Here is a 65,002-nt window from a genome sequence, read left to right on the forward strand (position 1 = left end):
TAGTCAACTAGAGGCTCACTAGGGACATGTTGTGGTCTGTGTATTCACACATGTATTACGATTTCCAGATAACACAATTATAGCATGAACAATAGACAATTATCATGAACAAGGAAACATAATAATAACCATTTTATTATTGCCTCTAGGGCATATTTCCAACAGGCAGGAGGTCTGCCGCGACAGAGTGTAATGGGTTTTCCTCTGCTGGAACAGAGGTGATGACAGAAGTGGTCGCTGCAGGATCCACTACTACGGTAGAGGATTTGGCTGGTTTCGCTCGATAGGTCGGCGGGTGAAAGAAGGGAAGATGATTGCGACAAGAGGGACTAGTGGACGGCGTGGGTGAGTTGAGATCTAATTGTTGACGCTCGAAAGAGGGAAAAATGTTTTCAGCGAATGTTACATGATGAGACACATGAACACGACCGCTAACAAGATCTAGACAACGGTAACCCTTGTGCTCGTAAAAACCTAGATGGACACACGGGGTAGAGCGCGGGAAAGTTTGTTAGGAGAAGTGGAGTAGGAGTTTGGAGAACAAAGACAACTGAAAACGTGAACGTCAGAGTAATTTGGATGAGAGAGAAATAAAGAGAAGTAAGGAGTAGTTTGTGGGTTAACTTTGGATGGACGAATATTCAGTAAATATGTGGTCGTGTGGAGGGCCTCGGCCTAGAACTTCCGAGGCATAAAAGATTGAACAAGCAGAGAGCAAATGATGTCATTAAGAGTACGAAGAGAATGCTCGGCTTTGCTGTTTTGAGGGGAGGTATAAGGACAGGAGAAGCGCAAGAGAATTCCATATTGTAGAAAGAAATTTTGATTTTTAAAATTGTCAAATTCACGACCATTATCACATTGGATGAATCTTATAGGGAGGAAAAAGTGGACCGAGACATAGCGCTCAAAAGTTAAGAAATATATTATGAACGTCGGTGTCACACCCTAGCTAGTTCATGCATTAGAGTGATTGCATCATGTCTAAATTTCCCAAAAAAATGAAATGGGAATGATAGAACCCCCAAGCCCCCTGGAACAACTAGGGTTTACTAAAAACTTTTTCAATGAACCTGAAATGCCTTTCTAAAAAGTCCACCCTTTTTGTTTTGGGTTAAAACCTTTGACAAAAATGGTGAACATTTTTCTAGCACATCTTAAGGTCATTGGATTAACTCATATAGTATTTGCATTTGGGCATTTAAATGCTATAAAATATTTTGAATGCTCAAATAATCATAAACTAAAATGTTTACTGTTGGATATATTCTAAACAGTAGCCATGATTAATTTTATGATTTTTGGAAATGCCCTGGCATTTTTAATAAAGCCCTAAAGTTACAGAAATAATAGAAATAAATAAAACCAAAAAAACAGAGAGAGAGAGAGAGAGAGAGAAGGCAAATGGGCCACTCACCTGGACCTAGCTGGCAGCCCACCTAGCTAGCCCAGCTGGTGGCCTAACCCACCAGAGCCCATGCCAGTCATCCTCTACCTCTGCCAGTAGGCAGAGGAGGGAGACAGCGCACGCGCGCGCCGTGGCGACACGCCACCTCCCTGCCTGCCTGCGTCCCTCGCCACCGCGACGCCTGAACCGCCACCCGGATCCCCTCGACCCCCTGGACACCGCACACTTCCCCCCTGCTCCCTCCCTCGCTCCCCCGAAGCCATGGCCGACGCAGCCGACGCCGTCTCACTATCGTAGCTGTAGCCACCATCGTCTCTGCGCCGGCCTACCGTGTCCACGAGCTCTGCCGCATCTCCCTCGACCTCCTCGCTGAGCTACGCAACGCTGGAAGCCCTGCAACGCATTCCTTGACCTCTTCTTCAACCTTCGGGCTCCAAGATCGCCGGTGACCCCGCGCTCGACTCGATGCCTCACCGAGCTCTCCGAGGTCACCACTGCACTCGTCGTGAGCTCCTCTTTCTTCTCCCCCTAGACACGTCGCTCAAGCTTCCCCTAACCCCGTTGGCCATCACAGCCGAGAGCTCAAGCTCCGTCGGCCATGTCGCCGTCGTGGCCACAGACGCGTAAGCTCGAAACCGAGCGCGTCACCGCACCTACCTCATCCCCAGGACCCCCTAGTGACGAGTCCGAGCTCACCCAAGCTCCGGCCGCCACCAAACTCGTCTCCGGCGCCTTTTCCGACCACCCCGAGCCCAAACACCACCACCACTAGACGCGGACGAGTCTCCTCGTCATGTAGAGCCTCTCCGCCGTGCAATTGGTCGCATGTCGGCGTTTTCCGAAGCCCTCTGCCGCGTCTGTCGTCGCCGGCGTCAAACCGCCGGCGAGTTGACCTCATTTGACCTGGGGTTTAACTCCCCTGAGTCAATGACAGGTGGGCCCAGAGCCCTGCTAATTTTAGCTTAGCACTAATTAACTTTTAGTTAACCCAATAGGTCACTGACATGCGGGCCCAGGCCCACTGAAGTTTAGTTAGTATTAACTTAACCCTGTTAATTAGTTGTTTCACTGACGTGTGGGTCCCAGCCGTCAGGTTTGACCTGGGCTGGCGCCTTTGACCCGCTGACGTCACAGTGACGCAGTGCTGACGCAGTTATTATTTTCTGGATTTATTTTTATATAGGAAATTCCAGAAAATAGCCAAAACTTCTAAAAATCATAGAAAATCAACCATAGCTCCAAATCAAACAAATTATATATGAAAAATGATCAAAAAAATTCAATCTTTCCATCTGTAATGGTTTCATGCATGACAAAACACTTTAACCTTGCTGTTTAGGTGAAACAAGCTAATACACTTATAATGCATAAGAACTTAAGCTTCCATTTGAATCTTTGATTCAAATGGACCCATTTCAACTTGTTTCACATTGCACTAGGCAGGACACCTCATTTTGCCATGTCATAGCATGCATCATATTGTTGCATATTGCCATGTGTTGATTATATTCTGTGGTGTCTTTCGTGGTAGGTTCTGCCTCCGAGGATATCTCCGAGTATCCAACTGAAGGGCAGTACCCTACTACCACTCCATCAGGCAAGCAGCCCCATTGATCATATCGATACAATCCCATGTTCTCGCTTCTGCTCTCACTTACTGCATTAAGACAACAACGTTTCAAACTGCTGTGTGCTGCGGTAGTTGAACCCTTATCCTCTGCATGACCTGTCATTGCCACAGTAACTAGATGAAACCCACTAGCATGTGTAGGAGTTGATTGAGCCATGTATGTGTTTCCTACCTTGCTATGCCTGCTATGCTTCGAGTTGTGTCAGGTCTGGTTCATCTGGGTGATGGGCTAGAGTGAAATGATTATGTCGGTAATGCGAGGGATGTGTTGAACATGTTTTGGTAAAGGTATCGATGAGAGGCCATGTAGGAGTACATGGTGGGTTGTTTCATTGAGGTCGTCCCTAAGAACTGAGATCTGTATGTGTGATTTAAGAATCAGCTACTACCATGCATTGGGATCCTTAATTGACCCTCTCGGCTTCTTAATCACCCTAGTACTCTGTCCAGGAGTTGCAATTAGTTTCTGGTGTTTGTAGGTTATGTGTTGGCGGCCGTGCGTAGCGCTGACCCTAGGGGTGGGCTATGATGCGGTAGATGCACCGTGGACGGGTATGCCGGGCGCCCGTTTGGCGTCTCGGGACCTTGTTCACATCGTTCGGGGCTGTATGTGGAAACCTCGGCCGGACTCCCTGCGGATGGAACCTGGATAGGCGTTAAACCTGGACTAGAGACTTGACTGTTTAGGTAGGCCGTGGCCGACACCCTCGTTGGGCTTCCGCTTGAAGGTTGCCGAGTACATGTCGTGTAAACGACGGTAAGTGGTGAGAGCGTGTATGAAGAAGTACACCCCTATAGGGTTAACATCATCTATTCGAATAGCTGCGTCCGCGGTAAAGGACTACTTGGTTGCCTATACAGTTCATAGACAAGTTAATGGTTACTACTAAAAGACTCAAGATAAGTGTGAGTACCAAGGATGGCTCTCTCATAGGATGACGAGGGAGGATCCCCGATGGAGTATTGTGTTGGTGATTAGTGGACTCGTGTGTGAAAACTATTTTGCTAGTGGTGTCTCGTAGGATAGCTTAGCCAAGAGTCAAAGCTGGCTTGCTGCAATAACTCCACCACCTTCTTGAGAATGAGCATGTATAGTAGGTTCTGTTGTAAGACTTGCTGAGTACTTTTGTACTCATGTTTCCTTTAATTACTATTTTCAGACGACAACACCGCCCCCTCCGATAGGTTTTATGTAGACCTCGACGTCGATGAGTAACTTGCCACCCAGGTGGTGATCCTGGCCATGGAGGGCCCTATGTAGATAGACAGGCTTCGACAAGCCTTCTTCCTTTCTAGTGTCTGTACTCAGACTATTTGCTTCCGCATGTGCTTGTATGCTTGTATGACTTGAGTGTCGGGTCATGTGACCCCTACCTATATGAACATGTTATGCATGGCTCTCTGGAGCCTCTAAATAAAGTACTTGAGTTGTAGAGTTTTGTTGTGATGCCATGTTGTATTTGCACATATCGAGCATATTGTGTGTATGATTGAAATGCTTGGTATGTGTGGGATCCGACAATCTGGTTGTTTATCCTTGGCAGCCTCTCTTATGGGGAAATGTAGTCTAGTGCTCCTTGAGCCATAGTAGTCCGCTACAGCCCGGTTCACCGGAGTCCTGCTAGCCCAGCACTACTGCTCAGGACACTTGACTGGCCGGCATGTGTTTCACTTCATTCCTCTGTTTGTCCCTTCGGGGAAATGTCACGCGGTGACTTCCGGAGTCCTGCCTAGCCTGCTACAGCCCGGGTTCCCCGGAGTCCTGTTAGCCCAGTGCTACAGCCCGGATTCACTCCCTGATGACCGACATGCTCGATGTGATTCATGTATGCATGTCTCCATAGGTCTGTGCCTCTTTGGGTTCATGACTAGCCATGTCGGCCGAGGTTCTCTGTCATATGGATGCTAGCGACACTATCATATACGTGGGCCAAAAAGCGCAAACGGTCCCGGGCCATGGTAAGGCGACACTCATGGGAATACCGTGCGTGAGGCCGCAAAGTGATATGAGGTGTTACCGGCTAGATCGATGTGACTTGGAATCGGGGTCCTGACAGCGTTGGCATCAGAGCCGGACTGCATGTAGGTTCGTTGAGCCAAACTGGTCGATGTCGAGTCTAGAAATGCTTTAGTTATATGTAGGGGAATTGATTGTGGGAGGGAACGTAAGGCTCTTTTACTCCTTTACCTTATGCCCTCTGATCTGAGTCATTCTCTTCTCATTCTACGTGGGTTAAGGACTAGGCTCTCTCCTTCTATCAGGTTCACGTGTTACTAATCCGTAGTAGCTTATAGGATTGTTGTTACAAGCCTTAGTACAGCTTCTACTACTTTTAGTATGTTGTCAGTTGAATCAGAACCTTGATGTGATGTTGTTGAGTGGTATTGCAAACTGTTGTGGATGTCTCAAATCTTTTTCTAAGCATTTACAGCTATTATGCTGTCCGATTTCCCCTAGAAAATTATAATGCCTTTGCATTATTCTGTGCTTTCAGATGGCCACTCATTCGCAGAACCAAGTGGTTCGCCTGACCCGGTGCCTCAATGTGCCCGGCCACACGGCCATGTTGGTTCGAGTGATGGTCGAGTCAGGCTATCGGTGGTATCCGGAATATACCGTCGAGGAGCAGTTCAGAGACTTCAACTAGAGCCAGTACCTTTGTACCGTCAGGATATATCCCTCTTATCCTGGAGCCATTGAGCCCCTTCACTGTTCCTATGGACTTGGGGTCACTATTGAGATGTCTGTGCTGGATGCAGCTTACTCAATGATGACTATCATTCGAGCCAGGACCGCCTTGCTTCAGAACACCGATTTCCGTTACATGTCAGCCTCACTTCCTGGAGCACAGGCGTACTATCAGGCTTTGTACTATGACTCTACACATGAGGAGTCACTACTCCGCACCACTGCCGAGATGCTCGAGGATAAGGACCGCGAAAATCGGGCCTTGCGTATGGAGCTTTTCCACACTCGTTCTGATCATTGGGCCACTTTGACTCGGTTTGCACCTGCGGTGCAGGCAGGATACATGGACATGAGGGACTTGTACCCTGTACGGTATGGATTGCCAGATTGTATGGAGTGGCGCGATGTAGGAGGCATCACCCCTCCTCGTGGTCCTCGTCTGCCACCGCTTGTGAGACCAAGGCCACATCCGAGTCCCTATGGTCCGCAGGCTCCGCAGGACCGTCTGTTCCCAGATGATCATGTTCCACTTCCAGGCTTTGGTGGCGACTTTTATGAGGATTACTACGGAGCTGTCTGAGCTAGTAGTAGTTTCACTAGTACTGTAATAGTTGTATTATCCACAGTCCTGCGTGACCCGTCGGATACGACTTGGTGTGTATCACGCTCCAGAGGTGTAGAAAAATAATGTATAGGAGCTTGGAATGCCTCCGATGAGATGTAATGTCTTTCACCATAGTTGTACTCTAGCATGGGCTTGTACTAAACTATGTACGGTGTGTATGACCAATGGTATATATATGGCAGTTTCTATATTACCATGTCGTGCAATGAACATCTTAGCATTCCATGTTATCCATTACATTCTGCACTTCCTTGCCAAGTTTGAGCCATCCTTATCTAAATCGTTGTCTTGTTTTTTTCCTAGGATGGTCAACACCCGCAGCAACCCTGCTGCCCCAGAGCAGGGGGAAGCCAGTGCAGCTAGGGGTGAAAACCTGCCTCACCCGCCTTCTCTGGCCGAAGTTATGCTGGAGGCGGAAAGAAACAAGCATGAGACTGACCGCTTGCTGGAGCGGATTGAGCAGAACACTGCACTCCATCAGCGAAATGACTTGGTGTCAATCAATGACTTTATCAAGTTGTACCCACCAAAGTTTAATCATTCCGTCGAGCCCCTCGACGTGGATGACTGGCTCCGCAGCATCATACATAAGCTACGCTCTGCCAACGTAGCCGAAGCTGATAAGGTTACCTATGCTGCCTATCACCTCGAAGGCCCTGCTAGCCTTTGGTGGGAAAATTTTGAGGCTATGCGCCCGGTCGGCCAAATCACTATTTGGTCTGAATTCAGTGAGGCTTTCCGTGAGCATCACATCCCGGAAGGTCTCATAGATCGCAAGAGGGAAGATTCTGCAATTTCACCCAAGGAAGACTGATTGTGGATGCATATAGTCGTGAATTTGGGAATCTGGCACGATATGCTCCTGAAGAGGTATCCACCGACGCTAAGAAGCAGGCAAGGTTCCACAAGGGACTTAGCCCCGAGCTTCGCCGCGATCTTCGTCTGCACGAGTGCACCTCCTTTCAGAAGTTGGTCAATAAAGCCATCAGTGCTGAGATAGGACAGTCTGACTATGACGCTCCATGCAAGCACTCTCGTGATTTTGGTTCTTCATCCGACTCTAGATCTCAGAAGCGCCGGGTGTGGATACCAAGCACGGCACTGCCACCCAAGTTCATTCCGAGGCCATCCTTAGAGGCGCCTCGCCCCAACCAGCAGTTTACAATGTCTAAGCCCTATGGTGGCCCCACTTCTAATGCTAATCCACGCCCCAATGTTGTGACATGTTTCAAGTGTGGAGAGTCGGGTCACTACAATCGGGAGTGTCCTCAGAACAACAACCCCAATCAGTCTGGAAAGTCCGTTGGCCGTGGTAAGCCAGCGGGAAAGACCTTCTACACCAAGCCAGCCACCACTGCACGTGGCCATGTCAACTATGTCTCAGCTGAGGAGGCTCATGAGGATCCTAACGTCGTTCTTGGTACGCTCCTTGTTAATTGCCATCCGGCATCTGTTCTTTTCAATACTGGAGCATCTCATTCATTCATATCTGAGAGCTATGCTCGATTGCATAACACGACATTCTGTGACATGCCCACTACCATGGAAATTCAAGCCCCTGGCTCTAGATGGAAAACCTCTAGAGTAAGCCATGGGAATGAAATTCTTGTCGATAGACTTGTCTTCCTTGCATCCTTAATAGCTCTCAAGTCCTCGGACATAAACATCATCTTGGGTATGGACTGGATGTCAGCTCATGATGCTAAGATTGATTGTGCCACTAGAACCGTTCAACTTACTCACCCATCGGGCAAGACAGTCAATGCCTTAACTCGAGTGGCCAAGCGCCAGCTTTACTCCCAAAATGTCAACCCCCTTCCAGACCTTGAAGATATTCCGGTAGTCCGGGACTTTCCGGATGTCTTTCCAGAAGAACTGCCAGGTGTTCCACCTGACAGGGATGTCAAGTTTGTGATAGACCTTGTTCCAGGAACCGTTCCAATTTCTAGAAGACCCTATAAGATGGCACCCTTAGAACTAGCCGAGCTTAAGAACCAACTCGATGAGTCCTTGAAAAGGGGTTTCATCCGTCCTAGTTCCTCTCCTTGGGCTTGCCCCGTCCTCTTCGTCAAGAAGAAGGATGGAACGGATCGGATGGTTGTAGATTACCGACCTGTCAACTTGGTCACTATCAAGAACAAGTATCTGCTCCCCAGGATCAACAATCTGTATGATCAGCTCACTGGATCCTCAGTCCTTTCCAAGATGAATTTGAGGTTGGGCTACCATCAAATCAAAATCAGAAACGGGGACGTTTCCAAAACGGCCTTTGTTACTCGTTATGGCCAATACGAGTACACCGTCATGTCCTTCGGTTTAACCAATGCCGCAGCCACTTTCTCTTGGTTAATGAACTCAGTCTTCATGGAGTATTTAGATAAATTCGTCGTGGTATACCTCGATGATATACTCATCTACTCCAAGAGTGAGGAGTAACATGCCGAACATCTAAGGCTGGTATTGACGAAACTTCGAGAGCATCGTGTTTATGCCAAATTCTCCAAGTGTGAATTTTGGTTGCCAGAAGTGACCTACCTAGGCCATGTAATCTCTGGTAAGGGTATTGCTGTCAATCCCAAGCGAGTTCAAGCCGTCCTTGATTGGACTCCACCTGAGACGGTCAAGCAAGTTCGGAGCTTCCTTGGCCTAGCGAGTTATTGTCGTCGCTTCGTCGAGAATTTCTCCAAGGTTGCTAAACCCCTAACTGAACTCCTCAAGAAAGATAAAAAGTTCGAGTGGACCCCACAGTGCGAGTTCAGCTTTCAGGAACTGAAAAGACGCCTAACATCTGCTCCCGTACTGGTACCACCAGATTTCTCCAAGGACTTTATTATCTATTGCAACGCCTCGCGACAAGGACTAGGTTGCATAATCATGCAAGATCGTCAGGTAATTGACTATGCTTCACGGCAATTACACCCCCATGAGGAAAACTATCCCACACATGATCTAGAGCTTGTAGCAGTAGTCTATGCACTTAAAACTTGGCGACATTACCTTCTCGGTAACCGTTGCGAGATCTTCACCAATCACCAAAGTTTAAAATATATCTTCACCCAACCGGATTTGAATCTCAGGCAAAGACGTTGGGTCGAGTTGATCTCGGATTACGACTTAGGAATAACTTACACCCCCGGGCAAAGCCAATGTCATGGCCGATGTGCTAAGTCGTAAATCTTATTGTAACAACCTGATGTTACAACAAAGTCAACCACTTCTCCACGTGGAATTTCATAAGCTTAACCTTCACATAGTTCCTCGAGGATTCCTATCCACCCTAGTGGCGAAGCCTAACCTTATGGATCAGATCATAACCGCCCAGCGGTATGACAAGGGGATATCTTGGATCAAGGAAAACATCGCTAGCGGAGTTGCTAAATGTTTTTCCATGGATGAGCGAGGTGTTGTATTCTTCGAGAACCGCTTGGTGGTTCCCAAGAAACAACATCTATGTCAGTTGATTCTTAAGGAAGCTCATGAATCCCCTCTCACCATTCATCCCGGTAGTACTAAAATGTATCAAGACCTACACCAGAGGTTTTGGTGGACTAGGATGAAAAGAGAAATTGCTCAATATATTGCTAGTTGTGACGTCTGTCATCGTGTTAAAGCAGAACATCAATGGCCTGCTGGCACCCTTCAACCTTTGGCTATTCCTGAGTGGAAATGGGATAAAATCAGTATGGATTTCATTACTGGGTTTCCCAGGACCAAGAGAGGGAATAATGCCATCTTCGTCGTGATCGACCGTCTTTCCAAAGTAGCCCATTTCCTACCTGTTCGTGAGAGTATCACCGCTAGCCAGCTAGCTGACTTATACATCTCCCGAATAGTGTCTCTTCATGGTGTCCCATTGGAAATTAACTCAGACCGTGGGAGTCTCTTCACCTCTCGATTTTGGGAAAGTTTCCAAAATGCTATGGGAACTCGTCTCTCTTTTAGCACCGCCTTCCACCCCCAATCAAGTGTTCAAGTAGAGCGAGTAAATCAAATTATGGAAGATATGCTCCGAGCTTCTGTCATCTCATTCGGAATGGATTGGGAGAAATGCCTTCCATTCGTGGAGTTTGCTTATAACAATAGTTATCAAGCTAGCTTGGCAAAGCTCCTTTCGAAGTTCTCTACGGACGAAAATGTCGAACGCCTCTTAACTGGTCAGAAACCGGGGAAAGACAACTCTTTGGCCCGGATATGATTCAGGAAGCAGAAGAGCAGTTTCGCGTTATTCATGAGAAATTGAAAACAGCCCAATCTCGTTAAAAGAGCCAATATGATCGTAAACATAAGCTCATGACTTATGAAGTCGGCGAGAAGGCTTACCTTCGGGTTACTCCATTAAAGGGAACCCATCGTTTTGGTATCAAAGGCAAATTGGCTCCTCGTTACATTGGACCCTTTCGCATTCTTGCCAAACGAGGAGAAGTTGCCTACCAATTGGAACTACCTCCGCATATTTCCAGAGTTCACGATGTCTTCCACATTTCTCAACTCAGGCGTTGCTTCGCGGATCCTATCCGTGGAGTGGACCACGAAACGCTTGATCTACAAGATAATCTCTCATATCGGGAATATCCCGTTTGTATCCTTGATCAAGCCGAGCGTACCACTCGACGCCATAACATCAAGTTTCTCAAGGTTCAATGGTCACACCATTCCAAGAAAGAAGCCACTTGGGAAAGGGAGGATCGTCTTCGACTCGAGTACCCCACCTTCTTCCCAACAGATCCTAAATCTCGTGACGAGATTCTTTTGAGTGGAGGTGAGTTGTCACACCCTAGCTAGTTCATGCATTAGAGTGATTACATCATGTTTAAATTTCCCAGAAAAATGAAATGGGGATGATCGAACCCCCAGCCCCCTGGAACAACTAGGGTTTACTAAAAACTTTTTCAATGAACCTGAAATGCCCTTCTAAAAAGTCCACCCTTTTTGTTTTGGGTTAAAACCTTTGACAAAAATGGTGAACATTTTTCTAAGACATCTTAAGGTCATTGGATTAACTCATATAGTATTTGCATTTGGGCATTTAAATGCTATAAAATATTTTGAATGCTCAAATAATCATAAACTAAAATGTTTACTGTTGGATATATTCTAAACAGTAGCCATGATTAATTTTATGATTTTTGGAAATGCCCTGGCATTTTTAATAAAGCCCTAAAGTTACAGAAACAATAGAAATAAATAAAAACAGAAAAACAGAGAGAGAGAGAGAGAGAAGGCCACTGGGCCACTCACCTGGACTTGGCTGGCAGCCCACCTGGCTGGCCCAGCTGGTGGCCTAACCCACCAGAGCCCATGCCAGTCATTCTCTACCTCTGCCAGTAGGCAGAGGAGGGAGACAGCGCACGCGCGCGCCATGGCGACACGCCACCTCCCTGCCTGCCTGCGTCCCTCGCCACCGCGACGCCTGAACCGCCTCCCCGGCCTCCCCTCGACCCCCTGGACACCGCACACTTCCCCGTGCTCTCTCCCTCGCTCCCCCGAAGCCATGGCCGACGCAGCCGCCGCCGTCTCACCGCCGTAGCCGTAGCCACTGTCGTCTCTGCGCCGCCCTACCATGTCCACGAGCTCCGTCACATCTCCCTCGACCTCCTCACTGAGCTACGCAACACCGGAAGCCCTGCAACGCCTTCCTCGACTTCTTCTTCAACCTTCGGGCTCCGAGATCGCCGGCGACCCCGCACTCGACTCGCTGCCTCCCCGAGCTCTCCGAGGCCACTGCTGCACTCTCCGTGAGCTCCTCTTTCTTCTCCCCCTAGCCACGTCGCTCGAGCTGCCCCCTAACCCCGTTGGCCATCACGGCCGAGAGCTCGGCTCCGCCAGCCATGTCGCCGTCGTGGCCACAGACGCGCAAGCTCGAAACCGAGCGCGTCACCGTACTCACCACGTCCCCAGGAGCCGCAGCACCACTCCGCATCTCCTGCCATGCCTCCTAGCGACGACCCCGAGCTTGTCCGAGCTCCGGCAGCCGCCAACGTCGTCGTCGGCGTCTTTTCTGACCACCCCGAGCCCAAACACCACCACCACTAGACGCGGACGAGTCTCCTCGTCACGTAGAGCCTCTCCCTCGCGCAAATGGTCGCTTGTGGGCATTTTCCGAAGCCCTCCGCCGCGTCTGTCGTCGCCGGCGTCAAACCGCCGGCGAGTTGAACTCGTTTGACCTGTGGTTTAACTCCCCTGGGTCAATGACAGGTGGGCCCAGAGCCCTGCTAATTTTAGCTTAGCACTAATTAACTTTTAGTTAACCCAATAGGTCACTAACATGCGGGCCCAGGCCCTGTTAATTAGTTGTTTCACTGACGTGTGGGTCCCAGCCGTCATGTTTGACCTGGGCTGGCGCCTTTAACCCGCTGACATCATAGTGACGCAGTGCTGATGCAATTAATTATTTCTGGAATTATTTTTATATAGGAAATTCCAGAAAATAGCCAAAACTTCTAAAAATCATAGAAAATCAACCATAGCTCCAAATCAAACAAATTATATATGAAAAATGATCAAAAAAATTCAATCTTTCCATCCGTAATGGTTTCATGCATGACAAAACACTTTAACCTTGCTGTTTAGGTGAAACAAGCTGATACACTTATAATGCATAAGAACTTAAGCTTCCATTTGAATCTTTGATTCAAATGGACCCATTTCAACTTGTTTCACATTGCACTAGGCAGGACACCTCATTTTGCCATGTCATAGCATGCATCATATTGTTGCATATTGCCATGTGTTGATTCTATTCTGTGGTGTCTTTCGTGGTAGGTTCTGCCTCCGAGGATATCTCCGAGTATCCAACTGAAGGGCAGTACCCTACTACTACTCCATCAGGCAAGCAGCCCGATTGATCATATCGATACAATCCCATGTTCTCGCCTCTGCTCTCATTTACTGCATTAAGACAACAATGTTTCAAACTGCTGTGTGTTGCGGTAGTTGAACCCTTATCCTATGCATGACCTGTCATTGCCACAGTAACTAGATGAAACCCACTAGCATGTGTAGGAGTTGATTGAGCCATGTATGTGTTTCCTACCTTGCTATGCCTGCTATGCTTAGAGTTGTGTCAGGTCTGGTTCATCTGGGTGATGGGCTAGAGTGAAATGATTATGTCGGTAATGTGAGGGATGTGTTGAACATGTTTTGGTAAAGGTATCGATGAGAGGCCATGTAGGAGTACATGGTGGGTTGTTTCATTGAGGCCGTCCCTAAGAATTGAGATCTGTATGTGTGATTTAAGAATCAGCTACTACCATGCATTGGGATCCTTAATTGAACCTCTCGGCTTCTTAATCACCCTAGTACTCTGTCCAAGAGTTGCAATTAGTTTCTGGTGTTTTGTAGGTTATGTGTTGGCGGCCGTGCGTAGCGCTGACCCTAGGGGTGGGCTATGATGCGGTAGATACACCATGGCCGGGTATGCCGGGCGCCCGTTTGGCGTCTCGGGACCCTATTCACATCGTTCGGGGCTGTATGTGGAAACCTCGGCCGGACTCCCTGCGGATGGAACCTAGATAGGCGATAAACCTGGACTAGAGACTTGAGTGTTTAGGTAGGCCGTAGCCGGCACCCTCGTTGGGCTTCCGCTTGAAGGTTGACGAGTACATGTCGTGTAAACGACGGTAAGTGGTGAGAGCGTGTATGAATAAGTACACCCCTGCAGGGTTAACATCATCTATTCGAATAGCCGCGTCCGCGGTAAAGGACTACTTGGTTGCATATACAGTTCATAGACAAGTTAATGGTTACTACTAAAAGACTCAAGATAAGTGTGAGTACTGAGGATGGCTCTCTCGTAGGATGACGAGGGAGGATCCCCGTTGGAGTATTGTGTTGGTGATTAGTGGACTCGTGTGCGAAAACTATTTTGCTAGTGGTGTCTCGTAGGATAGCTTAGCCAAGAGTCAAAGCTGGCTTGCTGCAATAACTCCACCACCTTCTTGAGAATTAGCATGTATAGTACGTTCTGTTATAAGACTTGCTGAGTACTTTTGTACTCATGTTTGCTTTAATTACTGTTTTCGGACGACAACACCACCCCCTCCGATGGGTTTTATGTAGACCTCGACATCGATTAGTAACTTCCCACCCAGGTGGTGATCCTGGCCATGGAGGGCCCTATGTAGATAGACAGGCTTCTACAAGCCTTCTTCCTTTCTAGTGTCTGAACTTAGACTATTTGCTTCCGCATGTGCTTGTATGACTTGAGTGTCGGGTCATGTGACCCCTACCTGTATGAACATGTTATGTATGGATCTCTGGAGCCTTTAAATAAAGTACTTGAGTTGTAGAGTTTTGTTGTGATGCTATGTTGTATTTGCACATATCGAGCATATTGTGTGTATGATTGAAATGCTTGGTATGTGTGGGATCCGACAATCTGGTTGTTTATCCTTGGCAGCCTCTCTTATGGGGAAATGTAGTCTAGTGCTCCTTGAGCCATAGTAGTCCGCTACAGCCCGGTTCACCGGAGTCCTGCTAGCCCAGCACTACTGCTCAGGACACTTGACTGGCCAGCATGTGTTTCACTTTGTTCCTATGTCTGTCCCTTCGGGGAAATGTCACGCGGTGACTTCCGGAGTCCTGCCTAGCCTGCTACAGCCCGGGTTCCCCGGAGTCCTGTTAGCCCAGTGCTACAGCCCGGATTCACTCGCTGATGACCGACATGCTTGATGTGATTCATGTATGCCTGTCTCCATAGGTCTGTACCGCTTTGGGTTCACGACTAGCCATGTCGGCCCGGGTTCTCTGTCATATGGATGCTAGCGACACTATCATATACGTGAGATAAAAGGCGCAAACGGTCCCGGGCCATGGTAAGGTGACACCCGTGGGAATACCGTGTGTGAGGCCGCAAAGTGATATGAGGTGTTACTGGCTAGATCGATGTGACTTGGAATCGGGGTCCTGACAGCCGGATTTGTTGCGTAAAGGAAAAGTCCAAACATAATTAGTAAAATCATCAAGAATCACGAGATAATACTTAAAACCAGATACACTTTATATGGGTGATGGTAACTCTGTTGATCACAATGAAGTAATTCAAAAGGAAAAGTACTAGAGGATTGAGAGGAACTAAAGGGAAGGCGAACGTGTTTTCCCAATTGACATGACTGACACATAGTAGAATTATGAGAGTCTTTATTACAAGGTATTGAAAATTCACTAAGAAGTGTGGATAACACATTTTTATTGGGATGGCCAAGACGTTGGTGCCACAGATCAACATAGGCCGCCATAGATGTTGGAGGAGCAGCGACGGGAGCACCATGGAGAGAATATAAATCACCAGAGCTATTGAATCGAGCGATCTCGACTTTGGTGGGTAGTCCTTCACAAACAAACCAAAGGGGTCAAACTCAACAGAAACATGATTATCAGTGGTGATTTGGTGAACAGAAATCAAATTTTTATTAAGAGCAGGAGCTACAAGAACATCATGAAGAAGCAAAGGCTTAATTGGGGATTAGATTTGAGCCTGACCAACACAGTAAATAGGAATAGAAGATCCATCACCAAGAGTAATAGAGGGAAAAGATGAAGGTGTGCAAGAAGAAAGCAAATTACTCGATGCAGACATATGACGAGAAGCACCAGAATCGAAAATCCAATCCGTACCTAAGTTCCCTTGTGCAACAAAGTTGTTTATGGCTTGTAGAAAAGCAGCTTGGTCCTAGCTCGGAGTCGAAGTAGAGGACGGTGTAGTCATGGGAGCTTGCGGGTGTGGTGGTGTCAGCAGTAGGGCTGGCATTGGCGTAAAGAGAGAGACACCATCATTGTACTGCTGCATGTAGGGGGCGATGGATCGCCATAGGATGCATGAGGACTAGTGTTGTAGATCGGTGGCGCATAGGAGGGAGCAGCATGATACGTGGCCGTCGGTCATCGAGGCACGAGGACGGGCACACCGGTGTGAGGGCGAGCACCGGGCTGCCAGCCACCGGTATAGGTAGGCGGGGCACCATATGGAGTACGGGCGGACCAGGGCATAGGCCACGCCTAGACTATGTTGGGGAACGTAGTAATTTCAAAAAAATTCCTACGCACACACAGAATCATGGTGATGCATAGCAACAAGAGGGGAGAGTGTTGTCCACGTACCCTCGTAGACCGAAAGCGGAAGCGTTAGCACAACGCGGTTGATGTAGTCGTACATCTTCACGATCTGACCGATCCAAGTACCGAACGTACGGCACCTCCGAGTTCAGCACACGTTCAGCTCGATGACGTCCCACGAACTCCGATCCAACAGAGCTTTGAGGGAGAGTTCCGTCAGCACGACGGCGTGATGACGGTGATGATGATGCTACCGATGCAGGGCTTCGCCTAAGCACTGCTACGATATGATCGAGGTGGATTATGGTGGAGTGGGGAACCGCACACGGCTAGGAGAGATCAACTGATCAACTTGTGTGTCTAGAGGTGCCCCCCTGCCCCCGTATATAAAGGAGGGAGGGAGAGACCGGCCCTAGAGGGGGCACACCAAGTGTGGGGAGTCTTACTAGGACTCCCAAGTCCTAGTAGGATTCCCCTTTCCTTTCCGGAGTAGGAGAGAAGGAAAGAGGGGGAGAGGGAAAAGGAAAAGGGGGCTGCACCCCTTGTCAAATTCGGACCAGAGGGGGGCGCGCGCCTCCTTCCTTTTGGCCTCTCTCCTCTATTCCCATATGGCCCAATAAGGCCCAATACTTCTCCCGGTGAATTCCCATAACTCCCCGGTACTCCGAAAATACCCGAACCACTCAGAACCATTCCGATGTCCGAATATAGTCGCCCAATATATCAATCTTTACGCCTCGACCATTTCGAGACTCCTCGTCATGTCCCCGATCTCATCCAGGACTCCGAACTACCTTCGGTGCATCAAATCACATAAACTCATAATACAATCGTCACCGAAACTTTAAGCATGCGGACCCTACGGGTTCGAGAACTATCTAGACATGACCGAGACACGTCTCCGGCCAATAACCAATAGTGGAACCTGGGTGCTCATATTGGCTCCCACATATTCTACGAAGATCTTTATCGGTCAAACCGCATAACAACATACGTTGTTTCCTTTGTCATCGGTATGTTACTTGCCCGAGATTCGATCGTCGGTATCTCAATACCTAGTTCAATCTCGTTACTAGCAAGTCTCTTTACTCGTTCGTAATACATCATCCCATAACTAACTCATTAGTTACAATGCTTGCAAGGCTTATAGTGATGTGCATTACCGAGTGGGCCCAGAGATACCTCTCCGACAATCGGAGTGACAAATCCTAATCTCTAAATACGCCAACCCAACAAGTACCTTTGGAGACATGATAACCCACAAGTATAGGGGATCGCAACAGTTTTCGAGGGTAGAGTATTCAACCCAAATTTATTGATTCGACACAAGGGGAGCCAAAGAATATTCTCAAGTATTAGCAGCTGAGTTGTATATTCAACCACACCTGCAAACTTAATATCTGCAGCAAAGTGTTTAGTATCAAAGTAATATGATAGTAGTGATAACGGTAGCAAAAGGTAACAGTAGTAAAAGTAATGTTTTTGGTATTTTGTAGTGATGATAGCAATAGCAACGGAAAAGTAAATAGGTGGAGAACAATATATGGAAAGCTCGTAGGCAATGGATCGATGATGGAGAATTATGCCAGATGTGGTTCATCATGTAACAGTCATAACCTAGGGTGACACGGAACTAGCTCCAGTTCATTGATATAATGTAGGCATGTATTCCGAATATAGTCATACGTGCTTATGGAAAAGAACTTGCATGACATCTTTTGTCCTACCCTCCCGTGGCAGCGGGGTCCTTACGGAAACTAAGGGATATTAAGGCCTCCTTTTAATAGAGAACCGGAACAAAGCATTAACACATAGTGAATACATGAACTCCTCAAACTACGGTCATCACCGGTAAGTATCCCGATTATTTTCACTTCGGGGTTAACGGATCATAACACATAATAGGTGACTATAGACTTGCAAGATAGGATCAAGAACACTCATATATTGATGAAAACATAATAGGTTCAGATCTGAAATCATGGCACTCGGGCCCTAGTGACAAGCATTAAGCATAGCAAAGTCATAGCAACATCAATCTCAGAACATAGTGGACACTAGGGATCAAATCCTAACAAAACTAACTCGATTACATGATAGATCCCATCCAACCCATCACCGTCCAGCAAGCCTACGATGCAATTACTCACGCACGGCGGTGAGCATCATGAAATTGGTGATGGAGGATGGTTGATGATGACGATGGCGACGGATTCCCTCTCCGGAGCCCCGAACGGACTCCAGATCAGCCCTCCCCAGAGGTTTTAGGACTTGGTGGCGGCTCCGTATCGTAGAATGCGATGATTTCTTCTCTCTGATTTTTTTCTCCCCAAAACTCAATATATGGAGGTGGAGTTGGAGTCGGAGAGGCAACAGGGGGCCCACGAGGTAGGGGGCGCGCCCTAGGGGGACAGGTGCGCCCCCTTCCTCGTGACAAGGTGGTGGGCCCCCTGGCCTTCATCTTTTGCAGGTATTTTTCTTATTTTATGAAAAGTGGATCCGTGAAGTTTCAGGTCATTCCAAGAACGTTTGCTCCTGCACATAAATAACACCATGGTAACTCTGCTGAAAACAGCGTCAGTCCAGGTTAGTTCCATTCAAATCATGCAAGTTAGAGTCCAAAACAAGGGCAAAAGTGTTTGGAAAAGTAGATACGTTGGAGATGCATCAACTCCTCCAAGCTTAAACCTTTGCTTGTCCTCAAGCAATTCAGTTGATAAACTGAAAGTGATAAAGAAAAACTTTTACAAACTCTGTTTGCTCTTGTTGTTGTAAATATGTAAAGCCAGCATTCAAGTTTTTAGCAAAGATTATAACTAACCACATTTGCAATAACGCATAGGTCTAAAGTTTACTCATATCAATAGCATAATCAACTAGCGAGCAATAATAATAAATCTTGGATGACAACACTTTCTCAAAACAATCATAATATGATATAACAAGGTGGTATCTCGCTAGCCCTTTCTGAGACCGCAAAACATAAATGCAGAGCACCTTTAAAGACCAAGGACTGACTAGACATTGCAATTCATGGTAAAAGAGATCCAGTCAAGTCATACTCAATGTAAACTAACAGTAATGAATGCAAATGACAGCGGTGCTCTCCAACTGGTGCTTTTTAATAAGAGGATGATGACTCGGCATAAAAGTAAATAGATAGGCCCTTCGCAGAGGGAAGCAAGGATTTGTAGAGGTGCTAGAGCTCGGTTTTGAAACATAGGTGAATAATATTTTGAGCGGTATACTTTCATTGTCAACATAACAACCAAGAGATGGCGATATCTTCCATGCTACACACATTATAGGCGGTTCCCAAACAGAATGGTAAAGTTTATACTCCCCCTTCCACCAACAAGCATCAATCCATGGCTTGCTCGAAACAACGAGTGCCTCCAACTAACAAGAGTCCCAGGGGGAGTTTTGTTTGCAATTATTTTGATTTAGGTTGCATAAAGCATGGGACTGGGCATCCCGGTGACCAGCCATTTATCTCGTGAGTGAGGAGCGAAGTCCACTCCTCTTGAGAATAACCCGCCTAACATGGAAGATACAGACAGCCCTAGTTGATACATGAGCTATTCGAGCATACAAAACAGGATATTTATTTAAAGGTTTAGAGTTTGGCACATACAAATTTACTTGGAACGGCAGGTAGATACCGTATATAGGTAGGTATAGTGGACTCATGTGGAATAACTTTGGGGTTTAAGGAGTTTGGATGCACAAGCAGTATTCCCTCTTAGTACAGGTGAAGGCTAGCAAAAGACTGGGAAGCGACCAGCTAGAGAGCGACAACAGTCATGAACATGCATTAAAATTAATCAACACCGAACGCAAGCATGAGTAGGATATAATCCACCATGAACATAAATATCGTGAAGGCTATGTTGATTTTGTTTCAACTACACGCGTGAACATGCACCAAGTCAAGTCACTTAAATCATTCAGAGGAGGATACCACCCTATCATACCACATCATAACCATTTTAATAGCATGTTGGCATGCAAGGTAAACCATTATAGCTCATAGCTAATCAAGCATGGCACAAGAAACTATGATCTCTAGTTGTCATTGCAAACATGTTTATTCATAATAGGCTGAATCGGGAACGATGAACTAATCATATTTACAAAAACAAAAGAGGCCGAGTTCATACCAGCTTTTCTCGTCTCAGCCAGTCCATCATGTAACATCATAATTGCCTTTCACTTGCACGACCGAACGATGTGAATAATAATAATAGTGCACGTGCATTGGACTAAGCTGGAATCTACAGGCATTCAATAAACAGGAGAAGACAAGGCAATATGGGCTCTTTTGTCAGATCAACAATAATGCATATAAGAGCCACTTCAACAATTTAATTATGGTCTTCTCCTATCGACCCCCAAAGGAAAGAAAAGAAATAATACTATTTACACGGGAAAGCTCCCAACAAGCAAAAGAAGAATGGGAAATCTTTTTGGGTTTTCTTTTTAATTACTAGTACAAGCATGGAAAGTAAATTAATTAAAAGCTACAGCTAATTTTTTTGGTTTTTCTTAAGGTTTATTAAACACACAAGAAGAAAGCATAAAGAGGAAAATAAACTAGCATGGATGATACAATGAAAAAGTATGAGCACTGACATCTAGCAATGAGTGTGTGAACATAAATGTAATGTCGGTGGGAAATACGTACTCCCCCAAGCTTAGGCTTTTGGCCTAAGCTGGTCTATGGCCATGGCTGGCCTGGCGGATATCCATAATAGTAGTTGGGGTCGTACTGCGATGCAGCAGCTATCGTCTGCTGAGCTGCAGCATGGCGACGAGCGGCCTCCTCTCTCCTCTCGTACTCATATGCCTCCTCTCTGGTAGTAGTATATCCTCCTCTTGCCTGATAATCAAAGAAGGCAGGAGCAGGGAGGGTAATACAGACATCACGGTGTCTGTCAAAGATTAGTCGATACTGGAGAGGTGATTCATTCCTCTCGACAAACTGGTGGTGAACCATAGCATTAAAATCTAGATAAGCAGGAGGTAATTCAATATCATCTTCGCATATGGCTATACCAAGAAAATTAGCTATGCGGGTTGCATAGATTCCACCAAGGAAATCTCCATTAAGTCTATTAAGATGCAACCTACGTGCAACAATGGCTCCCAAATTATATGATTTGTCTCCTAACACAGCACTCCTAAGAATACTAAGATCGGGGACACACATGTGACATGCCTCATCTTTACCATTAATGCATCTACCTATGAAGAGAGCAAAATAATGTATAGCAGGAAAGTGAATGCTCCCTATGGAAGCTTGTGTAATATCTCTAGATTCTCCCACAGTTATTCTAGCAAGAAAATCTCTAAATTCTGATTTGCGAGGATCCCTTATACTACCCCATTGTGGAAGTTTGCAAGCAGTGGTAAAATCCTCTAAGTCCATAGTGTAAGATTTATCATAAAGATCAAACAGGACAGTTGGAGAATTACGTGAAGTTGAAAATTCAAACCTCCTCACAAAGGTACTGGTGAGATAGTGATACTGACTGCACTTCTCTTCCTCGAAGCTCACAAGATCAGCGTTACGCAAATATGTGTTAAATTCTTCCTTAATTCCCGCTCGATCCATAAAGTTCTCAGAAGGCCATTCACAAGGACGCACTGGAGCGTCTCTTGGTGGCTCTTCATCAGCATCACGCATTGCAAGTCTGGGTCCTTGCTTCCTTGAAGAACCACCTTGGAACATTTTCCTAAGCATATTTCTTCCTCTGAAAAATTCTGAATTTTTTTAGTAACTTCAAAATAAAAATAAACCAAACTAAATAATATTGATAGCAACTACTCCTACAAGTGCCTAGGGCCTATATCATGCATCAAAACTACTTTTTACCATATAAATTTGACATGCAAGCTCAAGAACAGGGTCACCTAAGCAGCAAAAATTTGCAATGAATAAAGCACTAGAAAAAAAACTAATTGGACTAATGGAGGAGTCACATACTAAGGAACAATCTCCCCAAGCAGTTTTGTGAGAGGTGCTTTGAGCAAGGAGATCGAAAATGGCAGCAAGATGAGCTAGAACTCGTGCTTGAGCTGGATATTCATGTTTGTGGGAGGAAGATGAAGTGTGTGGGTGCAGGAATAAGTGGAGGAGGGCCACCGTGGGCCCATGAGGCAGGGGGCATGCCCTAGAGGGGTGGGCGCGCCCTCCACCCTCGTGAGCAGGTGGTTGACCCCCCTGGTGTGTTCTTAGTTCCATAAATCCTCAAATATTCTAGAAAAAATCATATTTAAATTTCAGGGCATTTGGAGAACTTTTATTTTCGAGGTATTTTTATATTGCATGGATAATCAGATGACAGACAGAAAAATATTTATTTTTATTTTATTTAATATAAATAACAGAAAGTAAAAGTGGGGTACAAAAGGTTGTGCCTTCTAGTTTCATCCATCTCATGATCATCAAAAGGAATCCACTAACAAGGTTGATCAAGTCTTGTTAACGAACTCATTCCGAATAACATGGAACCGGAGAAATTTCAAATAACACTATGTTACCTCAACGGGGATATGCACATCCCCAATAATAAGAATATCATATTTCTTCTTGACAGTAGGAAGAGGACATTCAAAACCTCCAAATATAATCGATGGCATTTTTCCAATAGAGTTGACACTATGAACTTGAGGTTGTTTCCTCGGAAAGTGTACCGTATGCTCGTTACCATTTACATGAAAAGTGAAATTGCCTTTAGTGCAATCAATAACAGCCCCTACAGTATTCAAAAAGGGTCTTCCAAGAATAATAAACATACTATCGTCCTCGGGAATATCAAGAATACCAAAGTCCATTAAAATAGTAACGTTTGCAACTACAACAGGCACATCCTCACAAATACCGACAGGTATAGCAGTTGATTTATCAGCCATTTGCAAAGATATTTCAGTATGTGTCAACTTATTCAAATCAAGTCTACGATATAAAGAGAGAGGCATAACACTAACACCGACTCCAAGATCACATAAAGCAGTTTTAACATAGTTTCTTTTAATATAGCATGGTATAGTGGGTACTCCTGGATCTCCAAGTTTCTTTGGTATTCCACCCTTAAAAGTATAGTTAGCAAGCATGGTGGAAAATTCAGCTTCCAGTATCTTTCTTTTATTTGTAATAATATCTTCCATGTACTTAGCATAAGGATTGGTTTTAAGCATACTAGTTAATCGCATACGCAAAAAGATAGGTCTAATCATTTCAGCAAAGCGCTCAAAATCCTCATCATCCTTTTTATTGGATGGTTTGGGAGGAAAAGGCATGGGTTTCTGAACCCAAGGCTCTCTTTCTTTACCATGTTTCCTAGCAACAAAGTCTTTCTTATCATAACATTGATTCTTTGATTGTGGGTTATCAAGATCAACAACAGGTTCAATTTCTATATCATTATCATTATTAGGTTGAGCATCATCATGAACATTATTATTAACATTATCACTAGTTTCGGGTTTATTACCAGATTGAGTTTCAGCATCAGAAATAGAAATATCATTTGGATTCTCATGTGTTTCAACAATAGGTTCACTAGAAGCATGCAAAGTCCTATCATTTTTCTTTTTATTCTTTTTAGAAGAACTAGGTGCATCTATATTATTTCTCTGAGAATCTTGCTCAATTCTCTTAGGATGGCCTTCAGGATACAAAGGTTCCTGAGTCATTCTACCAGTTCTAGTAGCCACTCTAACAACATAATCATTATCTTTACTATTCAATTCATTGAGCAAATCATTTTGAGCTTTAAGTACTTGTTCTACTTGAGTGGTAACCATAGAAGCATGTTTACTAATAAGTTTAAGTTCACCTTTAACATTAGCCATATAATCACCCAAGTGTTCAAGCATATTTGAGTTGTATTTCAATTGTCTACCAAAATAAGCATTAAAATCTTCTTGCTTAGCCATAAATTTATCAAACTCATCTAAGCATGGGCTAGCAAACTTAGTAAATGGGATTACAACTTTATCATATCTATAGAGAGAATTTACCTTTACTACCTGTGTCGGGTTATCAAGACCATGAGTTTCTTCAATAGGTAAAGGATTAAGATTATATGTTTCTTCAACAGGCGGTAAATTAAGACCATGTATTTCTTCAATAGGAGGTAAATTCTTAACATCTTCAGCTTTAATACCTTTTTCTTTCATAGATTTCTTTGCCTCTTGCATATCTTCAGGACTGAGAAATAGAATACCCCTCTTCTTCGGAGTTGGTTTAGGAATAGGCTCAGGAATTGGCTCTGGAGGTGTCCAATTATTTTCATTTGTCAACATATTATTCAATAGAATTTCAGCTTCATCCGGTGTTTTTTCCCTGAAAACAGAACCAGCACAACTAACCAGGTAATCTCTGGAGGCATCAGTTAGTCCATTATAAAAGATATCAAGTATTTCATTTTTCTTAAGAGGATGATCAGGCAAAGCATTAAGTAATTGGAGAAGCCTCCCCCAAGCTTGTGGGAGACTCTCTTCTTCAATTTGCACAAAATTATATATATCCCTTAAAGCAGCTTGTTTCTTATGAGCAGGGAAATATTTAGCAGAGAAGTAATAAATCATATCCTGGGGACTATGCACACAACCAGGATCAAGAGAATTAAACCATATCTTAGCATCACCCTTTAATGAGAACGGAAATATTTCAAGGATATAAAAGTAGCGAGTTCTCTAGTCATTAGTGAACAGGGTGGCTATATCATTTAATTTAGTAAGATGTGCCACAACAGTTTCAGATTCATAACCATGAAACGGATCAGATTCAACCAAAGTAATTATATCAGGATCAACAGAGAATTCATAATCCTTATCAGTAACAAAGATAGGTGAAGTAGCAAAAGCAGGGTCAGGATTCATTCTAGCATTTAGAGATTGCTTACTCCATTTAGCTAATAACCTTTTGAGTTCAGTTCTATTTTGGCACGCTAAAATAGCTAAAGAAGCTTCTTGATCAAAGACATAACCCTTAGGAATAACAAGTGATTCTTCATCATCACTTTCATCAGTATCATCAGATTCAATATTTTCAATTTCTCTAGCCCTAGCAAGTTGTTCATCAAGAAAATCACTAAGTGGCATAGTAGTATCAGGCATAGAGGTAGTTTCATCATAAGTATCATGCATAGCAGAAGTGGCATCATCAATAACATGCGACATATCAGAACGAATAGCAGAAGCAGGTGTAGGTGTCGCAAGCTTACTCAAAACAAAAGGTGAATCAAGTGCAGAGCTAGATGGCAGTTCCTTACCTCCCCTCGTAGTTGAGGGATAGATCTTGGTTTTTGGATCTCTCAAGTTCTTCATAATGATAAGCAGATATATATCCCAAGTGACTCAAAGAATAGAGCTATGCTCCCCGGCAACGGCTCCAGAAAATAGTCTTGATAACCCACAAGTATAGGGGATCGCAACAGTTTTCGAGGGTAGAGTATTCAACCCAAATTTATTGATTCGACACAAGGGGAGCCAAAGAATATTCTCAAGTATTAGCAGCTGCGTTGTCAATTCAACCACACCTGGAAACTTAATATCTGCAGCAAAGTGTTTAGTAGCAAAGTAATATGATAGTAGTGATAACGGTAGCAAAAGGTAACAGTAGTAAAAGTAATGTTTTTGGTATTTTGTAGTGATGATAGCAATAGCAACAAAAAAGTAAATAAGTGGAGAACAATATATGGAAAGCTCGTAGGCAATGGATCGATGATGGAGAATTATGTCGGATGAGGTTCATCATGTAACAGTCATAACCTAGGGTGACACAGAACTAGGTCCAGTTCATTGATATAATGTAGGCATGTATTCTGAATATAATCATACGTGCTTATGGAAAAGAACTTGCATGACATATTTTGTCCTACCCAACCGTGGCAGCGGGGTCCTTACGAAAACTAAGGGCTATTAAGGCCTCCTTTTAATAGAGAACCGGAACAAAGCATTAACACATAGTGAATACATGAACTCCTCAAACTACGGTCATCACCAGTAAGTATCCCGATTATTGTCACTTCGGGGTTAACGGATCATAACACATAATAGGTGACTATAGACTTGCAAGATAGGATCAAGAACACTCATATATTGATGAAAACATAATAGGTTCAGATCTGAAATCATGGCACTCGGGCCCTAGTGACAAGCATTAAGCATAGCAAAGTCATGGTAACATCAATCTCAGAACATAGTGGACACTAGGGATCAAACCCTAACAAAACTAACTCGATTACATGATAGATCCCATCCAACCCATCACCGTCCAGCAAGCCTACGATGGAATTACTCACGCACAGCGGTGAGCATCATGAAATTGGTGATGGAGGATGGTTGATGATGACAATGGCGACGGATTCCCTTCTCCGGAGCCCCGAACAGACTCCAGATCAGCCCTCCTGAGTGGTTTTAGGGCTTGGCGGCGGCTCCGTATCGTAAAACACGATGATTTCTTCTCTCTGATTTTTTTCTCCCCGAAACTTAATATATGGAGGTGGAGTTGGAGTCGGAGAGGTAAGAGGGGGCCCATGAGGTAGGGGGGCGCGCCCTAGGGGGGCAGGCACGCCCCCACCCTCATGGCAAGGTGGTGGGCGCCCTGGCCTTCATCTTTTGCAGGTATTTTTCTTATTTTCTGAAAAGTGTCTTCGTGAAGTTTCAGGTCATTCCGAGAACGTTTGCTCCTGCACATAAATAACACCATGGTAACTCTGCTGAAAACAACGTCGGTCCGGGTTAGTTCCATTCAAATCATGCTAGTTAGAGTCTAAAACAAGGGCAAAAGTGTTTGGAAAAGTAGATACGTTGGAGATGTATCAAGACACATGTAGAGCACCTTTATAATCACCCAGTTACGTTGTGACGTTTGGTAGCACACAAAGTGTTCCTCCGGTAAACGGGAGTTGCATAATCTCATAGTCATAGGAACATGTATAAGTCATGAAGAAAGCAATATCAACATACTAAACGATCAAGTGCTAAGCTAATGGAATGGGTCAAGTCAATCACATCATTCTCCTAATGATGTGATCCCATTAATCAAATGACAACTCATGTCCATGGCTAGGAAACACAACCATCTTCGATTAACGAGCTAGTCAAGTAGAGGCATACTAGTGACACTCTGTTTGTCTATGTATTCACACATGTATTATGTTTCCGATTGATACAATTCTAGCATGAATAATAAACATTTATCATGAAATAAGGAAATAAATAATAACTTTATTATTGCCTCTAGGGCATATTTCCTTCAGACTAGCCCTGTCCATGGATCAGGAGATGGGCACCATCCGTGCGGCGGTGGTGGTGCAGTTGGTGGAGCCGGGGGCGGAGCAGGAGCGGGCGCCGTGCGGAACTGTGGTAACCTAGGGTTTTTGCCCCGGTAGTTGGGACTTGGACGCCAGCTGGATGGTTGAGGAGGTGTTGTTGGTGGAGGTGGTAGTGGCGGCGTCGACGCAGGCGGGCAAGGAGAAGCAGTGAAGACCTGAGGACGGGAGTCCTTCGTAGTTAGGGCACGATCGGCCCATTGGAGCATCGAGCGAACCTCGGTAAAGGAGGGACACAGACGCACCATAGGGATGAGGTAGGCCTGCTTCTCGAACCGCTCGCTGAGGTCGACGAGGAGGACATTGATGAGCTGGCAATCATCGATCGAATCACTAAGTTCGCGGAGTTTATCTGCGATCGCCTTGAGGCGTTGGCAGTAGACGTTGACTGGTGAATCACCTTGCACCGTATTCCAAAGCTCGGTGTGGAGATTGTTGGCGCGAGCGTCGATGTTGTCCTGAAAGAGCTGACGAAGGGCCACCCATAGATCGGCCGTGGAGGCACCGTCACAGTGGACGAGATTGAAGATCTCCGTGGAGACTCGCATGTAGATCCATTGAATAATGGCGAGATCATCCTTGACCAATTGCAGATCATGAAGTTGAGGAAGAGAGTCATCGGCAACATGAGAGCATATATTGCATCGCCCGAGGTGGACGTCGAAGAGGTGACGCCAATGGTAGTAGTTGTGAGCAGCGAGGTCTAGGGTTACGGGGATGTAGGGACTAATATCGGAGATGGTGTCGATGAAGGAGATGGAAAGGGGTATTGGTGGAGGTAGAGCTAGAGTAGAGGTTGAGGCGGAGGAGGCCATGGCCGCGGCGAGGATGGCAGTGCGCCGCTCGAAGTAGCCGGGCGGCGACAGCGGTGGTGGGGCTGGCGGGTTACCCATACCCTAGGATCGAAAGTCTGATACCATGTAGAATTGTATTGAACAATTGTTGATGCAATATTGTGCCGGTACAAGAAGTATATATAAGAGCTAAGCCACACCTGACCTAGCCTTATTACAAACCGAGTAGGAGTCATAATCCTAATACAAGTTGTATTCTAACAATAATCTTTAACTGAGGTGCTCAACAATTAATCCAATTCTTGAACTATACTTCATACTTGTTCTTAATTTTGTGGGATGTGAGCTCGAGGGCACTCTTGAGCAGAAATCTCCAGCAGGTGACATTGGGTAGTTCATGATTGAATATCCAAGAATTGCTCTGCATCCAAATATGACAACAACCCATGATGATGATGTCCAGGGCAAAAAAGATCAGGCAAAGATGTCAAGCTCAAAAGAATTTCATCAAAAACTGATAGGCCTCTGTTGGCTGATTTTTCTGAATTTAGGTTCAACAGCAATCTGAGAATAACAACACTCTTCCACAATGACGTGAAGATGAAATGGGCTTCTAAATCTTGTCTCAAAATTTGGCACATTCTGATTGAAGACTATCCAGAAGACTTCCAAGGATAAAAATGTGCTTCATGGGTGGCAACAAAATATTTCCAGACATTTATGGAGCTGAATGTCTGGATGAAAGAAAATAGCTCTAGAGATTTGTGTTTAAGGAGGGTATCATTCCAACTGTCTTGCCACAACATAATATAACTATCTTGCCCAACTGTGCATTTTGATACCTGCTTGAATTACGAAATGAACTTAATTATGCCTTTCCACCAAAACCAACCCACTTGTCTAGTGGTAATGGATCTTCCCTCATAGTGAGTTTCCCAAATTAACTTGACCCACGTCAAATCTTCAATAATTTAAAAATTGTGCAAGTGTTTTATGAGGAGGCATTTATTTTGAGTGGCCAAATCAAGCACTCCCAATCCTCCCTGCTCTTCTTGAAGACAAACTATATCCAAACAATCAAGGCAGGACATCTATCCTCCATGCCATACTTTCTCCAAAACCAGTGCCTTAAGTACTTCTTGGGTTGATCAACCACTCCAAATGGAAAAGATAGAGAACTCACATAAAAGATTGGGAGATTTGAGAAAACAGATTCCGGCACCAACTTCTCACCACATGATAACAAATTAGAGCAACCAACCAATCTTCTCTTTACTCTTTGCATTATGGGCATACAATATTCCAATTTAGGCTTAGTAAGACAAATAGAAAGTTTTCTGTTATGTCATGAATATTAATGGATAGTCAGAACATGATAAAATCTGAAATTTGACACGGTGATAATTTATAAGTTCTTTGTCACATGGTAATGTCTCATATTTTCTTGGATTTATAGGGGTATTTTAATAAATTCCCCCTTTACAATATGTCCTACTTTGACAGATTGTTGTTATAGCTGCATTGTTTGCTTATGTTTACTCCTTTAATGTTTCTCAGGGGATAGAGATGTTAGACATGTGTAGTAGTATTTCAAGTTGGATTATATTTTTTTTAGTTGGTACAATAAATGGTGTTAAAGTTTTTAATTTATTTACATTTATCTATCTCACAATTTCTTGCAAAGTTTTGTGTGAATGAAGTTTTTAAGACCCAGGGGAGACTGTGACATGTGAAGAATAAAGGAGATACATGAGCTTAAGCTTGGGGACGCCCAAGTCACCCGTAGGTAATATTTCAAAAGTCTCCAACATCTAAGCTTGTGATGCCCCTTAGGGCATCCCCTTTTTTCATCAACAATTATCGGTTAGTCTTGGTTGGACCTACGTTTTTATTTGTTCACATGATATGTGTTATGCTTGAAGCGTATTTTTATTTTTATTTTTTCTTTTGTTGATCAAAATCAATCATCATGTTGTCTTGATAAATATGCATTGGGAGTTATCCATAGTCCTTGCATTTATATAATTGTTGTATTTCTTCACTTGAACTTATTAGAGCATGGCAGTAATCATGTTAGAAACAATCAGAACTATCTTGCTTCACTTATATTTGTTTGGAGAGTTGAACAATAATTGGTAGTTGGCATTGTTAAAATGACAAGTATGCTTGGTGGTGCAATTAAAATTGCATGAATTAATCTAGAATCACTTATTTGAAGATAGGATTCTCTGCAATAGTTTTGAGATAGAATGTGATGTAAAGTAAAGGAGTGTAGATCTGACTCCTTTGCTTTACATTTTTGTTTGCTATATTGCTTAGTTCTATGGGGAGCTTATATTGCTGATATGGCTGCTACTCTGGTGCACTGGTCTTATGGAGTCTTAGTATGACGACTTCCCAACTGTCTACTACAATAAGGTTTGCCCGACTCCGTTGAGGGAGGGATGGTGATGGCGGTGCACCTTCGCTCCTGTAGTGCTAGTAGTCGTTGTTTGGTGGTCCACAGACTTGGTTGTGATTTTTCTTACGTATGGTATTCTCTATTTTGCCATGATGACTTGGGTATGGGTAGGGGGAGACAATAATTTTTTGATTTAGTTGAGATTTTGGAAATATTTGATTTAATTGAGTTAATGCACAACATGGTTTTAGGAAAATGCCAATTTATTTTAGATTATTGAAAGTTACTTGATTTATTTTGGGTTTTTACTTTGTGCGGCACCGGTTGATATTATAAAAAGTCAACAATAAACCAAAGGGGGGCATGGGGAGGAAATAACCGATGGAGGAGGTGACACAAACCTACCAATTCCCCATTAGTGTAGAGATGATATTTCTTTTTTTAGATTTTTAGGGGGTAAACCAACTTTATTGATCAATGCCACAGACTGTGGAATACATCTCGGATCATGGGGTTGCCCAAGCCACATATGGCGCTCCTAATCTAATGAATGCGAAAACTTGGCTAGACAATGAGTTTCATTGTTCGACTCACGACTCTCAGAAATAAAATTACAGCTAAAGACAGAAGAATGATGTTGAATCTTCCTAATGATATTTCCTTTTTTAGATAACATGATATTTCTATTCTTATTGTATAATCCAAGCTAATGGGCCTAAATTGCTAGATCCTATCAGCCCACCAGTTGTTTCCTGCCAAGCCAACATGCTCAACTAAACGACATTTCTTATTCGACGCCCATTGTGCCCGTTAAGGTGTTAATTGCAAACAGAAAAATGTGCGCGTGTGGTGAGCCAAGCCAGGGATCTACTTATATTTGATAAATTGTTGTAACCAACCCGGGCCACGACGCTTGTTATGATCACTTCTCCCTTTTCTTCTTTCTTTTCTATTTCTTTTTATTTCAATTTCAATTTATTTTTATTTTCTTTTTCCTTTATTTTTCTTTTTCTTAAATTTATGAACTTTTTCAAAATCAATAAAACTTTTTTCCAAAGTCTTTAAACTTTTTTCATAATTGCCGATTTTTTTAAAATCATTGATTTTTTTCCAAAATTGATGAACTTTTTTTAGATTTGTGGTTATTTAAAATTGATAACCTTTTTACAAAAACAAAGAACTTTTTTTTCAAAATGAAAGAACTTTTTTTACAAAATTGATGAACTTTTTTCAAAATGAACGAACATTTTTTAAAATGGATTAACTAGTTTCCAAAATTGGTGTCTTTTTTCAAAATTGATTACCTTTTTTTCCAATTTTTGAACATTTTTGCATGACTGATGAATTTTTTAAATTTATGAAGTTTATCGATTTCGTGAACTTTTTAGAATACTTGAGATTTTATCTAATTCGTGATTTAAAAAAATCTTTGTACTTTCAAATTTGTTTGCATTTTTCAAAAAAATCACGTTTTTCTAAACTGTTTTCGAATAATTCAAAAATATAAGCGCGGCTACAGTTTTTTCTTAAACAGTTCGCCCTGCATGTTTTTGTAGCGCCTAGTAGCTCTACTGGTTAGCCAACCTACACTGGATCTAAAGGGCGCAAGCTCGAGTCTTCACGGGAGCCACTTTATTAGGGGTTTTCATGCTATAAATACATTTTCTCTGCGCTGTTGCGTGTTCATGGGTCGGCCGAGCAGATGAGGCAGTGAGCGCCAGTTGCCTGAACAGGCGCATAAAGGGTCGTATAGGAGCTCCCCAACTAAAAACCAACATACTACTCATCCACAAGCCTTAACCTTGAAGGAGGCAGCTGGGATGACGCGGAGACATGTCGGCGAGGCAACCGTATGATACATCAGTTGGTAGGCGAATTCTTGCTTGTTTAATTATCCGTGTTACATTTTCGAAAAAAGAAGAAAATTATCCTTGTTACATACTCCCCGCAAAAGGGGTATACAAAAAGGAAAATAACAAGTCGCTACTCGACAATGCACGAAGGGCTATAAACCAGCTCAACAATGGCCTCTCAGCCCTGGAGAGGGTACATGTATCTCTATGGTTTCCATACTACTAATAAATTCAAGCGCACTAGCTCGATCCTGAAGTTGCAAATGTCAAGCCTTTGTTTATTACGGGCCGAGTCAGATTCTTTCCGGAGGTTTAAGAGTAGAGCAGAGGATCCGTGTGGCCGATACTGATGCTTGTCTTATCGGGCGAACACACGGCCAAATTCTTGCATACATCCGTTGCTAGCCGCAGTTGGGAAGCCCTGCATCTTGGACCACGGAGTTGAGCTGCACATGTTTCCTGGTGAGTTATTTTAACACCTCCATTCAACGAAGAAATTTCTTAGGGGATCTAGGCTTTTGCTTCTAGAAATATTAGCATATACAACATCCCGTCAGCACCCACCTGGTTATAATTCCTTTTGACCCGCCCATTGTTTCTTCCGCGTAACAATGACACCACCAAAGGACATGACATCATATGCATCTTTATCCTGTCGTGACGTAATACGTTCGACAATGACGGCGTGTCCTTATCATATTACCCGCTCTAGTGCACTGAATGCGATTAGGGCATGAGAAATGGGGGCAGCGGTAGCTGCCGCCCTCGATCCATCCAGCTAGGTACGGGAAAAATGAGTTTTGCAGTCACATGACTAAAACTTCATGTCTTTCATGCTGTGGACCCTAATGTCATCATCTTTTACTCACATATTCTCATCTCTCTTCACTTTTTCTGCCCAAGAGGCTGCCTCCTGCAGAAGATCCCCTGACACGTTTCAAGCAGCACCCGAACCTAGTTGGACCATCCAAACCTGACAGCACTCCTAGGGCTACCCGTTGGGCATGTCCTTAGCGATGTTTCCATAGCTAATTGCTTCGATTTTGCACGTCCTTACCATTTTTTTCATGTCAGCGTGCCTTCCTTCTAGCAACAAGTTGCCAGATAGTCCATGTTCGCAAATACTACAAACAAGTTGTGAAACAGTCCATCTAGAAACAAGTTGTGAAACAATCCAAGAAAGTGAGAGCAAATTCCCGATGGGCAGCTTCCGCCATAATAATTCTTGGACTTCAATCCGCCTAGCCACCACTCCGGTGGTGCTTCTAGCGTCGTCGGAGGGCATGTGAAGGTGTGTCTTCGGCGGATCTCGTGGGATTCGGTCGGTTTTTCTCTTTGGTGGAACCGGTCTTCGTTCGCTTACGTTCATGTGTCTGCAGGGTGGATCCTTCCGATCTATACTTCTCTTTATCAGCGGTGGTTACTGTTCAGGTCCGATGGTCCATGGTGCCTTAGGACGATAACTTTTCGATTGTCTACTATAATAATGTTTGCCCGAATGCGATGAGGGAGGGGCGACGATGGTGGCGCGTCTTCAGCTTGATTCAATGCTTCTAGTCTTTGCTAGATGATCTACGAACCTAAACATTTTTTTACTTTTGGTGTTCCTTGTACCACCATGACAATTCATGAATAGATTGGAAGTTTTCTCGCAAAAAATCAAAATGGGTAGGTTCCATCATAAAGGATCTAGTATTTCTTTAAAAGGACTCATATATATTATAAAGACTCATAAGAAGTACATAGTACCCCAAACGTAATAAAAATTACATCAAGGAACCTACGGCACCGAACGACCACTACCACCATACGGACAAGCAGCCGACATTGTCGTCGCTCCCTATCTGGTCCGGCTCGACCTTGTCGATGATAGCCGGGGAAGTCTTCATGCACGTGCCCCTAAAGACCAGCACCCTAGAGCCGCAGTCGTCGTCACTAAACATTAGATGTATTTGTCCCACCATAAGGAATCTAACCAACTAACGGATATTCAAAACGGTGCCCTGGCTCATCTACATCCTGCTAACAGTAAAATCGAAACAAATAGTAAAAAAATCAAAAAAATCAAAAACTTTTTTTGCAAGCAAGATGCTTGAGTGCACCAGGCGCGTGCAAAAATTCATGGGCAAACGACATTTGAGGACCTCGCGCCAAAAAAGTAAAAATCGGCTATGAACATTGCGTTTTTTCAAACTTTCTCACATGCCTGAAATTTGTCTTTTTTGCTACGAGCTCCTCGAATGTCCAAACTCCATCAAATTTGGCACGGGCATCACGCATTTGGCCATCTTGCACCACAAAAATTCAGATTTTTTTGATTTATTTACTATTTTAAACGGTTTCACCGTTCATGGATGGGAGCATCTAGACCTAAGTGCAGAAACGCCGCTTCCAATGTTGCACTTAGTTTGCCTTCAATCACCATGTTTTTTCCTGGAAAATTCACAATGTTTTCATGCTACACTTGTTGGCCACGCGTCGTGAGAGAACCTTGGTGCTTCCTTAGGACCTCCGAAACACCTTGGGAACCAGGAAATTGTTGTTGACGTAGCAGTTGACAAGCCACCAGTTGGAGACAGAGGATGTCAATGATAGTGATCAAAGAAACATATAGCCTCCCTAGATAAGAAGGTGACAGAAAGGGTTGGATGACCACCCTAGATCTCGCTAGACAGATTCAGGTAGACCTAACCTCACTAGCGCCCCGCTGAAGCCCCGAAGCGATCCCATCTGAAAGGATCGAGATGTCAACTAGAGGGGGGGTGAATAGGAGACTAGAAATGTTAAGCTTCACTTCCAATTTAAGGGTAATGCGGATAAAGTAGGTTATCTAGATATGCAACTAGGTGAGAATAATATATATGTCAAGCAAGATCAAAGCAAGGTATGTTAGGCAACACTCTAATTAGCAAGCCAATAAAAAAGTAAAGGGTGCGGAAAATGTTAACCACAAATAAGTCGAGGATGCAAATTATCCCAAAGTTCACACTCTTTGGGTGAGTGCTAATCACTGCTTGAGGGATGGCGAAGACAAAGCTCGGAGTGCCACCAAGTGGCTCACCCTATTTCTCACTTTGAGTCTCCCCGCAACGGATGTTCCTCAAATCACCCACAGATGGTCTTGAAGGCGACGACCACGCCTTTACAAACTATATGGAGCACACCAAATACAAGGAAGCTTTCGTATAATCTTCCTGGGGCACAACACAAGCAAGTGAAAGTGCTAGTGATCTACTAGAGGGGGGTGAATAAGCGATTTTTATGAAAGTCTTTAAAACATGGAAGTTTTCGAAGACAAACGATAGAAATAAACTTATTACCATGCAGCGGAAGGTAGACTACACTAAGCAAGCCATAGTCAAGTATTCAATGAAGTGAAAGCATAATGACTAATAGCAACTAGGCAGTATAGATCAGGTAGGAAGATAGTGTGAAGCCAATCAGAACAAGCAGTCACTCAGTGAAGACAAAAGATAATGCAATCATACAATGACTTCACCAGGACCAACAGTAAGTAAAGGAATGGGAAGGATGAAACCAGTGACTTGTTGAAGACAATGATTTGTTGGACCAATTCTAGTTATTGTGACAATTGTACGTCTGGTTAGGGAGGCTGAGATTCAACTCATAAGACCATGTCTTCACCTTATTCCCCTTGAGCTAAGGACACCCAGTCCTCGCCCAATCACTCTGGTAAGTCTTCAAGGTAGACTTCCAAACCTTCACAGACTTCGTTCACCGGCGATCCACAATGACTCTTGGATGCTCAGAACGCGATGCCTAACCGGCTGAAGGATTCACAGTCCTCAAGTGTAATAAGTCTTCAGATCACACAGATAGGAAGACTTAAGTGATGCCTAACACTCTTTGGCTCTGGGTGTTTAGGGCTTTATCCTCGCAAGGAATTCTCTCTCAAAGGCTTCGAGGTGGGTTGCTCTCAAACGACAAAAACCGTGCACTAACTCTGAGCAGCCAACCGTTTATGGTTGTAGGGGGTGGGCTATTTATAGCCACTAGGCAACCCGACCTGATTTGTCCGAAATGACCCTGGGTCACTAAGGAACTGACACGTGTTCCAACGGTCAAATTTCAAACACACACGGCAACTTTACTTGGGCTACAAGCAAAGCTGACTTATCCAGCTCTGGATAAGATTTGCTCTCATTGTCTTCGCTCGAAGACATGGGATTTTTGGTTAAGCATCACTTTAGTCATTCTGACTGGTTCACTTGGACCCCACTTAACAGTACGGTGGTTCCTATGACTCAACAAAGAAGAAAAAGAACGACGAAACAACTAAGTCTTCGCGCTCCATAGTCTTCACTCGATGTCTTCTCTTGTCATAGTCTTCAATGTGACTGTCTTCACATACCACCTTTGACTTCAATGTCTTCATAGATTTTTAGGGGTCATCTCTGGTAGGAAAACCGAATCAATGAGGGACTTCTACCTGTGTTATCCTGCAATTCTCACAAACACATTAGTCCCTCAACCACGTTTGTCGTCAATACTCCAAAACCAACTAGGGGTGGCACTAGATGCACTTACAGCAAGGAAGCTCTCGATCCTTGACTCCTACCTCCTAGGAGCCCCAAATCTCCTAGGGTAACAAATTCTCAATAAAATCAACGTGGAACTCAAATCAGTTTGATGGAAGTGTAGATCGAGTGATCCTCTCCCTTTTCCCTCAAAGGAGTGAAGTGTTTTGATGGAGGGATGAAGGGATATGGAACTTTTGAGATTTAAAAAATGGAGTAGGAGAGAGAAAGAGCTCAACTTGAGTTAGGTGGGAAGGATGCCCCTCGGGGAAGAGGAAGAAGTGGGCTTTATATAGCCCACATTGAAATATGCCCGGTGGAGTACAAAAACATCTCCCGAAGGCTCTGGCAAGACCTTTTGGGATGACCTGGAATCCGGGACTGACTCCGAAAAATGTAACCTCTGGCAAGCACCAGATGCCTCTCGTGTATGCCAAACATAACACTGGAGACACGGACGGATTTCTACCTTCCCAAATTTAGGACCAAAAACTGGGACGCCCTGATTTCGGGACCAACTCTGGAGTTATCTCCTGCAAAAATAAAATAACTCTAGTGTTAGCCTGAGGTGGTTCCAGAGGTAGGTCAGGATTCCCGGATTCCCGGAGATTCGTTCCAGAGGATCTGAAGGGAAGTTCGGCAGGTGAAAAAGCAGCCCCAAAAGGACATTTTAAGTGAATTACATGCCAATTGATGGTGAATATATGATGAAGATGATGATGAATAGAGTGGCTATCTTGGTTTCCTAGGATGTGTGTATATGAATGTACCAAGATGAGTTCCATCACAGATCCAATGAGAGACCCCTCTTAATAGTGCGGCTTTCCTATAACTAAAAAAACAAAAAAAAACTTCGAGTCTTTGAAAAATCAACACTTTTCCGTTTTGAATTAGGGGGGGGGGGGGGGCAACCATCTCTATTGATAACCACCGAGCAACCAATGTCCTAAGATAAACTTGATAACCAATATTAGTCCTCACTAAATCCATTGTTATCAACACCAAAATATTATTGGGGAACAACGCCCTTTCACGATCTTCATTGGTCATAGAAGAAGCTAAAGAATTAGAACACCACACCATCGTCCACTTTGCCGATTGGGTGTATTATGACTTGGTAAACCTTGATTTTATTTTGTACACCACCACCATCACCAATAAAGTTATACCATGAGGAAACTTTAACCCCTAAGAGATACCTAACTACATCGACATAACACAGATCCATGGTCCCCACCTCCTCTCGCCACCAAAGTTCCACATTGAGTAGGAGACAACACATGGCCTTGCCAACGGGGAGTGGCGGAGCTAGCAGGGCCACCTCCATGCGACCTTTATTTCCACGAGAGGGCAAAGTGAGAAATATTACCTTCATAGAAAATATAAGACTTTATGGTAGACTAAAATGACCTACCAAAACATCTTATATTTTAATACGAAGGTTGTACATCATTACTTGAGGTGTAGTTGCACACCCTAAAATAGTCTAATTAGTAGTGTGCAAGTCGGTGACACGAATAATGAAAAATTTAGGTGACTGAAAATAAGGGGGGATGTGCCATATGCTTGTACTTGTATAACAAATGTTGTTACTTTTTTGTTAAATTTTGTTTTTCTACAGTAATATATAAATTATGTATTAATTAAGTAAAACGGGTACATGGGAAATATAAGATGTAAGATAGTTCTCCCCACTTCTATAGAAAAGACCCTATGGAAAAATAAAAATACATCCAAGCCCTCAAGAAAATTCTTCTAGGCTAAATTTGTCGTTGCTTGCTTGATAATTGTTTCATTGTTGGAGTAGAGAATGAAGACGATATGAGTAGCAGGTTGTGTCGCCCTCACATGCCTATGGAGGGATACTCATTAATGTTATTGTAGTAACCACATACCGCATACAAATGCGATCTGGGGAAGAAGATGAATTGGGAAGGGGCCACGCCTGGATGTGTCCAAATGGTCGGGTTACTATCACCGGTGAGAATAGATGACCCGACCTGCGACCGCCCGCGGGTTGAAGCAACCTGCACACAAGACATGGTTGCTGACAACAAGCCGACGACCAAAACAAAACAACATAGCGCTGGAGCACATGCCCGATGACGATACCAACCCACTGGATCCTCGACGCCGAGACGGGGTTGAAGACGAGGTACCATTATTCAAGACAACACTATCACCGTCATTTTAACAACGCACCACGAAACCAAAAGGCTAACCTAACTAAGTGTCGGACATGCAAAACCATAGTTCCACACCTTCCACTACTAGAGTAGCAGGAGTAGAGGGAAAACACCAGCCTTGCTGGCGAAAGGAGATAGAGATCTAGAGGGAGGAGATATCTAGGAGAGACAAGGATTGTTCAATTGAGTGTGTCATAAAACACCGCTAGAGCATCTACAACCTGGATGGACAAATATGGACCTTCAAATGTCGGCGGACGCGCCCGGTCAGTGCCCAAGCGCGTCTCCCGTGATCCCTCATTTTCCTATGAGCACAGTCACACTCCTTAATATCGTCCTCCCTACTTTGATCATATCATCAAACAACTTATGTGTGGTGTCGCTGGACGGCCAGAGCACACAAGCAGCGACACCACATGCACACTCTAGCACGGACGCATGCAGTGGCAAGATGCACAACGCCTTTCAGGTGCAGCGCGAGCATGCAAGCATGCACGGCAGCGCGGACATGAGCTCTAGCCAGCGGGAGCATGCAAGCACGCAAGCATGCTCGATTGCGCGGAGCTCGATGGCCGAAGGCGGCGGCCATCACGAGCACAACAATCCCCAAGGGACACAATAACCTTGGCGCGCGAGAGCTCCGCCGGCCTTCCTCCTCGATGCAAGCGAGCGGGCGGCCTTCCTCCTTGACGCGAGCCGGATGGGTGTCGTTGCCATCGCAGTCTTCTCATCGAAGTGGTTGCGGGTGGGGTCGTCGGTCCCTGCAGCTGACGTGGAGCCTTGCCCGGGCACGCTCGCAACTCCTCATATTGCCCTCAGATGTGGTCTTGATTTGAGGGGTGCTGGTTAGTCAAGACTTTTAGGAAGAAAGTAGGGTCTGGTGGGTGAGTGTTAATTTTTGGAGGGCGGGCTTCATGGAGCCAAATCAAAACCATATTTAAAAGTTTCATTTTTGGAAAAAAATGCCAGGAATACTTATATGTTTTTCCGCACAAACGTGTAAAAAATCGTTGAAAATATTGTGATTTGCATGGTGTACAAAGAAAAACAAAATTCTGGCTAGGAGCTGTAGATGTTCTTACTAGGAGCTGCATGAGCAAGGAGCAACCGTGCGTGCCTGCGTACACGATACGACCACCCTCTGAAATTGGCACGGCCTAGAACCAAGCTTGCAAGCATTGGCAAGGCCCTACTTCCGCGGGATCAGCTGTCACCAACTCAATCCGCGGGGTGCCGCGACCGACCGTACTCGCCGCCACCGTTTCATACCACAAGGGACAGTTATTAGTTGGTGGACCTGTTGCCAACTCAGCCGCCACCCAGCCATCTTTTTCCCATCCAAGTTCTCAACTTCCCCTCCCAAACCCCCTCGCTCGATTACTCCCTCGGACCGACGGACGGACCCTCCTCGGCTCTATTCAATTCCTCTTCCACAAGTCTCCGATCGGATCTCCCACCAGCGCCGACGATGGAGCCCAAGCCGCCCACGTCCTCGGAGGAGGAGGCGGCGGCGGGGCCGACGACCCCTCGGTTCAGGCTCGGGAAGCAGTCGTCCCTGGCGCCCAGCCGCGGCGGTGAAAACGGCGCCGAGGTGTCGGGGGAGGCCGCCGGCGTCGCCAGCTTCCAGATGATGTACCTGGCCCACGAGGGCAACGCGGAGGGGATACGCGAGCTCCTCGACGCCGGCGCCGACCCCAACTTCCGCGACTCCGACGGCCGCACGGCGCTGCATATCTCCGCCTGCGAGGGCCACGCCGAGGTCGTCGCTCTGCTGCTCGACCGCGGCGCGGAGGCCGTCGTCGAGGACCAGTGGGGAAGCACGGTGAGCCTGCTTTGGACTTTCGCCTCCGTGTTGCTCCATTTGTTCTGCTTTCTTGAGAACCTCATCAGTTTTCGATGGGGATTCCGATTTAGTGGGAAAGCGCTGTGAATCATTAGAGCATGTTTTTGTTCGTTAAGTGCTGAATTTCTGTTTTTTAATACCGTAAGTATTTTTTGGGTAATGCTATTCAGCTGACTTTCGCTTGGGAGGGGATGGCAAATCGAACGTTTTTTATGGCAATTTATATTGTCATGAGGACGTCAATTTTAGCTTGCAAGCACGGCAAAACCTGCCAAAAATAAATAAAAAATGAACTGAGGCGTATTTGCCATTCTTGTCAACCAAACTTACCATCCCGGCAACATAAATTGGGATGCAAATCATTTGCAATTGCCATACTTCCCAGTCGCTGGTCAAGAGTTTTTTTCCCTTCAAATTATTGTACTAAAGTTGAGACACTTATTTTGGGCGGGGGAGTATAAGATGTTTCGGATATTTTAATATGGACAACATACGGACTGACGAGTGATATGCAATGTGTCTATTTATATCCGATTCAGAAAAAGGTTAGAACATCTTATAATAGTGAACGGAGGGAGTACATATAATACTTGCTGTTAGGAACTATATATAGGTATATGCTTTCACTTGAGTTAATTGTGTGCTGCACTACTATTGGGCAGCCTTTGGCAGATGCGATGCATTACCAGAACCATGATGTTATCAAGATCTTGGAGAAGCATGACTCGAACCATAAGGTACTATGCTGTATTTTTATTTAACTTGGCATGTTCGAGGGTTCGAGCATTATTACTAATAAATATCCACTTCCTTTTTTGAAGGTTGCTCCTATGCATGTTAACAGTGATCGTGATGTTCCTGAATACGAGATTGATCCGGACGAACTTGACTTCACAAATGGCAAAGATTTAGCTAAGGTATTTGTTAACTAGCAGTCATGATTACTCTAATAATTAGTCTAGACATGGAGTTTTTAAATTGAATGCTACTAATATTTAAATCATGTCTTGCTTCTTTCTTATAATTTAATTTACTTCTCAGGGTACATTTCGGAAAGCAACATGGAGGGGCATTCTGGTTGCTGTTAAAAAGCTGGATGATGATGTACTTACTGACGAGAACAAAGTGTGGGTTGATTCCACTCAATAGTTTACCTTCCTTCCTGATTTGCGTTGGCATTCTTTCACTTAGGTGTTGCTCAGGCTGCCCAAGTTGGTACTTTCCTTACAGTTCCGATGGATATCTTTGCATTGCAGACAAGCATTCAGAGATGAGCTTGACGTTCTGCAACTAATACGGCATCCAAATGTCGTTCAATTTCTGGGCGCTGTAACACAAACCAACCCAATGATGATTGTCATGGAATTTATGCCGAAGGTTTGTCTTGGGTTGATGTTCTTTCCAGGCTCATATTATTTTGATATCTGAGTCCCTAGTCAAACTTTTCTAGGTCTAGACTCATGGCTTCCTTTTGAACTAGTATTTGGTTATTTTCTAGTGAGTGAAGGAGTGCTGCTGTCATAGTTAACTGACAGTACAAATGAGTTACTGGTCCGTATGATGTCATTTGGCCATTTTTATTGGTATCACATTAGATCACTGCAGATATGATTTCTTCCTAGCTACGTGCTGTATGATTTCAACACTGCATAAATTCTTATGTTTCTTAACTTTGCATCATTATTTCTGCAACATAATCAGGCCTTCAGTTGACTATCAAAATATATCACTTTATTTTATAGATTATCAATGTGGCAATGTTTATTTTCAGGGTGATTTGCGCAAACACTTGAATAGGAAAGGAGCTCTGGAACCTTTGTATGCAGTTAAATTAGCTCTTGATATTGCAAGGTTTGCTACCCACCATATTCCCCAAATCACAGGGACTCTATTATTGATGTTTTTTCTGTTGTTATAAGTTATAAATATGCCTAACTCGTGGATCTTTGTTCATATGTAACAGAGGAATGAGTTACTTACATGAGCATAAACCCCAAGCTATCATCCACCGTGACCTTGAGCCTTCGTGAGTGCTTTATCTCAAAAAACATCCATAAATTTGGAGTCTTCTGTATGTACCTCATCAGTTGCTTCAGATGCCTAATTTGTTGAATTCTTTTCTGGCCCTTGTGTAACAAAATAGAAACATATTGAGGGATGACACTGGGCATCTGAAGGTGGCAGATTTTGATTTGTGTAAGATGCTAAAGTGGAGAAGAAAAGTCAGAGAGGACAAACCAGTTACTTCTCCTGGCAATGCCTGTAAGCTTATTAACTTCTTATTTTCCATCCTAATTTGTTCCAAACTGGTATGCAGCTCACTGCTATTGCAAATTTATTCACCTTCTGTTACTGATCATTCATGAATATGTCATAGGTAGGTATGTAGCTCCAGAAGTCCTGCGTAAAGAGGAGTATGATAATAAAGTTGATGTCTTCTCATTCGCTTTGATACTTCAGGAGGTATATATATTTTTTGCTATATAGCATTGTATATTTCTATGCCATACTAGATGATCAGCTTCTAATCCACATTTTTGTGTAGTCTCAGTTAGAACATAGAACAGTCAGAAAGTTTGTTTGATAGATAATTTGGAAAGTAATATTCAATTCTGCTCCAACTACTCCCAGATCCTTCTAGATCACCGTACTTTTACTAATATTTGAACTCTTTCAGATGATTGAAGGATGCCTGCCTTTTCACGATAAGAAAATTGATGAAATTGAGAAGGCCCATAGTTCTAAAGAAAGGCCACCGTTTAGAGCTCCTGCAAAGCATTATGCCTATGGGCTAAGAGAGTAAGATTCTCCCTCCTTTTTTTGCTTTACTATGGCAATTACCAATTTGTTGCAGCATTAGAATGGCTTGATTGCATTGCCAATTTCATGCTTTAGCAATCCATAATCCATTTTGACAATACGGTTATGCAAACCTTAATTTGTACTGTTTCCTCCAGATAACATTTACGCGGTTACTTTAGTTTGTCTAACACCCTGACTTGATTGCTTGACTACTTTATATTTCTACAGGTTGATTGAGAAATGCTGGAGTGAAAATCCTGCTGATAGGCCCAATTTTAGAGTTGTCATTGATCGGTTGTCTGCCATCCAAATTGAACTAGCTCGCAGAAACCGTTGGAAGGTAATAGCTTATGGTGTCTTATGGAATAGCGTTCTAATAAGTTCCATCGTTGCAAAATATGCATTGTTCTAGCGTGTATTCTCATGCTGGCTATACTGGAACAACAGGTCAGACCTCTCAAGTGTTTCCTTAGCTTCGAAGGTTTGCGGAAAAAGGATCGCAATGAGGGCAGCACCAACCGTTCGTCACGCTCGTCGCGATAGCAGCCAGCTGAGGTTGTTGATGTCATTTGGCGGATCATATTCATGATTGATAGGAAGTCAACTCACTGTACCATTTTCTTTGTGTATCGAAATTCTCTCTGCAGAAGAATGGTATGGCAAGTGTTACTTCCCTGCTGATCAGAACACCTGTTGTACACCAGAGGTTTATCACTAAGCCATCAAGGAATTCATGTACAGATTGATCTCTTCGGTTTATAGTTTGCTTTCTGTGATAGCTAAGCAACTCCTTTTAAGGAATGTAATCTCACGTTGTTGTGGTGTGGCATTCTTTTGAGGAATGGTATTCGGTCATGTTATCAATCTTTCTGAAGGGCAATCTGTATGCTGAAGACTGCACGTGACAAGAATATACTCATAAGCAGCGTTCTGCACTCAGGCCTGCCTACTGTCATCCCATGAAACAGGATATTGCCCGCTTTACAGATAAAGCAAATACCAAAGTACACGGTCAAACGATACAAGGTAGTAATGTGGCACTCTTACAAAGTAGATCCTTGAATGATTGACCAACATAAAACTCATCCCCACGGGACACTCTGGTACTCTTTTGGTTGCTGATCATTGTCTAGTCGCAAACCACAACAATGGAATGAAACATGTTCCATAAATCCTAGTACTACTTGAGTCGAAAGGAGTCGTGTAAATTTTCTTTTTTAGAGAAAAGGCAGCATGGCCATGACACGGTGTGCAGACCCATGTCATTTTGGAAACTGTTTGAGATCGAAAGTGAAATCTCTGTCTTGATTGATGGTTATAGGCGCTACTTATACCATCTGGAGAGACGCGATCGAAGGGAGGCGTCGGTTCCAGAGGGCAGGAGCGAGAAGGCGTCTGTGCGGGACAAACCGCACGACAGTTTGGGCAAGGGAAGATTTTCCCCTAATTACAAATTGTAATTTATTCTAACACTTCCCCTAATCTACACTTGACCATGTAGAATCATCTTCACAATTATCCGGGATGCTCTATCATCTCAGAAGGATTCTCCTCCAAAAGTTCTTCATAAAATCTTTGATGAGATCCTGAAATATATACTCACAAAGAAAGATAGCATAATGTGATGTCATTAAAATAAAGGTATCTCAAGAAGAGACTCCCCCTGACACCTGCAAGTCCCTAAGTCTTCGCATACCAATTCCATGAACACATTTCTGGAATGTAGAATTTGGTAGGGACTTGGTAAATAAATCAGCAAGGTTGTCACATGATTTGACTTGCACAATGCTTATTTCCCCGCTTTTCTGAAGATTGTGGGGGAAAAACATTTAGGAGAAATATGCTTGGTGCTATTACTTTTGATGTATCCTATTTGCATCTGCACAACACAGGCCGCATTATCTTCATAGATAATGGTAGGTGATTTTATCGAACCCATTCCACATGACTGTTGTATGTGGTTTATCATTCTACGAAGCCATACACATTCGCATGTTGCTTCAAATAATGAAATTATTTTAAAATGATTGGTAGATGTTGCTACCAGAGTCTGTTTCGAAGACTTCCATGATATAGCAGTGCCATCATGTAGGAACACGAAGCCGGTCTGAGATCTGGCATTATGGGGATAAGACAAATAGCTGGCATCTGCATATACAGTCACATCAGAGTCCTGATTTTTCTGGAACTGGAAAATAGGCCAAGATCCTTTGTGCCTTGGAGACATCAAAAGATATTCTTCACTCCAGACCAATGACGTTTTGTGGAAGCTGCGTTATGTCTTGCAAGTAGATTCACTGCAAATGCAATGTCAGGTCTTGTGCAATTTGCAAGATACATAAGCGCTCCAACAACACTGAGGTATGGAACTTCAGGTCCCAACACCTCTTCTCCATCATCCCTTGGTATGAACGGATATCTCTCTACGTCTAGAGATCGAACCACCATGGGAGTTTTAGATGGATAGGATTTGTCCATATTGAATTTTTCCAATATTTTCTAGATATAGGCAGATTGGTGTACCATGATTCCTGAGGGAAGGTGCTCAAGTTGAATACCTAAGCAAAATTTGGTTTTACCCAAATCCTTCATCTCAAATTCCATCTTTAGGTGATTGCTTGCTTCATCAATGTCTGGTGTGCTGCCGATGATGTTGAGATCATCAACATACATAGAGATGATGCAAAATCCTGTCGAGGACTTCTTGATGAAAACACATGGGCAATTCAACACTATTGAAGTAACCTTTCTGAAGAAGGAACTCACTCAGTCGGTTGTACCACATCCACCCTGACTGCCTTAAGCCATATAATGACTTATTCAGCTTTACACAATACATGTTGCGTTTTGCATTTTTATTCGAGACAGAAATTCCATCAGGAACCTTCATATATATGTCCGAATCTAGTGACCTGTAAAGATATGCGGTCACGATGTCCATCAACTGCATAGATAGACAATTTTGCACTGCCAAGTATATAAGATATCGAAAAGTGGTTGCACTATTACTGGAGAATATGTTTCAGTGAAATCAATGCCGGGTTTCTGCATGAAACCTTGTGCTACAAGCCTTGCTTTATATCTCACCACATCATTGTTCTCATTCCGTTTCCGAAGAAAAAACCCATTTGAATCCCACAGGGAAAACACTGGGAGGTGTAGGTTTTGCTTCAGTGAATACCTTTCTTTTGTTAAGCGAGGCAATTTCTGCTTGGATTGCATCCTTCCATTTAGGCCAGTCGGAGCGCTTTTGGCACTCAACTATAGACCTTGGATCATGATTAGTGAGAAGGGTATCTGCAATCTTTTCAGCAAAATATATGTCGACGGTCGTAGTCTTACGGTCAAATGATTCTCCAGAATCAACATAGTTGATGGAAATTTCCTGCGCCCCTAGTGACTCTTCGTGATTTCCCAATACGATCGAGTCTGTGTGTTTCGATGTCCCAGTCAGTTTGGGCACACTGGAACTGGGTTGTGGAGGTTTCCCTTCCACTGGGTGTATACTACCCATCAGGTGTTTGTCAACGTTGAGTTGACCTGCATTTACTGACTCTGAGGTTTTTCTCCTCGATTTTCTTTGCTGCTTGCTAGAAGCATGCTCCAGGTCAGAGGCCGTACTACTCCCCCTCTTTTTAGGAATAGGGAGTTGAGTGGTTTTTATTGGTATCTCCACTCTTTCTGGCGTGTTTCTGGCAGGATTTAAGGATTTTGTAACACCTTTCAGATCAGTAAATGAATCTGGCAGATTATTTGCAAGATGTTGCAAATTAACGATCTTCTGAACTTGAAGTTCAGTCTCATGGGTACGCGGATCAGAGGATGAAATGGCATGAGCATTCCAATCAATTTCCGGGCATTATTTCTGGCACTTGAAATCTCCCCCTAATGCCAAAAAATGTTCCTCATTAAATATGCAATCAGCGTGACGGGCTGTGAACAGATCCCCAGTCAGGGGTTCCAGGTACTTGATAATCGACGGCGATTTGTACCCCACATAGATCCCCAACTTCCTGTGTGGGCCCATAGATGTCTGTTGTGGTGGTGAGATCGGGATGTATGCAGCACATCCGAACTTACGCAGATGGGAAATGCTTGGAGGATTTCCACGTACCAATTCCAGAGGGGAAGAACTGTGATATGCAGTTGGCCTCAATTGTATCAAGTCAGCAACGTGTGAAACAGCGTGACCCCAACAAGAGGTTGGCAAGTTGCAATTCGTCAACAAAGGTCTTGCAATGAGTTTGATCCTCTTAATCAATGCTTGAGCCAAACCATTTTGTGTATGGACATATGGAACAGAGTGCTGAACTTCAATCCCCAAAGCCATGCAATAATCATTGAAAGCACGCGGGGAGAATTCTGCAGCATTGTCCATTCAAATTAACTCAATTCGACTTTCAGGATAATGGGCTTGCAACTTAATGACTTGCCTCATTATCTTGGCAAATGCATGGTTTCGTGTGGATAGAAGACACACATGTGACCATCGTGTAGATGCGTCAATCAGAACCATGAAATACCGGAAAGGTCCAGACAATGGCTGAATAGGACCACAAATGTCTCCTTGAATACGTTCAAGGAACTGAAGTGGTTCAACTTGTATTTTGAGGTGTGAGGTCCTCAAAATTAGCTTTCTCGTGGCACAAGATGTGCACACAAAATCAGAAGATTGAGGAAATTTTGACTCGAGCAAATTATGACCAATGGAATTGCTAGTAATTTTTTCTCATTATCCCTATTCTAGGGTGGCCTAGGAGATCACAGGTTTGGAATGCGTTAACATTCTGAAAAATTACTTTGTATGCAGCATGTTCCACGGGTTTGATGTACGTATAGTACAAACCAGACGATAGAGAAGGAATTTTCTCATGTACCTTTTTGCCATATCCGTGATCTTTAGTAAAGAGTAGATACTCTTCTTTGTTGTCTTCATGTGTTTCAATGTGAAAACCATTCTTACGGATATCTCGATAATTGATCAGGGTACATGATGAGGCGGATACAATAAAGCATCCTCAATCGTCATTTGTGTACCGCTAGGGAGGGTGAATATGGCACGTCCAGTACCAACAATCATTGTATCGCGTCCAGTGATAGTTAGAATATCTCCATTTATCTTTTTCAGAGTTTGGAAATATTTCATCTCCCTCGGTATGGAGTTTGTGGTACCACTGTCCACAAGGCATAATTCCTCTTCCATCGAATTGTCCCTGTGGAAAACTATATAAAACAAAAGAATTTTCAATAAGAAAACCTCATGTTAATACATAGAATACAATCTTTATTATATCAAATGTGCTGATACAATACAATATAAAGACAACAACAAACTTATGTTCTTATTACAATCATCACAAATGGACATAATTAAGTAGATCACTAGGAGATTGAGGGACTAGTCAAATTCGCCAAACACGTTGTTTGTGGTGTACTCAATCAACGCGTTCTCTGTTTCAGTAGTATCCTCAGGCAGATAAGGAATCATGGCGTTGATCGGTCCAGGAGGAACATCGTGCGAACCACCAACTCCTTTTGCGCTATCCAAATGAAGGTTGAAGTTGGCTTCAAACCTTTTCCCTTGAGGTGCTTTGCGTCCCTGAGATTGCTGGTACAGCATAACCAGATGCTTGGGCATTGTGCACTTTTCAGTAGAATGCGTGTAGCATCCACACTTGCTGCAAAGCTTAGATTTATCAAACCTGGGCTTTGAAGTGCCTTTTCCCTTGCCTAGGTGTCTAGATCTCCTGTTCCCATTGCACTTTCGGTTATGCTCGAAATTGGATTGTTTACCCCGAGAGGTACCATTAAACTTTTGTCTATTTGCAACATTCAGATGAACTTCAGGTAAAGGTTGTGCCCCAACTAGGCGCTGAGAGCCATTCTTAGCGAGTATCTCATCATGCTTTTCAGCCTGAAGTAACATGTGAATAAGCTCGGAATAGACAGTGTAGTTACGAGCACGGTATTGCTGTTGGAGGATCCTATCTGAAGGGAGCATAGTAGACAAAGTTTTCTCTATCTCCCCCCCTCAGTAGGTTCCTTCTCACAAAAATGCGGTTTGGAACATATCTTATGAACAACATGATTGTACTCACTGATGGACTTGAAATCCTGAAGACAGAGATGAGTCCAATCATGGAGTTCTTTTGGCACGACTACTGCCTTCTGCTGTTCATACGTCGTTTTGAGGGCCAGAAATAGAGTACTAGGAGATTCCTCCTGTAAATACTCAGACTTGAGATCTGGATGAATATGGTGCCTTATGATGAATAAGGCAACATAGTTCTGTTGTTCTGTTAGCGGCGTGGCCCCAGCCGGGGGAGGAGTCTCCCGGGGTTGTATTGCACGCGCTATCCCACGGGATGCAAGACTGATCTTGATGTCCATAGCCCATGTAGGGTAATTGTGGCCATTGAGGGCAAGCTCCTCAAACTCTTTGGCAGTCATCTTTGCCTACATGGAAAAACCAAAGATAATTAATTTATAGGTGGTAAATTAAAAACCATCATGGTTCTGTAATAAGAATGCAAAAATTTGATACTCAAGTGTAAACTTGAAAAATTCTCAACCTCAATTGTGTGAACATAACACTTTGGAGATCACTTAGATCTCACAGTAATAGACTACATCGCCATTACCTTGTGTATGCTACAATTCAGATATAAGGAATACATGTTGGAGGTAATCTCTTGTCGAGAATGACAAAGCGTAGACCTCACAGTAAGAGGGGATAATCTGCAAATGAGCAGTAGATCCCAACTCATTACCTTGTGATTGCAAATATAATGTGGGAGAAATATTCAAAAATTTGCAAGTTTGGTGTGCGAGAGAAGATGATCTCGATTGCTAAAACATGTTCAAGAGAACTAGATATGTGGTAAACACATGGAACATGTCATTCTTCCCAGATGAAATCTGGTACTTTATTTATATTATCAATCCATTACATAATATGAACATACTAATAATTACACAAGTCCTAGTCGGATACAATCTAGAACAAGACTAGAATGTAAGTAGCAGTCAAACTAGATACTAAACAAAGTCTAAAACTGCACAATTAGTACTACTGTTAATAAAACAGAGAGAAAAGAAAATAAAAATGAATCCAGGCTAGAAGGAGGTGGCTGGAGGGACACAACATGCGCATGGGCCTGGGCCTCCATGGCCTTTGGCCAGCCCACCCGCAGCCCCACTGCATAAGAGGGAGGAAGTGGCGGTTACGGATAAGGGTCTGAGACTAGAAGCCCGCACCACCCGCTCGATCCCCTTCCCTGCACGGCACCGGCGACTCGAGTGGCTGCCGCAGACCCTCGCGGCGCCAGAGGTCACCGGCGCAGCACCGACGAGCCTTCCTCGTCCGAAGAAGACACGATGACAACGGGGTCCAGGCGAGCACCCTCTGGTGAGATGCTGGCGAGGCCGAGGCTCGCCGGAGCCCACGAACCGGGGCGAAGGCTAGGGCGGCGGTCGATGGCGGTGACGACGCGCCCGAAGAGACGCCCGAAGCGCCGGACGGCGCGGCTGCTCGAGCCCGCTGCCGTCTCCTGCTGAAGCAGGGCGTTGGCGTTGGCATTCTCCATGCCGGCTCCAAGATGGACGACGCTGGAGGCGCCGGTTGGCGTGGAGACGAAGGCGAGCGCCTCCTCCTCATTCACCACGGAGCGCAACGGCACTATGGCATAGCCATGCGGGCGGCGGCTCGGGCCAGCGGCCACGGCATCTGGCGTCGGTGTCGACGGCGGGAGCCACCCAGCTGGTGGAGGAGGGGGTGGAGGCGGAGAACCGGGGGGTGCGGCGCCGTGCACCATAGGGGCGCTCGGACCGGCCACAAGCCATGGGTCGAGCACCCTGTTCACCGACGGCACACACGCAACAGCGCCAAGGCCGTGCCCGTGGGCGTGGAGAGCACCAGGAGCGGCGCGTCCGTAGACGCCGTGGCCGCGTCCAGCGGCACGGTGACCACCACGGCCGCCACGTCCAGTGGCGCGGTGACCATAACGGCCAGTGGCGCAATGGCTGAAATGACGGATGGCCTGCATCCTGCGACGGAAATATCGGAGGCCACCAACGCCATGGTAGCGACGACCGTCCTCTCAGATCAGGCGGAGAAAGAAGGAAACAAGGCTAGGCATCTCACCGGCGGTGAGTGCTCCCTCTCTTCTCCTTTCTTTGCTGCCTTTCGCTCTCGCTGGTTGTCTACGTGCGTGATAACATGTTTGAGATCGAAAGTGAAATCTCTATTTTGATTAATGGTTACAGGCGCTACTTATACCATCTGGAGAGACGCGGTCGAAGGGAGGCGTCGGTTCCAGAGGGCAGGAGCGAGAAGGCGTCTATGTGGGACAGACCGCACGACAGTTTGGGCAAGCGGAGATTTTCCCCTAATTACAAATTGTAATTAATTCTAACAGAAAAGAGGGCCAACCACGCCGTTAACGCACGCCGCAACCCATGCGAAGGAGAACGTCCCCAAGGACATTCTCACTCACACAGTCATACGCTTTCTCAAAGCCAAGCTTTAGAACGATGGTTTCACACTATCATGGAGAGAAACAATCCCATTTAGAATGTTATAACCCCCGATAAAAGCCGTTTGTGAGAGGCTGATGGTTTTATGCACTATTACCGAAAAAGGCTTTCACCCCGCTTTATAAATAAAGCAAACCGCCCAGAGCACACATACATACTAGTTCAGAACACACACACCCAAGACACACAACAAGATATCCAAAGGTTCTGTTGAGAGCACAGCTCAACAAGCCCAAAAAACAACATAAAAAAGCACGACCGAGGCCGAAGCCGGGGTCGAGAGCACGCCAATCAACTAATCAGGCTCTGGAGGAGGCGGAGGGGGCGGCGGTGACAAGCAGAAGGCCATCGATCGAAGGTTGGCGATGAAGGCGGAGATTGCGTCCCAGTCCTGAGGGCGGCTAAGCGGCCACCAAAGCTGCAAGAAACCAGATAGTTTGAACAGAGCGTCAGTAGCCTGACGAAGCGGAGTGCGCTGAATCACAAGCTTATTGCGAATCGTCCAGAGGGTCCATGCGAGAGCACCGATCTCAAGCCACCTAATGTGGCCAGTGGGCAGGGGGAGGTCTGGATTTCAGCGAAGAGGTCAGGGAAGTTGGTGTGGCACCAATCCCCACCCACAGCCTCTCTAAAGCAGCTCCAGACAAACTGGGCAGACATGCAGGAGAAGAAGATGTGATTCGAGTCCTCGGGGGTACTACAGAGCGGGCAAAGACCGGAGCCCGAACCATTGCGCTTGCGTACCTCCACCCCAGACGGGAGCCGACTGCGGATTGATTGCCACAGGAAGATCCGGATTATCAGAGGCACGCGAATGGTCCACACCTCCAGGAGGGGGGACGGAGCGGAGGAGGGAGCGATGGCCGAGTAGAGGGACTTGGTGGAGAATTGGCCCGAAGGTTCAAGGCGCCACCGAACTTCATCCCGGCCTGCATCGACAGCCGGCACATGGAGGGTGATGCTATCAAGAAGCTCCTGCCAAGCGGCAGCTTCCGGAGGCCCAAATGGTCTCCAGAACGAGAGGCGCCCTAAGTCAATAAGGGCCCATTCAACTGAGATCATCGGGACGACTGCGATGGAGAAGAGATCGGGGAACCGGGCCGCGAAGGGCGAGTCTCCCGCCCATCGGTCAAACCAGAACAGGGTCACTGAACCCGATCCGACCAATATGGAGGTCCCAATGCAGAGGATGGGGAGCAGCTGAATGACCGACTACCAAAATTGGGATCCACCAGACCATTGGCAGAAGGCCAAAGGTTGGCCACGCAGGTACTTATTCCGAATGATGTCTAGCCACAGTCCACCATGCCCTTGCGAGATGCGCCAAAGCCAGCGGGAAAGGAGTGCGATATTCATGCACTTCGAGCACATGATACCGAGGCCACCTTGCTCCCGAGGCTTATAGATGTCGGGCCAACTAACCATATGGTATTTCTGTTTGTTATTATCCCCGGCCAAATAGAAGCAGGATTGGACCTTGGCAATCTCATGGTGAAGCATCTCATGGAGGCTGTAGAAGCTCATGAGGAACAAGAGGAGACTAGAGAGCGAGGAGTTGATGAGGATCGTCCGGGCCGCCTTTGATAGCCACCGACCCTGCCAAGGCTCAATGCGCGTCTACAACTTGGCCACAGTCGGCTGCAGGTCAACAACAGTAAGCCGAGAGTCACTAATGGGCGTTCCCAGGTAGGTGGTGGGGAAGGCGCCTAGGCGGCAATTCAGGCGGTTGGTGATGTCGCGTGCCTCGGCCGGAGAGTAGCCCATCACCATCACATCACTCTTATCGAACTTGATCTTGAGGCCAGACATTTGTTGGAAGCAGAGGAGGAGGAACTTAAGGTTAGCGATGTCCGCGTCCGAGCCTTCAACCATGATGATGGTGTCGTCAGCGTACTAGAGCAGGGAGATGCCGGTGCCACCGGCCAAGTGGGGAGTGAACCCACGAATATGGCCCGCCATCTTAGCCTTGTCCAGGATGGCAGCCAAGGCGTCCACCACCATATTGAACAGGAACAAGGAGAAAGGGTCGCCTTGCCTCACCCCACAAAGAGTGGGGAAGTAGGGGCCAATCTCCCAACTAATGTTCACGGCAGTGCAACCACAAGAGACCATTTGCATCACCCTGGAGATCCACCGGTCATCGAAGCCTTTCCGTAGAAGCACTTCCTGAAGTAAGGGCCAGCTAACAGTGTCATAGGCCTTATGGAAATCGATCTTCAGGAAGACCGCCTTAAGGTGTTTGGAATGGACCTAATGGAGAACTTCATGAAGAACTAGCACCCCATCCAGAATACATCGCCCTTGGATGAAGGCCGATTGGTTGGGGTGGGTAATGTGGTCCGCGAGCAGGGTCACCCTATTGGCGTACCCCTTTGCGAGAATACGGAAGATCACATTTATCACCGTGATTGGGCGAAACTGACGGATGTCAGACGCCCCAGGAACCTTGGGGATAAGTGAGATCGTCCTGTAGTTGAGGCACCCGAGATTAATGGACCCAACATAGAACTCATCAAAGATGGCCATGATCTCCGGTTTGATCACGTTCCAGAAGGCTTGGAAGAACTTAACCGGCAGGCCATCCGGGCCCGGGGCCGAGGAAGGGTTCATGCCTTTGATGGCGGCCCAGACCTCGCCCTCAGAGAAGGGGGCCATGAGGGCCGCATTCTCCTCATCTGTGACAAGCTGGTCGCCGGACCAACAGTCCAGGGCCAGGGATAAGCCGCTCCGAGGAGCGGCTGCGAACAGAGACCTATAGAAGCCATCAACGTGGGACCTAATGTCCCGCGAGGACTGCAATAGGGTCGGCACATCCCAGAGAAGGGGGATGGTGTTGCATCTATGACAGCCATTCACAATGGCCAGAAAATACGCTGTGTTCGCATCACCCTTCAAAACCCATTTTTGAGCCCCGCGCACACGCTAGTAAGCCTCCTTGTCGGAGTAGATGACCGAGAGTTGGTCTTCCAGGTCGTATCGAGAAAGAAACTCCTCAGGAGAGAGGCCAGAGGCATCGGTGCGCAGGTCGAGGGCCTGAATAGCAGATAGAAGGGCCTTCTTCTGCTCGCGGAGGTCGCGACCCAAGTTGGCGCCCCACCCCTTGATACGTCTCCAACGTATCTATAATTTTTGATTGCCCCATGCTGTATTATCTACTGTTTTAGACATTATTGGGCTTTATTTTCCACTTTTATATTATTTTTGGGACTAACCTATTAACCGGAGGCCCAGCCCAGAATTGCTGTTTTTTGCCTGTTTTAAGGTTTCAAAGAAAAGGAATATCAAACGGAGTCCAAACGGAATGAAACCTTCGGAAACGTGATGTTCTCATCAGATAAGATCCAGGAGACTTGGACCCTCCGTCAAGGAAGCCACAAGGTGGTCACGAGGGTAGGGGCGCGCCCCCTACCTCGTGGGCCCCTCGAAGCTCCACCGACGTACTTCTTCCTCCTATATATATCCACGTACCCCCAAACCTATTTCCACCACCGCAACTTTCTGTATCCACGAGATCCCATCTTGGGGCCTGTTCCGGAGCTCCGCCGGAGGGGGCATCAATCACGGAGGGCTTCTACATCATCATTCAAGCCCCTCCGATGAAGTGTGAGTAGTTTACTTCAGACCTACGGGTCCATAGCTAGTAGCTAGATGGCTTCTTCTCTCTTTTTGGATCTCAATACAATGTTCTCCCCCTCTCTCGTGGAGATCTATTTGATGTAATCTTCTTTTTGCGGTGTGTTTGTTGAGACCGATGAATTGTGGGTTTATGATCAAGTCTATCTATGAATAATATTTGAATCTTCTCTGAATTCTTTTATGTATGATTGGTTATCTTTGCAAGTCTCTTCAAATTATCAGTTTGGTTTGGCCTACTAGATTGGTTGTTCTTGCCATGGGAGAAGTGCTTAGCTTTGGGTTCAATCTTGCGGTGTCCTTTCCCAGTGACAGAAGGGGCAGCAAGGCACGTATTGTATTGTTGCCATTGAGGATAACAAGATGGGGTTTTTATCATATTGCATGAAATTATCCCTCTACATCATGTGATCTTGCTTAAGGCATTACTCTATTTTTAACTTAATACTCTAGATGCATGATGGATAGAGGTCGATGAGTGGAGTAATAGTAGTAGATGCAGAATCATTTCGGTCTACTTGTCTCGGACGTGATGCCTATATACATGATCATACCTAGATATTCTCATAACTATGCTCAATTCTGTCAATTGCTCAACAGTAATTTGTTCACCCACCGTAGAATACTTATGCTCTTGAGAGAAGCCACTAGTGAAACCTATGGCCCGCGGGTCTCTTTCTCATCATATCAATCTCCATCACTTTATTAATCCTTTGCTTTTACTTTGCTTTTACTTTTTACTTTGCATCTCTATATCAAAAATACCAAAAATATTATTTATCATCTCTATCAGATCTCACTTTCATAAGTGACTGTGAAGGGATTGACAACCCCTAAGCGCGTTGGTTGCGTTGAGCTATTGTTTTTGTGTAGGTACGAGGGACTCGAGCGTAGCCTCCTACGGGATTGATACCTTGGTTCTCAAAAACTAAGGGAAATACTTACGCTACTTTGCTACATCATCCCTTCCTCTTCGAGGAAATCCAACGCAGTGCTCAAGAGGTAGCAAGAAGAATTTCTGGCGCCGTTACCGGGGAGTCTGCGCAAAAGTCATCATACCAAGTACCCATCACAATCCCTATCTCCCGCATTACATTATTTGCCATTTGCCTCTCGTTTTCCTCTCCCCCCAATTCACCCTTGCCGTTTTATTCGCCCTCTCTCTTCCTCCCTCTCTTTCTCCGTTTGCCTTTTTGCCCGTTTGCTTTTTGTTTACTCGTGCGTTAGTTTGCTTGCTTGTTGTTATGACTAGTTCTTTACCTTCTGCCTCTATGTCTGAAATTGGGGATACTATTGTCGATAATAATTTTGATGCTCCTACTAAAGAACCCACTATCTCACATATAAAAAGATTTCGTGTTGGTAGCGGTAATATTATTGGAAAAGGAGTTATTCAAGATTTTTTTACTTGTGCCGGTGCTTTACCTTCTATGGGTAGTTCTATTCTTCATAGAACCAGTAGTCTTGCGGACGCTATTGCCATGCTTGTAGTTGAACTTGAGAGGCAATTCTTGCACTTGCATCCTTCTATACAAAGGATTTTCCTAGAATTTTCTAATATTGAGCATTCTTCTGTTAAGCGTGCCGTTACTATCTTTTTGGCTCATGAGTTTCGATTCATAATTAAAGAGGCCAAAGAAATCTTTGCACATTATAGGGTGGATGCTTGCCGTCCTCCCATAGAGACTATCCTCTTTGATCAAGAAGAAATAATGCGTTTTCAATCTCTAGACTATGTTGCTTTCAATGAAAGTCTTAGAAAAAGGGTTCCTACCAATGTTTTAGTTGATATAATTTCTGGACTTAATGATGATTTAGCTATTCGAGATAATGAATTGGGATATTCTCTTGAATATAGGCTCACAAAGTTCTGTCAAAAGAATGCTTATAATGATGAATTGGTTGTGCAATATGAAGGACCAAAGGAGGGGCCTATACCTCCAAGGTTGATATTGGAGACTTTTGTCCCAAAAAATTTAGCCCTTTTGATTACTTTTGCTTGCCTCAAAGAAAACTCGCTGCTGAATGTAGAGAATATGAAATGAGTTTTAATAATCTATCTTATTATTATGGCAATACCTAGATCTATTCTTGCTTATTATGCCTAGCTAGGGGCGTTAAACGATAGCGCTTGTTGGGAGGCAACCCAATTTTATTTTTATTCCTTGATTTTTGCTCCTGTTTAGTAATAAATAAATTATCTAGCCTCTGTTTTGGTTGTGTTTTTTGTGTTTAATTAGTGTTTGTGCCAAGTAGAACTGTTGGGAAGACTTGGGGAAAGTCTTGATTGAACTTGCTGTAAAAAACAGAAACTTTAGCGCTCACGAGAACTACTGTCATTTTTATTTGAAAAGCGCTATTTAGTTAATTCTTTTTGCAGATTATTAATATATAAATTCCTCACGTCCAACAATTTATTTTAGAATTTTTTGGGTTCCAGATCTTGCGCTAGCTACAGATTACTACAGACTGTTCTATTTTTGACAGATTCTGTTTTTCGTATGTTGTTTGCTTATTTTTGATGAATCTATGACTAGTAAAACAGTTTATAATCCATAGAGAAGTTGGAATACAGTAGGTATAACACCAATATAAACAAAGAATGAGTTCATTACAGTACCTTGAAGTGGTCTTTTGTTTTCTTTCGCTAACGGAGCTTACGAGATTTTCTACTTTAAGTTTTGTGTTGTGAAGTTTTCAAGTTTTGGGTAAAGATTTGATGGATTATGGAACAAGAAGTGGCAAGAACCTAAGCTTGGGGATGCCCATGGAACCCCCAAGATAATATAAGGTCACCTAAAATCCAAAGCTTGGGGATGCCCCGGAAGACATCCCCTCTTTCGTCTACTTCTATCGGTAACTTTACTTGGAGCTATATTTTTATTCACCACATGATATGTGTTTTGCTTGGAGTGTATTTTATGATTTGAGTCTTTACTTGTTAGTCTACCACAATCATCCTTGCTGTACACACCTTTTGAGAGAGCCATACATGATTTGTTATTTGATAGAATACTCTATGTGCTTCACTTATATCTTTTTAGCTTTATAGTTTTGCTCTAGTGCTTCACTTATATCTTTTAGAGCACGGTGGTGGATTTGTTTTATAGAAACTATTGATCTCTCATGCTTCACTTAGATTATTTTGAGAATCTTAATAGCATGGTAATTTGCTTAAAATCCTAATATGCTTGGTATGCAAGATTAATAATAAAACTTTCTTATGAGTGTGTTGAATACTAAGAAAAGTTTGATGCTTGATGATTGTTTTGGATATGGAGGTAATAATATCAAAGTCATGCTAGTTGAGTAGTTGAGAAATTGAGAAATACTTGTGTTGAGGTTTGCAAGTCCTGTAGCATGCATGTATGGTAAACGTTATGCAATAAATTTGAAACATGAGGTGTTATTTGATTGTCTTCCTTATGAGTGGCGGTCGGGGACGAGCGATGGTGTTTTCCTACCAATCTATCCCCCTAGGAGCATGCGCGTAGTGCCGAGGTTTTTGATGACTTGTAGATTTTTGCAATAAGTATGTGAGTTATTTATGACTAATGTTGAGTCCATGGATTATACGCACTCTCACCCTTCCATCCTTGCTAGCCTCTCCGGTACCGTGCATTGCCCTTTCTCACATTGAGAGTTGGCGCAAACTTCGCCGGTGCATCCAAACCCCGTGATATGATACGCTCTTTCACACATAAACCTCCTTATATCTTCCTCAAAACAGCCACCATACCTACCTATTATGGCATTTCCATAGCCATTCCGAGATATATTGCCATGTAACTTTCCATCATTCTGTTCATCATGACACATTCATCATTGTCATATTGCTTAGCATGATTATGTAGTTGACATAGTATTTGTGGCAAAGCCACCATTCTTTCATACATGTCACTCTTGGTTCATTGCATATCCCGGTACACCGCCGGAGGCATTCACATAGAGTCATCTTTGTTCTAGTATCGAGTTGTAATCATTGAGTTGTAAATAAATAGAAGTGTGATGATCATCATTATTAGAGCATTGTCCCAAGTGAGGAATAAATAAAAAAAGAAAGGCCATAAAAAAGAGAAGGCCCAAAAAAAAGAAAGAGAGAAAGGCCATAAAAAAGAGAAGGCCCAAAAAAATGAGAGAAAAAGAGAGAAGGGACAATGTTACTATCCTTTTACCACACTTGTGCTTCAAAGTAGCACCATGATCTTCATAGTAGAGAGTCTCTCATGTTATCACTTTCATATACTAGTGGGAATTTTTCATTATAGAACTTGTCTTGTATATTCCAACAATGGGCCTCCTCAAGTGCCCTAGGTCTTCATGAGCAAGCAAATTGGATGCACACCCACTAGTTTCTTTTGTTGAGCTTTCATACATTTATAGCTCTAGTGCATCTGTTGCATGACAATCCCTACTCCTTGCATTAACATCAATCGGTGGGCATCTCCATAGCCCATTGATGAGCCTCGTTGATGTGAGACTTTCTCCTTTTTTGTCTTCTCCACATAACCCCCTCATTATATTATATTCCACCCATAGTGCTATGTCCATGGCTCGCGCTCATATATTGCGTGAAAGTTTATAGGTTTGAGATTACTAAAGTATAAAACAATTGCTTGGCTTGTCATCGGGGTTGTGCATGATGATAGCATTCTTGTGTGACGAAAATGAAACATGACTAAACTATATGATTTTGTAGGGATGAACTTTCTTTGGCCATGTTATTTTGAGAAGACATAATTGCTTAGTTAGTATGCTTGAACTATTATCATTTTTATGTCAATATGAACTTTTGTCTTGAATCTTTCGGATCTGAATATTCATACCACAATTAAGAAGAATTACATTAAAATTATGCCAAGTAGCACTCCGCATCAAAAATTCTGTTTTTATCATTTACCTACTCGAGGACGAGCAGGAATTAAGCTTGGGGATGCTTGATACGTCTCCAACATATCTATAATTTTTGATTGCTCCATGCTATATTATCTATTGTTTTAGACATTATTGGGCTTTATTTTCCACTTTTATATTATTTTTGGGACTAACCTATTAACCGGAGGCCCAGCCCAGAATTGTTGTTTTTTGCCTGTTTTAGGGTTTCGAAGAAAAGGAATATCAAACAGAGTCCAAACGGAATGAAACCTTCAGAAATGTGATTTTCTCATCAGATAAGATCCAGGAGACTTGGACCCTCCATCAAGGAAGCCACGAGGTGGTCACGAGGCTAGGGGCACCCCCTAGGGCGCGCCCCCTGCCTCATGGGCCCCTCGAAGCTCCACCAACATACTTCTTCCTCCTATATATATCCACGTACCCCCAAACGATCGGGGACAGAGCCAAAAACCTAATTCCACCGCCGCAACTTTCTGTATCCACAAGATCCCATCTTGGGGCCCGTAGAAGGGCCTATTATTATTATTTATCATCTCTATCAGATCTCACTTTCGTAAGTGACTGTGAAGGGATTGACAACCCCTAAGCGCGTTGGTTGCGTTGAGCTATTGTTTTTGTGTAGGTACGAGGGACTCGAGCGTAGCCTCCTACTGGATTGATACCTTGGTTCTCAAAAATTGAGGGAAATACTTACGCTACTTTGCTACATCATCCCTTCCTCTTCGGGGAAATCCAACGCAGTGCTCAAGAGGTAGAACCCCTTCATGAACTGCCGTCCTCGCTTGGCACAGAGATGCCATGAGTCGATGGAGGAGGGGGGCGAGCCAAGGACTGGGAATGGGCGCGAGCCTCCACCCAGCGAGCGAACACGGCCGCGACGAAGCCAGCTTGGGACAGCCAAAATGTCTCAAACCGGAATCGAGGAGGGATCGGGGGACGCTCGTCAGCGGAAGAGAGGAGGAGGGAACGTGGTCGAAACCGATCCGAGTGATGGCCCAGAGGGAAGCAAGAGAGCAACGGAGGTCCCATTCCGGGGAAACTAGGACCCGGTCCAGGACGGACTGGGTCAGAGCAGCCTAACAATTGGTCCAGGTGAACCTGGTGCCAACCCTATCTATTTTGCGGAGCCCGAGGTCAGCAATGCAGTCATTGAACATTTGCATACGCGCAGAGTTGACTTGCGAATTGCTCTTATCCTCCGCAAAACGTAGGAGGTTAAAATCGCCCCGAACCACCACCGGAAGCGAAGCAGCCGAGAGCTTCCAGTGGAGCTCCTCGAGGAAGGAGGCAGACCGGCTATGGTCGGCGGGGCCGTAGACAATAATAACCTCCCACTTGAAGTTGAGGGTGCGTTCATAGAGTTCCATGCTAACAAAGAATTGTCCCCGATCCATACTGCCAACCTCAAAGGTGGCATCCTTCACGCCTAAGAGGATGCCACCGGAATGACCCGAGCTCCCACTAGAAGGGAGCCAATGCCAGGCGAAGAGGTGGGGGCTAAGACGGTCGAGCTCAGGGAGGGAGAATTCCATGCGCATGGTTTCTTGGATGGAGACAATGTCAATGTGTTCTTCACGCATGTACTCGATGAGTTGGCGGCGGCGGCCATCATGGCCAAAGCCGCTGATGTTCCAGAAGAGGGCACGCATCAAGCAACCATTGAGGGGCTGCTTGACCCCAGGACACGAGATGTGCTTTGGGCGCAGAGAGCGGCGGTGCGAGAGCGGGTGCGGCCCCGAAGCTCCGCCATGGACAGGGGGGATGCCACCGGCCCTCCAAGGAGGGGGCAGGACTGCATACTCCAACGCGTTCGACGAGGCGGGGGGTGCGAGCAGAGCTGCTCGGGCCTTCGCAATCCGACCGTTGAGGATCTCGCGGGCCCTAATGGCCTCGATCTAGACAAAGGGGGACCACCCTCCCCCTGAAAATGATCGCGGAATCATTCGCGACCTTCGCAAGGTAACCAAGCGGAACCGACTCAAGAGCAGAAAATAAGCAAGTAGATGCCGAGGGGGACTGCAGGCGTACCTGGCTTCAGGTTCCGAGCAGCCGCCCGGAGCTCCGCCCGCTCACGGATGGGCAGCGCTGGGCTCCCCTCAAGGCACGCCGCGTCAAGGCGAGCGCTCCGGCGGGAGGCAGTCACCAGAGAGGAGGCCGACTGCTACCTCTTGAGCACTGCGTTGGCTTTCCCTTGAAGAGGAAAGGGTGATGCAGCAAAGTAGCGTAAGTATTTCTCTCATTTCTTGAGAACCAAGGTATCAATCCAGTAGGAGATCACGCTCAAGTCCCATGCACCTACACAAAAAAATAAGAACCTCGCAACCAACGCGATAAAGGGGTTGTCAAGCCCTTCTCGGTCACTTACGAGAGTGAGATCTGATAGATATGATAAGATAATATTTTTGGTATTTTTATGATAAAGATAAATAAAGATGCAAAGTAAAATAAACGACAAAGGAAATAACTAAGTATTGGAAGATTAATATAATAGAAGATAGACCCGGGGGCCATAGGTTTCACTAGTAGCTTCTCTCAAGAGCATAAGTATTACAGTGGGTAAACGAATTACTGTCGAGCAATTGATAGAATTGAGCATAGTTATGAGAATATCTAGGTATGATCATGTATATAGGCATCACGTCTGAGACAAGTAGACCGACTCCTGCCTGCATCTACTACTATTTCTCCACACATCGACCGCTATCCAGCATGCATCTAGAGTATTAAGTTCATAAGAACATAGTAATGCTTTAAGGAAGATGACATGATGTAGAGGGATAAACTCATGCAATATGATATAAACCCCATCTTTTTATCCTCGATGGCAACAATACAATACGTATCGGTTCCCTTTTTGTCACTGGGATCGAACACCGCAAGATTGAACCCAAAGCTAAGCACTTCTCCCATTGCAAGAAAGATCAATCTAGTAGGCCAAACCAAACTGATAATTCGAAGAGACTTGCAAAGATAAACCAATCATACATAAAAAAATTTAGAGGAGAATCAAATATTGTTCATAGATAATCTGGATCATAAACCCACAATTCATCGGATCTCGACAAACACACCGCAAAAGAAGATTACATCGAATATATCTCCATGAAAATCGAGGAGAACTTTGTATTGAGATCCAAAGAGAGAGAAGAAGCCATCTAGCTAATAACAATGGACCCGTAGGTCTGAAATAAACTACTCACACATCATCGGAGAGGCCATGGAGTTGATGTAGAAGCCCTCTGTGATCAATGCCCCCTCCGGTGGAGCTCCAGAAAAGGCCCTGAGATGGGATCTATCGAGTACAGAAGGTTGCAGTGGTGGAATTAGGTTTTCGTGGTGCTCCTGGATGTTTGGGGGGTACGTGGATATATATAGGAGGAAGAAGTACATCGGTGGAGCAACGGAGGGCCCACGAGGGTGGAGGGCGCGCCCAGGGGGTAGGCGCGCCCCCTGCCTCGTGCCTTCCTCCCTTGTTTCTTGACGGCCACTCCAAGTCTCCTGGACCACGTTTGTTGAGAAAATCATGTTCCCGAAGGTTTCATTCCGTTTGGACTCCGTTTGATATTCCTTTTCTTCAAAACCCTAAAATAGGCAAAAAAACAGCAATTTGGGTTGGGCCTCCGATTAGTAGGTTAGTCCCAAAAATTATATCAAAGTGTAAAATAAAGCCCATTAACATCCAAAATAGATAATATAATGGCATGGAGCAATCAAAAATTATAGATACGTTGGAGACGTAACATCGACCGGCCGCGGCGAGAGTAGGCCGCG

At 44.7% G+C, this 65,002-nt stretch overlaps 1 protein-coding gene across 2 annotated transcripts; it reads left to right on the forward strand.

The window, feature by feature from the left end:
• The first annotated feature begins 40,831 nt into the window (after positions 1–40,831).
• Positions 40,832–45,033, forward strand: LOC123061920 (integrin-linked protein kinase 1). 2 transcript variants are annotated; one of them, XM_044485206.1, is made up of 13 exons: positions 40,832–41,344; positions 42,028–42,102; positions 42,187–42,282; positions 42,407–42,492; positions 42,622–42,742; positions 43,137–43,216; positions 43,329–43,391; positions 43,509–43,627; positions 43,743–43,828; positions 44,043–44,164; positions 44,396–44,507; positions 44,615–44,722; positions 44,815–45,033. In XM_044485206.1, exons 1-12 carry the CDS (start codon positions 40,991–40,993, stop codon positions 44,708–44,710), a joined length of 1,410 nt encoding a protein of 469 aa, XP_044341141.1. In that variant the 5' UTR covers positions 40,832–40,990; the 3' UTR covers positions 44,711–44,722; positions 44,815–45,033. The 2 variants fall into 2 exon arrangements, with proteins under 2 accessions (XP_044341141.1, XP_044341140.1); XM_044485205.1 differs by having other exon boundaries at positions 40,833–41,344; positions 44,615–45,033.
• The last annotated feature ends 19,969 nt before the right edge of the window (positions 45,034–65,002 follow it).

The sequence above is a fragment of the Triticum aestivum genome, chromosome 3A (assembly GCF_018294505.1).
Source record: "Triticum aestivum cultivar Chinese Spring chromosome 3A, IWGSC CS RefSeq v2.1, whole genome shotgun sequence".
In the NCBI taxonomy this organism is placed as follows: domain Eukaryota; kingdom Viridiplantae; phylum Streptophyta; class Magnoliopsida; order Poales; family Poaceae; genus Triticum; species Triticum aestivum.

Excerpts from the sequence above, each read along its gene's own strand:
- LOC123061920 (XM_044485206.1), top strand. The coding sequence starts at position 40,991 with ATGGAGCCCAAGCCGCCCACGTCCTCGGAGGAGGAGGCGGCGGCGGGG. Across the intron at positions 42,493-42,621 it reads CTTACTGACGAGAACAAAGT|ACAAGCATTCAGAGATGAGC; the intron begins GTGGGTTGATTC and ends TTTGCATTGCAG. Across the intron at positions 43,392-43,508 it reads CACCGTGACCTTGAGCCTTC|AAACATATTGAGGGATGACA; the intron begins GTGAGTGCTTTA and ends GTAACAAAATAG.